This window comes from Podarcis melisellensis (genome assembly GCF_964234715.1).
Source record: "Podarcis melisellensis genome assembly, chromosome: 6".
In the NCBI taxonomy this organism is placed as follows: domain Eukaryota; kingdom Metazoa; phylum Chordata; class Lepidosauria; order Squamata; family Lacertidae; genus Podarcis; species Podarcis melisellensis.
The window spans coordinates 39,762,582-39,834,670 of record NC_138538.1 but is presented as its reverse complement, the minus strand read 5'-3'; the positions used below and the strand labels follow the sequence as shown (position 1 = coordinate 39,834,670).

Below are 72,089 nucleotides of genomic sequence, written 5' to 3'. Positions count from 1 at the left end.
GGAGACACTTGCAAGTCTTTTGCAAGTCTTCCCAGTCTCAAGCAAAGGCAGAGAACTGGAGTAATCCCCTCCTTTGCTTGCAAAACCCACCGCTTTTTCTGCCTTCTCTGACAAGTGACAGGAAGGGGGGGAGAGAGAGGTGTGTCTTGCAGGCAAAAGCATCTTAAAGCCCTTGGCAAAAGCACCCTCCAGGCTGCTTCCAAGGGCACTGTGCAGTCTTCCCGTGTTTCTCTTTTAAACCCTTGACACTAGGTTTAAAGGGGAAGCAAGGGAGACTTACAAAGCCACAGGAGGGATTTTGACAGGCAAGTGGCCTTGCTCACCTGCCAATATGTGATGTCATGCTATTGGACAGGTCAGCAACCCCACCCACCTGTCACATTTGACATATGAAGCCAATCCTGATGAGGAACTGGCACCCAGAGTCAAAAAGATTCCCCAGCCCGAGCTAGAACATAGTCAGTTTTATGCAATGCAAGTAGTACAAGTAACATAATCCACCAAACTCTAATAACAAATCCATACATTTCAATATAACTTCTATTATTACATCAAATTGTAAACGCAGTGAAGACAAGCTCCTAACCCTCAAAACTTTTTTTAAAAAAAATTGGGGGCAGCGTGGGGCTGAATACAGAATTATAATGCTAAACAACACAAAAAATACACATGAAAAAGCAAAATCCACATTCCTTTGCTGTTGACAGTTGACTAGTCAATAGGCACCTACCACTGCAGTGCATGGAAAATCTTTTATCAGGACAGCACAACACCATTAAGGAGTCTCCATGTAAAAAGAGCAGCAGGCTGACCCACTCAAGTTCAGTATCTACTGTTTCAGCCTTTGGGATGAGCTATAAATCTAAAATAAATAAATACGGGGGAAATTAAAGACACATAGAATACCTCTTCATCATGCCCAAGGCCAATATAGAAAGACCTGTGAGGTCTGTAATTTCGTCTCAGTAAGAATTCTAGAGCATGCAGAATCCCCTGAGGAATAAAAAATAAAATGTTAAACACTGTCTATTTTGCACCTTGGTTACAGAACCTGTTCCATGTTAACAGCAACTATTGTGGGGCAAAATGAAGGACTGGTTTTGCCCCAGGTTAGAGGGTGGGATTTGAGAATCCAATGGCATTGTACTAACCTCTGATTGAACCAAAACACCATTTATTTGCATGAAACTTAACTTTGTCAGTTGACTGGGAGCGGATTATAGATCAAGGTGGGAAAGTTCAAATCACAGAGCTAAAAAAATAAATAACGCTTTCAAAAATTCAATGTAGAAGCTTTGGAGCATCTTTTTAGCCTGTTCTTTGGAAGAAAATGGAGGAAACTGTCTTGTGGAAATGCCTGTGACTTGGAAAGTGGTTTACTGGATGAAAGTAGTGCACACTGAACTTTCTGTATGATAGTCAGTTCTTGCTCTGCTTGTTGACTTTCAGGCTGCAGCACTTTATCCAGCTGGCTGCTCCCTCTGGAACCAGTCTCCAGGTTCCTATCATCTTCTTGATTTCCAATTGTCAGGGGCAGCAACCCACTGACCTTCTGTAACTCCTTCCTTTTCTCCTTACTTTCAGGACAACCTTTGGCCCAATGGTGTCCACAGAAATAGTATACTAAGTTATCAATTTAAAGCAAAGCAAAATATACTCATATGGCTAAAAGGTTCTTTTTAAAGTGCACTGATTTATGTTTGCTTGCATAATAATAATAATAATAATAATAATAATAATAATAATAGGAATGCTTCTCCTCACACTGTGAACAGAAAGCAGTGAACCATCATTAACGTGGCATGCCAAACTTTGTGGGACAAACACTTTGCACCCCACCCACCCTGCAAAACGAGGTACATTTACAAAATACATATACCATAACAGAGTTTTTGTTATCGAGTGTTCCTCTTCCATATATAAACCCATCACGTTCCTCAGCAGAGAAAGGGTCACTGACGTCCCACCCGTCTGGAGAAGCTGGAACAACATCTATATGTGCAAGCAGCATGTAGGGCTGCAGCTGAGCGTTAGACCCCTGGATGGTGAACAGGTGGCTATATTCCCCAATAACTTCATGTTTAATGAATGCTGCAGAAAACACTGCAGGAAAGGCTTCAGGGAAGAAAAACAGAAGGGAAAGAAAATTAGCAAGGGTTCCTCCAAAGTTTGAGGTTAAGGATTGGACAAATCAATGGGGACATATTAACCTTTGGTATTCGGTGCAACAGTTGGTATATTATAGTGGCTGGTATATTTCAGGAAATGGGTAACTGAAGGATGAGGAAAGGCATAGCACACGTCTCTTGCTGGTCCCACCACCCTATGGGGTGGAGGAACAGAGTTTAAAGCAAACAAAAGGATAAAGTAAACAACAACAACAATGAAAGCCAATCTTCATATAATTTCAATCTTTTCTGAGCACCTAGTAATTTTGCCTGTTTGACTGGTATTGGCCATGAAACGTATAAGGCCCAAACCACACTACATTAATCTACTCTTGCATAACAACTGTAGCTCCTGCATTTATTACCATACTAAGAGTATATGTCAAGTGCTCAAAGGTCTTCACATGGGGACAGAGGTCTTTCCCAGACCTACACAGAGATACTAGGGTCTGTACTGGCACATTCCGTAAGCAAAGCACACTCTGCCATTGAGATGCAATCCTTTTGTGTAATTTATCACAAAGAGATAAATACTTTTTAAAAAAAAGGATTTATTTACAATTGCAGAAACCTGTATTTAAAAGTTCCACAGCTGCTTCAGTTCATTAACTTGCATTCTACTCAATAATAAATCACATTTTTGTCAGCTTAGTACTTTAGTTTTGTCGATAAAGACTCTTCTTTTACGACGCAAAGATTAGATACTCAATTAAGTTAATGCCCATTTGCTAGTTAAAAGAAGGAATTTAAGTTCAAATACCTTTACGAATATATGGCTCAAATTCTGCCAGGGCTGTTGTATTTTGATCATTTGCTGAGAAGGAAACTGTTTGCATTCTGATGGCACCTTACATAAAACATAAAAGAAGAGATTTCGTGACTTTCTCAGACAGGCAATTATTAAAACAACAGTGAAATGCAATAAACTCTCCTTCCCTGCAAAATAACGTAAAGGCTGTCAAGATGCCAATTCAAAGGATTAGAAGTGCCACTACCAATCGGCTGACAGAGCCTGCAAATGTCATTCCCAGTTACAATATTTCTGAGAATATTGTGAATGGCAGCTGGGTCTGGAGTTTGCTGCATTGCTGAATGATGTGCAGGATCACACATTTAGATGTGCAAATGGTGCCCCTGATCAAGTGGCTGAGTGAGATCCCCAGACTCCATTAAGCAAGAAGATGTCTGTACATCTTGTATCACCTTTGATTTTCATATAGACAGTAATACGAATGAATGAATGAATGAATGAGTCTGCACCCTATCCCCACCCCCAATCCACATGATTTCATTGGCAGGTCTTGGATCATATGTACCTATAGATGATATCTACATGAAACCACTGAGTGGGGTTATCCAGAGTTTTGGAGTACCTTGTCAGCTGTATGCCAATGACACAGTTTTACTTCTCATTTACATCTGCAGGTGAGGCAGTGGACGTTCTGGACCGATGTCTTGCCTTGGCAATGCACTGAACAAGAGCCAACAAACTGAAGCTCAATCCAGATAAACTAAGGCACAGTTAGTGGGTGGTTACTTAGACCGAATGGATGGGAGGTTGATTGTTCTTGATGGGGTCACACTTCCTCTGAAGGAGTGGGTATGCAGCCTGCGGGTACTTCTGGATCCTTTGCTGTTGCTTGAGACTCAGGTGGCCTCAGTGGTACCACGTATCTTCCATCAGTTTTGGCTGGTGGCTCAGCTGCACCCCTATCTGGACAGGGATACCCTAACTTATGTTGTCTATGCTCGATTACTGCAATGTGTTATAAATGAAGCTGAAACTTCAGCTGGTGCAGAATTTAGCAGCCAGGTTGCTCACTGGGGCAAGATGGTTTGAGCATATAATGCCAACCCTGGCCCGACTAGATTGGCTGTCTATTAGTTTCCGGGCCCAATTCAAAGTGCTGGTTTTGACCTATAAAGCCTTAAACAGCTCAGAACTGCAATATCTCAAGGACCACCTCTCCCCATGTGAACTGACTCATATGCAAGGTGTGCAAGGTTATTTCCCAGAGTGGAAATAAATTTGAAAGCCTTGCTTACTGGGAAAGGCAAGCTGAGTGTGCAGGCTCCAGAAGGCTGGAGGTGTCTGTGGGTGGTTCCAAGTGTTTTTGTGTATATGCAGAACTCTTGGAACCAAACCCCTGCATTAGATGCAATCGTACTGTACTGTAATTGGTTTTAATGTTTATACCTTGTTGTAAGTTGCTTTGGCTCACTTCTGTGAATAAAGTGACTGAGAAATAATAATAACAACAATAAAGATACATTATATATTAAGTGATTGATGCGAACAAAATTAATATGTTTTTGGCAGACATTCAAAGAGCAAATAAACGGAGAACAGCGCTGTATGACAGGCAGCCAGAAAAGTAGAAGCACCAAATTTCAGTGAGCAACAAAGAAAAAGGCTAAAGGCTAAAGTCACAAAATGCAGACAGGCTATAATTTTGCTCTCCAGAATTACCATCGGTCACTCTATGAAGAAGCCTGAGACAGAAACATTTACTTTGAAGAAATGAATACCTTTTCCACCTGATTTCATCATTGCATTTGTGACTTCAGAAACTAACTTGTTTTCCCACAATTACATAGTATAAATTCTACGTCCATGGCTCAACAAATCAACATTCTTCAAAGGTACTTAAATACAGGAAGATCAGGAACTATAAAATGCCATCTTATTATTTATTATGTGTTTAAAATTCCACTGACTACTACACAATAAATAAAATAGACAGAGAGCTGCCAGAAAGGTTTATAATCTAGCAGACATACTGACGCTGCACAAATTGAAATCAGTTTGATGGAGAGAGAGAAAAGGCGGGACCTTTAATGCTTAAACAGGTGGGGGACAGAGTACCCAGAGAAATGATTTTTCCTATATGAAAATGTCCACATGAACTTGCCCAAATCTGCATTGGAGTCCAAGCTCCAGGTGCCTTCACATTCAGAAGCTAGTTAGTTGGTGACTTGGAAAATGGCTTTTCAGTGGCTGTGTCATGTGTGTGAGACATCCTTGTCAGACAGATCCATGAAGCACCAACATCATCATCATCATCATTTAGATAGCACATTTATAACTAAAAAAGCTCCAACGTTTTTAATATGCAATCTGTAGTTCTGACCTTTTGTCTGATTTTGATCTGATCTGTATTTCATTCTGCTTCTACCAACTGCGGTTGATTATTTAAATTGTACATATTTATTCTTTTAGCTAGTTGGATTTTTAGTACGTGACTCTGGATTTGTGAAATTCTTAAATAGCATATGAATATTCAAAATAAATAAAACCTCCAGAGTTCTGGTATATTCATAGCATAATGACCAGATTGAACTTATTGACATTGGCAGTAGATAATAAATGTACCTTGACTAAAAAGATAAGCTTATCATTAAGAACAAGATAATGAGAAATATCAAGGATTGGCTAAACAGAAAAGACACACGTCCTCACTATCAGACTCCTCCCACAAGGCTATTTCCCATACAGAAACCGTATGTACCGTATTTTTTGCTCTATAAGACTCACTTTTTCCCTCCTAAAAAGTGAGGGGAAATGTTTGTGAGTCTTATGGAGCGAATGCAGGCTGTGCAGCTATCACAGAAGCCAGAACAGCAAGAGGGATTGCTGCTTTCACTGCGCAGCGATCCCTCTTGCTGTTCTGGCTTCTGAGATTCAGATTTTTTTTTCTTGTTTTCCTCCTCCAAAAACTAGATGCGTCTTGTGGTCTGGTGCGTCTTATAGAGCGAAAAATACGGTATACTGCAAACAAGCCTCCTAAGTTGTTTTCTTGTAACCGTAAGATACAAGCATGGGTAGACTGAAGGATAACATATTGTTTACACAATCCAATGTCATTGCAACAAACTATATGTAGATAAAATCAAGCCTTTAAAAGAAACATATTGGGAAACAAAATAAATGCAAAACCATCCTGTCTTCAAGCAGCTCACTTCTCAGACATGAACCACAAATCTGTTGATTTCAATGTTATAGGCACTAGAAATACTCAATAAGCCCAATGATCATGTACTGCTGTGCAAGAAAGCAGAAAGGATAGTCCAACTAAGGATTCGTCCACAGTCCTGTGCCTAGAAAGCACAAGTCTGAGAAGTTTTCTGCTTGTCCAGTGTTTTCTACACACAAGTCCAAGCGGTTTTTAGTTTTCCCTGCTATTTTCCCTGGGGAAACCTGCTGCTTACCACTGAATTGGAACAAATGTCAATTTGCAGAAAAACCGATTGATGTTTGTTCCAATCCAGCAGTAAACAGTAGATTTTCCTGGGGGAAAGGCCTTAAGTAGCATCCCACAACTGGGTATAATGGAATGCATTATTGCAGAAAGTGATGGATGCACAATTTTTACAATGCACTGCACTGGGTTGTAGCTCATGATAATCCTACCCAGAGCTGTCGCACTGAAATTAAAAAACCTAAGTTAGCCATGTCTATTAATTTCAATGGGTCTACTTTATACAACCCTATGATCTAATGGTGTATTTGGGGGGAATCTGTAAGAAATATGAGCATCCAGGTTTTTGCACTGTGGTGGTGCTGAAAACCATTGAGTCTGTGAATCCTATTGTTCACTCTGCAGAGGAGAATGCAAGCTGTGATTCCATAGTTTTGTGTGTAATACTGTGGTACCTCAGGTTACTTTGCTTCGTTCTGGAGGTCTGTTCTTAACCTGAAACTGTTCTTAACCTGAAGCACCACTTTAGCTAATGGAGCCTCCTGCTGCTGCCGCACTGCTGGAGCAGTTCTCATCCTGAAGCAAAGTTCTTAACCCGAGGTAATATTTCTGGGTTAGTGGAGTCTGTAACCTGAAGCGTATGTAACCTGAAGCATATGTAACCCGAGGTACCACTGTATAAGGAACAGTAAATATTCAGCTACTATAATGTTAATATGGGGGCTGTTCCAGTACAGCAAATTGACGGCTGGCTGAAAAATCATTGGCGGGTTTTCAATATACATCACATTACCATGACCAAATCTTTTGATTCCCACATTAACTCAGAAACTGTGGCAAGTCCATGCTCTGCCTTTTCACAAGTGCTTTGCTTTCTCAAGCCACACACACTTCTGTTGGTTGAAACTGGGGCAAATAAAGGATATGGAAAGAAAGACATTGTAGATTACCCTACAATGGTATGCAAACCTTTGTATGTATATTCAGAAGTTTGTCCCACTGCGTTTAATGGGACTTACTCTCAGATAAGTGTATAGAATTGCAGGCGTAGCTGAAGGTGGAGCGGGGAAGACTCACAGAACTGTAGAGCTCAGTGGCGTAGCGTGGGGGGGGTGCAGGGGGGGGCTGGCCGCACCGGGCGCAACATCTGGGGGTTAGGGTTAGGGGGCGCAAATTACTTGCCTTGCCCCGGGTGCTGACAACCCACGCTATGCCACTGGTAGAGCTGGAAGAGAGGCTGAGGGTCATCTAGTTCAACCCCCTACAATGCAGTCATTATGAACTCCTACGAGTATAGCACCAGAGGATAACCCGCCCCCCCCTCGAAATAACAATGCACACACACAAACCCTTCCTGGACCCCCTTAGTAACTTGAAGAAAAGGCTGTTTCCCCATACATATGATAACCGAATCAGAAACCGGAAGCTAAAACGAGGCTGCAATCCTAAGCGTGCTTCACTTGGAAGGGTTACTCCCATCAAAACGAGCAAAGAGAAAATAAGTTGAGAATGGGGTGTCCGTGTGAAACATGCCGTCATTCGTCTTTCAGAAATCTCACAAAAACTTGCCCCACCCTGGAACGCCGTTTTGGCTCCAGCGGTGCAACTGAGGTTTAGATCTGACAGGGAAAAATGGGGCTGACCCACTGAACTCCAACTCCCAGCAGCCCCGGCCAGCGCGAAAAGCTGGTCAGCAATGATGGGTCCCGCAGCGACCCCTGGAGCCCCAGGCTCCCATGTTTGACTTGCATTATGCACTTTACTTCAAAATGAGGCAGTGTGCAGCCCAGCTACGTTTGGCGACCCTTCTTCTCCTTCTGCCGAACTGTGCCCCGAAGTCCTACCCAAACAGCAACGCTGCTTTGCCCCTCCTGCACCCTCTTCCTTAGGAGACCGTGCAACTTTGAAGGAAGCAGCTCCCGCCGCCGCCGCCGCTTCTTCGGCCCCTCGACCCATTTTATTGACTTGTGTTGAGTTTACCTTGCAGCGCCTCTTTGAGCTCCCGCCGCTCTTGGGGACTAAACGCGGGCTCCAGGCGCTGCTGCCGGCTCCTCCGCGCCCAGAGCTCCGGAGCCGGCGAGGGGCTTCGCGGGGCGTAGGTCCGGACCAGGACGACGGCCAGCAGGGCCAGCACAGTCCCGCACAGCGCCAGCAAAGCCACCCAGAGAGCCCCTCGCGCTCGGCCGCTCAGCGCCGCCATCTTGGCGCCTTCTGGCCTCCGCTCGGGGTCCCTCGGAGATCGGCGCGTCCCCCTGCGAATCATTAATGGAGCTGGTTACTCATCACAAGTGTGGGCTCGAAGCGTTTACCGAGTTCCTCGAGATTTCAGTGGGGCTCGGCTCCCTCCTAAAATAATAAAAGAAATGGCTAGGCAACACCAGCGTGTGCCTGCGTAATATCGGCCGCGTTTGGGACTGCAGCAGCTCTTCTTGGTGTTAAAATAAATGGGGAAGGAAAGCAGTATGTTGCAATCCTAAGGCTGCTGCCATTCACGGTTACCTGGGAATAAGTCCTAGTGGGGCAGAGCAAGGCAGGCCCTCTCATGAGGCAACGTAAGGTGACTGCCACGGCGGGACGGACAAGATTGCCAGGGGCATCAGATCCGGCCTCCCAAGGAATGCATCACATGGAGATCCTCACTTGCTGCCTGCTCCTGATGTAGAACTCAGTATTCCTCTTCCAGGCAGGGGACACATGTTTGGTTTGCATCAGGTGCCAAAATGTCTTGGGCTGGCCCTGCTGTGGTGCTTGCTTCTGTGTAAATGTGGCATGCATAGGATTGCATTGCTCCATAAAGAGTGAAAATAGCTGTGTGGGTCCATGGGGGGGGGATTTCAAAGAAACAAAGTTGTTAATATCTTTATGAGGACCATCAAAAATACTATAGAGTAGCAAACGAGATTTCTAGAACCCCAGAACTTCTGAAACTAGGGGGTGGTTGTGGGACAGAGGTGTTCCTGGGCATGAAAAACCAGGCTTGCACATTGGAATAGATGAGGTATTCAACATGGAAGCCAGTCTTTATCAGCAAGGTTGGAGATTATTTTCAGGCAATGCTGTATGTAAAGAGCTGGTATTAACCTAGTACTTGGAGGGATTGTATCCCTAATATTCAGAGTCCTACCTATGCCCAAATAATTGAGCAAAAGAGAAGTACAGTAAATTCAATTAGGGCTTACTTTCAAGAACCAACGCATACGTCCAGACTACTGAGGTGCTGGCTGGGATAGTACATTTCAAGTGCAAATATTTCTTGTACCATGACAACAGATTGGGCTGTTAATGACTGCATAGATTGGGTAAACATTGTTTTCCCCTAAATGGATATGATCTAATATGGGGTGGGGACAGGTATGCTTCATACTTGATGACTTGTATAGAATGGTTCTTTTTTTTTGAGAATCTACTGCCATGCTGTAACTGTTATAGGGTGAACAGACATCTTGCCTTCATTGTGGGGACATTTAAATTTTTCCTAATGCAGTCTGATGTTGATGGGAAAATACAGTTCTCTTGCTACATGGCAGTTAGTATTCAGATACGTTGGATGGTGTGAGTTAACACCCTCCTTGTCAAAATGTGTAGTACACATATTTTAAAATCATATTTTTCTTATTCTATAAAGGATACCTAAAGGACTGTCTCGATCCATATGAACCTACCTAGATTTTAAGATTATCATCCCAGGCTCTGCTCTGTGGTTTATATTTAAATCAAACCTGTTGGGTAAGTACTAAAAACACAGACTTTTGTCCAGCATCACTAAGATTGCGGAACACATACTTGGAGAAATATTCTAAGTCTCCTCACAGGGTGTTTTTATATTGGAACTCTTTTAATTATCATTTTCTGTGTATGCTGACTTGTTTATACCATTTTAAGCTGAGCTGTTTTTAATGCATTTGCGGAAGTGTGGGTGTGTGTTTGATCTGCCCCATAAAGATGCTCTTGGTTAAGTTTCCAGCTAGCCTGAAACAGGAGTTTTGTAGTGCTGTTTAGGCTGCTTGTGAGGGAGATTGAGGAGGTGGGGGGGGGGGAAATAAAATTTTCTCACTTCTGAATTCTACCTCCCCCTTTTGTAGTGCTATGGTACTTGAGGGCTCTGGTTTGGGACTGACTGATCATCCCAGACCTGAGCATGTAATTGCTGGATGTAGGAAATGGTGGCTTTGGAGATTGAGAAAGAGAAATGGAGTATTCTCAACGGAGGAATGAAGAAAGTGGAGGCCGCTAAGGGTCAGCATTGGGATATGGGCATTTTAACTTATTCATAAATAGGTTAGAGTTCAGGGCAAGCAGTAAGGTAGCCAAGTTAGTGAATGTTATCAAATTGTTAAGGGTGGTTAAAAGAGATTGTGAAGAGCTCCAAAAGTATTTATACAAAGGAAATTTTAGGGAATAAAATGGCAAATGCAGTTCAGTATGGACAAGTGTAACACATTGGGACAAAAATAAATAAATCTTAATTTCACATATGGGATCTGAATTAGAATCATAGAATCATAGAGTTGGAAGAGACCACAGGGGCCTTCGAGTCCAACCCCCTGCCAAGCAGGAAACACCATCAGAGCACTCCTGACATATGGTTGTCAAGCCTCTGTTTAAAGACCTCCAAAGAAGGAGACTCCACCACACTCCTTGGCAGCAAATTCAACTGTCGAATTGGCAGTGACTGACCAGGAACAAGACCTTGGAATCATAGTGGATAGCTTATGAAGATGTCAACCCAGTGTGCAACAGCTGTTAAAAAGGCGAATTGCATGCTAGGAATCATTAGGAATGGAATTGCAAAATAAAACTGTTGATATCGTAACGACATTATACAAACCTAATTGTGCAATCACACTTGGAACACTGTGTGGTTGCCTCATCTCAAAAAGGATATTGTAGAGTAGGAAAAGGTTCCGAAAAGGGCAACACAAATAATCAAGGGGATGGAGCAACTCCCCTGTGAGAAAAGTTTGTAACATTTGGGACTTCTTAGTTGAGAGAAAAAGTAAGAGGCGACATCACAGAGATTTATTAAGTGATGCATAGAGGAAGTGGAGGGGGAGACGTTTTTCTTCCCCTATCGTAACACTAGAATTTGTGGACACCCAGTGAAGCTGAACGTTCAGAAGAAAGGACTTACATAGCACTTAGTATAAACTATGTCATTTGCTCCCACAAAAACTAGTGATGGCCATCAACTGGAATGGCTTTGAAAGAATATTATACAAATTCATTGGTGATAAGGCTGTCAGTGGCTACTAGCCGCAATGGCTATGTTCTACTTCAGGCTGCCAGGAATCACAAGTGAGGAGATGGTTGTTGCACTCGGGTCCTTCTTGCAGGCTTTCAACAGGCATTTGGTTGGACACTGTAAGTAGTAGTAGTAATAATAATAATAATAATAGTAATAATAATAATAATAATAATAATAATTTATTTCTACCCCGCCCACCTGGCTCGGTTTCCCCAGCCACTCTGGGTGGCTTCCAACAAAATATTAAAAATACAATGAAACATCAAACATTAAAAACTTCCTGAAACAGGGCTGCCTTCAGATGTCTTCTAAAAGTCAGGAAGTTGTTTATTCCTTGACATCTGATGGGAGGGTGTTCCACAGGGGGGGCGCCACAACCGAAAAGGCCCTCTGCCTTGCAACTTCGCTTCTCGCAGTGAGGCAACTGCCAGAAGGCCCTCAGCACTGGACCTCAGTGTCCGGGATGAACAATGGGGGTGGAGATGTTCCTTCAGGTATACAGGACTGAGGCCATTTAGGGCTTTAAAGGTCAGCACCAACACTTTGAATTGTGCTCAGAAACTTACTGGGTGCCAATGTAGGTCTTTCAGGACCAGTGTTATGTGGTCTCAAACAGGATGCTGGACTAGATGGGCCATTGACCTATCCCAGCAGACTTTTATGTTGACGGTATTGCACCATTATTATCCCCTGCAGTACACTTTTGTTTCATTGGTGGCACAACAGGTGCAAGAGAGGAGCTTTCACTATAGTTTGTTTTAAACTGGTTTAATGTGGCATACATGCTGGGCCTTTGACTGGACCTGGCTTCAAAAAAACAAACAAACCCCACCGCCTCTGTTTATACGTGCCTCTGGGGATGAGTTATTATGCAGAACAAAACTAAGGAAAATTGGATGTTGTAATCCAATATATTTTTGCCCATAGTGGATGATTCATGAAGTTCTGTTTTCTTTGCAAGCTGGGCACCATTTATCTGGAAGCTACAATGCAGCTGCGTTATCTTATTCAGATTACATCTCAAATTTTTTTCCTTATTGTTTAAGACAATTATAAGAATTAAACAAACACTTGGATGCAGCTTTAAAACAATATATTTTTAAAGTTCCAAAATCATCTACATTAAGCATGCATTTGAAATCTCTGATTTCCCACTAGTTAGAACAATGTAGATTTTTTTGGGGGGGGAGAGATAATTTTATTTCTGTTTCAAGTTATTTTCATTTCCAGTTCTTATTTTTTATTTTCTTTGGAAACTCCTAGAGTGGTTTGATTGCACCCCCACAGCTCACCTGGTTCACATGTCACACTAAGCCAAACCACATCTCAGTGTGCATGCCCAAGTGTGTGTGTGGCCTTTGGAAGAGAAGACTGCAGTTGCTTTACTCCTCTCTTGTTGTTTTGCTGCTGTGCTGCGCTGAGTTAAGCCATAGTTTGACTTAGTGTATTGTCTTAACCTGGGCTTGTGATTTAGCTATGGCAGACAAAACACAAGCAGTAAACCATAGGACAAGCTTTGAATGCAACTGATGGTTATTCTGGAGAGGGCTAAACCGTGAGTCTGGGTTCAGAAGACACGATGAACCAAACTATGGCTTATTTCAGCACAGTGCCGCATAAGAATGGCCAACCTTTTATTTGGTTTGTTTTTTCATGTTCTTTGGCTTGTGCTGTATATCTTAGGCATAGCATTTACTTTAGAACATTTAACCTTAAGTCATAGGCATTACATATTCAACACCTTGGGGCTGCAAGAAGGAATTACAACAGAAAACTAAAACATCATTTGCATCATTCACATTTTTATATAAAAATTAATTCGCATTTACAAAATAAAATTTAAAAAGACAACTTCTTCTAGGTTAACTAGTCAGGCAGGTCTGCCTGAGAGGTAGATTCTCCCCATCTGTGACACACGTTAAAGAAAATCCACGAGAATGTTTGCATAGATTAAAACAGCTTGAAAGGCATCAAATAATAAACCAAACGCTGCCCTTGAACTTTGTCCTGTAAATCAAGTTAGAGTCCTTCAACCAAAATTGCATCTGAGGTGAAGTCTAAGCATTGAGTAGACTGCAATCTGAGTATTTTCAATATAGTATTTAAGAGGTACAATTTATCCTTTTATCCCATACAGAATATGTATGGGATTGGCAAACAGGTCCAGGAAAATTGGCCCCTTCAGAAACTTTGTTTATTTCTCAATATGAACTTAAGCTGAATGTTTTCTAAATGTTTAGCTATTGAGAACAGGAAACTAAAGCACCAAAATACTGTGCAAGTAGCTATTATCTTGCAATTTCTAGACACAAGGTAGAAGCAGCAGTCAAAAGACAGTTACAGTTTTTGGATTCAAAGCGCTCTGAAAGGGTCTCTCTATGCATGTAGTTCCTATGGAAAGTAATTTACACATACACCAACACACACACACACACCTACCCCTGAACAGAACTGTTCTTAAAAAATGGGGAGTTGTAATAGAGAATACAACATTACTTCTAGGCAGTAGTTTGATAAGGCTCAGTACCACAGTATATACAGCACATGTTTCAAGAAATAATGGATGGTCACTAAACATACTGGTGGTGCATTTAGACCATAGAAACAAAGAGTGCTGTATTAGGCTGTAGTGGTGAAAGCAGAGGAATAATTGGGCAACATCTTCAGAGGCATGCTTAATTTTAGTGTGAAATCTATAAAATCAGTTCACACTTTGGAAGCAAACGTCCCCTTAATAAACCCCAAATAACTACACCTTATGAGAGTTACATCTGTTGATCAATCATATATTCTCTGTGTTTCCTCATATTTCTCTTAATAAAAACAAGGATGATGACTGAGAGTTCCTGCGTATGTGTGTATGCTAGATACATCCTGAAGGGTTCATAAGAATTGCTTGAAGTGCGGGATGAGTCCTAGAGAGAAGTCATTATAGTCCTGCTATTCTTCTGCTTCTTCTAGATAGATGAAGAATATTCCCTGAGTTTCTCCTTCTGTCGCCCATGCCAACTGCTTCAAGAATCGCTTGCTCTGCATTTCAATAACCAGAGATGAATGGAGGGAGAAGAGATCATCAGGTCAGAAGGCCCTGTGCTGCAAAAGCACCAATGGTCCCATTCCACAAAGGGTATTTTTCTTGCTATTCAGACACAGGGACATCTCTTCATAAAGTAATGTCTTGGTCAAGAAGTTTGCCATCATATGAGTGTTTCTCATGAGCTCACAGTGCTGTCTGTGCATCCGAATGAAAAATGCTTCCAAACATTTCCTAGGAGAAAAAAAAAAGATTTGGGTTAGAGTAACTGATGCTGAGAATATTAGTAACAGGCCAGAAATGTACTAAGAAGAATGAGCGCTCAGACATTTCACTTATTACCACATTTTTCTTTTAACTTACCTCTTCTAAGTTTTGAAATTCAGCGCTGCTGTCTTCCAATGATTCATCAGAGATAGAGACTTCTATCTGACTTGACCTCTGTATGGAAGCATGACAAATCACCAGTTATTGTTTGCAAGCTAAAAAACGTGATAATGTTGCTAGTCAGCCATTTATTTGTTTAAAACCAAAGGTCAGCACAAGACTCTAAAAGATTTAATTACCAATACAAATACTAGCAAGGGGACAGCTCAATGTATATTTATTTGAGATGATCTCCCCAATGTGGTGCTGTAATAGACAGGACAGTATATACAGCAACTGTTGTGTACTTTTTCAGCTGCTCCTGCAAACATTGTGGTCATGAACGTAAGAAGAGGCTGCTGGATCAGGCCAATGACCCATCTAATCCAGCATCCTGTTCTCACAGTGGTCAACTAGATGCCTGTGGGAAGCATGCAAGCAGGACCCAAGCTCAAGAGCACTCTCCCTTCCCCGAGTTTCCAGTTGTACTCTCCCCTTTGCAATGGCCTATGGCTACAAGTAATAAATATTTATTGTATTGTAACATGGGGTATAATTGTTATTTGTAGGCACTGCAACATGTTTGTAGTGCTTTGTTACACTGTTCTGGCACTAGATCCACATGTCAGCAAGCTCCCCAAACATTTTCTAGATTCTATAAGGAACAGATTATTCTATGCAAATTCATTAAACAGTAATGTGCCCACACACAAACCCTTATGGTTGACATATACCACAGTGAATACATTGTGTTAATGCATTCATTCCCAAGTACTAAAAGTCTTGTAAGAATGAAACAACGGTTCTGTGAATAGTTTGGTTTCAGTGGAGTTTGCATGATGTGATGGCACTTCAAGTTGTTCTTGGAAAGGTCAGTGCATTCAAATAGCATTTGTTAAGGGTATGAGTGGAGTGGCAAGCGTTGGAAGTTTGAAAAATAGAATGTACACAGACATCTTTCATGAATGTTGTAGACACAAATATCTGTGTGTGGTTCAGGACAGGCTTCTAAAAATATTGCCCAGCCCCCACGTATCTGCCTCCTATCATGCCTCAGGAGCTAGACCCAGCCTCACGGTGGAACAAGGACTTAGTCCTTTGCCCCATATCCAAATGATAACCAGATGATTTCACCTTCAACAAATCTCTTAGGAGCAAATAGCAGTTGCCATACAGCAATGATTAGGTGTTCCATCATGTCAGCTGAAAGCTGGGTCAACAAGTCCTTTATCAAGCAAAGAAATGCAAATAAGGAAACCAAGACCATGACTACCCCATGAGCTTAGCAGCTAGATATAAAATGATGGGGTGTTATTTATTTTTTTATAAAATGTCTGTGTGCTAGTTTGTTGCATGCAACACAGGTTTGCTTTGCAGACTGACTCACACATGCATGATTATAACTTGATAAGTGCAGCATCGAGTGGCAATTTGCAAGTCTGAATGAGCCATTTTGCCACCGATCAAAACCATATTATTCATCTTTCGTCTCTTCATATACAATGTTTTTGTAGAATCAGTTCATACATTCAGCTGCAAGTTAATAGAGTGAGGTGTCATCAATTTGCTTATGACACCCGGCTTTATTTCTCCTTTTAACCAGAGACATTGAGGTGGCAGGCATGCTGAATCAGTGTTTGAGATTAGTAATGACCAATAAGCTAAAGCTCAGTCCATATGAGATAAAGTTACTTGTTGGTAGTGAGTTTATTTGATCTGGGAGGCCAGTTAATACTTTTATCTCCACAAGAGTTAGCAGAATCAATTGCTGATCTTCATTTGGGGCTCTTCCCCACAATTCCATAGGAATTTTTTAAAAGCCAACCTGTGGAGGCTTCTAGAGAAAGAAGCACAAAACCAGAATGACCTCTGCAACTTGCCTGTCTGCCCAGACAGCATTCCATTTAGACGAACCACTGAATTGTATAGATTTGCTGTCTATATCTGTGCATGAACACACAGAACTGAGATATGGGGCGATTTAACATGCCACCATGTCTAGTCCTTACTTAATATTTCTTTATTTGCACCTATCCAAATCCAAACAGATTTTGCCCATTACATTTAGACTGGACCACTAACAACTTCATGTTTTGTTTTGTTTTTCATGTTTCAAACTTAGTCATCTGTGATAGGTTTCCAGGAAGAGCAGACCACTATATTCTCTCAGGACTCAGGCTGGATAAAATGAGTCCAGAATGGAAAAGTAGTCAGGGCAGCTTGCAGCCCTTGTCCCCAAAACTAGCACACCAACACACACCCATTGACCAGACACTCAGCTATGTCTTTCTAATGACTAAAAGGAGCCTGTTGTCTCATTCCCCTCAAGCTTCCTCTTCAGAGTCTGATGTGGCAGAAATATTAGCATTTTTCTTTTTCTTTTTGAAAAAGTTGCTAACAGGTGCAAAGCTAGGCTTGAAAATAGGTGTACAGTATCTGAAGATCAGAGGAGCAATTGATCCAGTGGTGAGGTGTAGGGCTGTGAGTCTGTAAGTGGTGGTGAACAATAGGAAGAGGGCAGAAGGTTTGGTTGCATTCATACATACTATACTGGTTACAGTGTAGGACTAAAACTGCAAAGACACAAGTTCAAATCTCCCCTCAGCCATGAAACTCACTGGGTGACTTTGGGTCAGTCAACAACCCTCAGCCTAACCTACTTAACAGGGTTGTTATAAAGAGTGGAGGACTGTGTACGCTGTCTTGAGCTTCTTGGAGAAAAGGCAGGATCAAAGTGTAAGAAAAGAAAAAGCCAATTAGCCAATCTGATTCATAACCACTAAGGCAATGTCCAAAAGGAAAGCAGAAGAGTATGAAACACACATGCACAGAGCTGCCTGTGGCGAAAAGAGTGAAGAGAAAATGAATCATCTTTACCTGCTCTAAGTCAGGACGCTGTGTGGCTCTGTTTCCATTCATTGTTGCAAACAAAACAGCATCATGGATGGTCACGAAGAGATGACTGGGCTCAAGACCCCCTTCTTCAAAGACTCCCCCCGTGCGGATATCATCATACACTTGGGCTAACGAAGGAAACAAAGTTATATAGACTAAACTGCAAGCAGGAGCTGTGTGCTGGAAAATTATTTGTGTCAGGGCATTTCCTATACACTAGATTTGTGAGCAAGAATAATAGGTAGAAGGCCTATGTTATGCAAAATGATAACATTTAAAGCCCATAGGGCCTGTTGCAATTGTTAAGAATCAGACACAAGTATATGGAACTAGGATGATGCCCTATTGCTGTTTGAATTTGACGCTCAGAATGTTAATGGATTGAGCAAGAGGACTAAGGGGGACTGCAGGTTCTTTGTTGGGAAATGCCCCCCCCCCCAGCTGTACACTTGGAAGCAGCTGGCTCATGTCATGTGTTGGCAAAATATTTTTTTTCTGGGACAAGAAGTGGTATAGAAAGAGTCACTGTGTCATTAAACCCCTAAGATCTGGAGACTCACATTATTTAGAACCCTGTCCGAAGCTCCAATATGTAGAGTAATTCATTAATTTCACCATCATTATCATAACACTCTTAAGGAAATCTCATAATTCTTGAATCATTGTAGGATAACAAGGCTGTTTTAGGGTAGTCCGTGAGCGAGACACCCCTATTCCACTGGAGGCGAAAGGTGAAAGCCCACATGATTTCATATGTTTATTAAGTTAAAATGTGGGTTGAATTGCAATCATGAAAAAAAATACCCTATACTTTTGCCTCAGTAGAAGTGCCATCCCTCCTCTGAGTTTCCATCTTTCAGCTTTAAGCTGCTTTGGCATATCAATTGCATGCTATTTCCAAGAACAATCAAGTTCAAGAAATCTAAGGTATAATCGTACCTCTTATGGTTAAGTAAAGTCACACATTTACAACCATTAGCAATGTCTAATGATTTCAGAAAAACACAACCCTGAATCTAAAATTAATGCAGTGAAGCGGAAGAAAACACCAACCCCTTAATCATGTAAGTCTCTTATACCTGCCTCTTCATATGCTGTTGTGTGATTTATTTAGTTTTAAGCATTGTGTGTCTTTTCTGCTGGCTACAAACAGGCTTTGTTGTGAATTGTCATACCCTGAACCATTTAGCTGGCTAAAGCAGCCACAATGGAACAAGGAGTTTATACCAGGAAACTGATACAAAACCAATTCACATTGGATATTTAATACTACTAGAGGGGCAGAAACTACATGCAACAATCAGTTTCAGATGTGTGATTCTTCCCCTGATTTGTAGAGCCTGTTTAACCCTTCCACTTATGGCCTTCCAGCTGTTTTGCCAACGATGGAGGAGATAGGGTGCACGAGTATCTTTTCACCCACAAGAAGAAAAGCAGATTGGTGAAAGCAAACTTTGAAGTGACAAATAGCCTGGCAGCCTCCGAGGTTACTTTGCATACATATAAAAAGTCAGAGGGCATTGCTCAGTGATGTTTGAACTTGATTTGTGTTACTGCTGCATTATTAAATACCTACTCAGTCACAACGCTACACTACAGAACAGCACTTGTAAATTTGTATAGTACCTAGATTTTTGCAATTAATATGTATGTTTCACATGCAATATATTTATTTGCTTCCAGCAGTTATTCTGCCCATTTTCAATGCCCTCAAAATGGAAGATAGAGAAAATATGGTACAAAGAGCAATAGACCCACCTTGTACATTTGCCAGAAATACTTGAATCCCAATCCTCTGATAGTTGGTGCACAGCTATATGAGGAGACCGGGGGTGGGGGAGGGAAAGAGAGTACATTATTAGCTTTTACAACACGAAATCTGAGAGTCCATGAATTTAGGATGCACTACAAATTCAAGACATGGTACATTAGCATAATAACACTTCCAGTGTCATGTGGGGGGACGGACACCAAACAATATGTAGCACTGCATTTTCAAAAGTGCTTAGCTCAGGTGATACTGATGCAATGTGTAACCCTGGAACAGCAATGGGAATCACCAAGTGTTCAGGCTCAGTAAACAACGGCTGAGCTTTGAATAGTGCAGCAGAAGGAGATCTGTAGGAGGAGTGCAAGGGTCACAGTCTGTTTCTGGTAACTGACCTGTGTTCCTTCGATTCAGCATCTTGTTCTGATTGCTTATCTGGCAGCGTTTACAACTAGCTGAAACGAGCCTAATCCTACCCTGTGCCTGCCAACTTTTCTTAAAAATAAGACTATTGCAGCTCTTGTTATTAAAACTTAAGAGAACTCAATGGGAAGTTTTAAAGAGAACGAATTCAGTAGGCAGTGCAGCGTCAAAGAAATAAACCAGAGGTGGAACCAAGAGGAAAACTGACCTTTCCCAAAGCTTTTGTGCCCATCAGGTCCACAAAGCAAACGCCGCTCATATCCAGGATAATTGTGTGGAAGTTGACAAATGGGGGCGCTGTGGTCATGGGGTCAATGTTTGATTCTGGAATTGCACTGCAGGTGCTGCTGCAATGACTGGCAATGGTTCCCTGTTCAGCCTGCTTTTCAGATGGGTTGAAGTTAATGTAGGAGACGCTTTTACCATTTGCGGAGGTCTGGTTATTGTTGGTATCTGTCGGAGACATGCTTGCAAAATCCTTCTGGAGCTCTTGCAGAGACATAGTCTGTAGCAAAAGAAGGGGGACCACATTCAAGTTCACATTTATTCCAACTTATTTTCATTGCTGTTGATCTTATTTATTGTGAGTTGCTTTGGGTTGCATTGGCAAAGAAACAAACAAACCGTGACTAATGAGTTTAATAAATTAATAAAATCTTGGTTTCATATGTTATATGTTGATTATATGTGGATAGACACATAGAATCGTAGACTTGGAAGGGTCCCTGAGAATGATCTAGCAGCTGTCCCATACGGGGATCGAACCTGCAACATGCATGCGTGTTTATGCACATACACCACATTTCTACCATGGTTGGTATCTGAAGTGGTTAGCAAAATATCAGAAAATGCCATTAAAACAAAACAAAACCAGCCGTCAAATACATTAATACAAACTTTTATATGATATCATTTGAATATTGGCTTGAAATACTGAAAAAGGCTCTCCTGAGAGTCAGAGTGCTCTCCTGAATGAGTTGAGACTGAGGGATTTCAGCATTAATCATAAGCAGTAGTGCTAGCTGTTGGTTGTTTGTCTACTAATTCTTTTTGTAAACAGCATTGAGGGTTGTTGTTGTTTTACAATCAAGTGGTATATAAATTTTATGAAATAAATCAAATAATTCCAAAGAAAGACAGTAATAGATTATAAAAAAACATACAAGTGGCGCATGAAGGGCAAAGGAAGGAATGGCCCAACAATTCCCAATTTTAGCACGTTCATACATTTTCTTCACATTTTTCACTGTAGAATTCAGTAGCTTGCACTGGATTTGCAATAAATAACTAATGAATATTCTTTGCCTTACAATGATAAAACTAATAGGAAAAACTCCAGTCTAGTCCAACATTTATTGGACTAGTTTGGCCCAATATTACAACAACAACAACAACAATTTGCATGCTAGTACCATTATCCAGTCCCTGCTCTAACCTGCAGCTTCCTGTGTTTGTGGCAGAATCAACTTGCAAACATCTTCTTGCTAATCAAGTAATTCCTGTTTCATATGTGGCAATTAGCTGTGTATTTTTCAAAAAAAATCTTGTCCTTCCAGTTGGCAAGGAATTAGGCCAGAGTTTTCAAAACAGCAACACTTGGGATAAATAGCGATTTTTAAATTATGCATCTCATTTTCATTTAATTATGGGCAGAGCCACTGTATGGAAATTGGTGTGTGTGGTGGTGGTGGTGGGGAGATCTGCCAGGCTTGCACCAACCAGGTGAAGAAAGGAGAGTGTTTTCTTTTTGTTTTGTTTTAAATCTCTCCCATTGACCATTCTACACTTTGCATTATCTATTCTGACCAGCAACCGCTCTCCACAGTGACCCAAAGCAATTTACAAAAAATGTTACACTTGTTTTCAATATTTTTGGGAAAGGAATTTATTTCCCTTCCCCCTAGTTAGTGCATTAGTTGCAGTAGTGGGTGCAGAACAAAATGTGGCACATGAAAGTTACGGGCATCTATTGGATAGTACCTATGAAGTCACACATGATGAATGACTTCATTATGTGAACTTTTTTTTAAATAAAGTAGTTTATTTAATTTTTTTTAAATTAAATGGAGGCTGGCTTCTCCTCCTCTGTCCCAGTCAGGTTTAGGAGTGGCCATGAAGGCTGGTGAAATCTCTCCCCAAAGTGGCAAACAAATGCTACCTCATAACCCAGCAGCAAAAACAGTTCTTTTTAGGCTGTTGGTAGCCTCTTTCCACTGTTGCAGCACACAGATCAACATTTTTTTTTAAAGGCCAGAATAAGTAGGGTTCTCTTCCTATCCCCAACAAAGCTGCCCTCTGGCGCTCCAACAAGGTTAACTCCTTCATGTATCAAGCATAGAAAGGATCTCTCACAACTAGGAAAATTGCTAAGTTACCTTGTTCTTCCTGAAGAGTGATTTTAGTTTGCTTGTTTTCTCTGATGTTGCCCTTGCCTTTTCTTGATTCTTCACATACTTTTTCCTTGCCAAGTAGACTTTGATGGGATCCACACCAGTCTGTTTAAATAAAAGACAGTAAGCCAGGTTGTTCTCAACTCCTACGGGTAACAAACGGGCCACCATGTTCAACGACCCTGTCCCTCAAGTGAAAGCCAGTTCCAGGACCCCCAGGGCTTTCCCCTCTCTCTATCCTTGAGCCCCACCCCAATTGGCCGGGTTGTAGTGGTGGTGGTGGTCCTGGAGACTCCCCAGGAAAGTGCGCAGGAGGAAGGAAAGGCAAGATCGTTGCATCAGGCAAGCAGAATGGAATGACCTCCTTAGTGGCATGTTGGATTCTACCTAGGGAATCCACAGTTCCTACCGTAAGTGGTGGAGCTGAAAAGCGAGAGGTGGACCCGCTTACATTTAAAAATGTGTCTTCCTAACTTGAGCAAGAGTTATATTTATTGGGAAGCAATGGGTAGGGCTGGGATATTGGCTTCAAAATGAGATTCAAACACAATATTTCAGTGCAAGTGTGAGTACAGTACACTAGTTTGCCCAGTGACTGCTTCTGCCTCCTAAGATGTCCTTGGGTGGTGACAATGATACATACACTTATTTTAAAAATAAAATAACAAAATACAGAGAAAAGTGGGGAAACTGCAATGAAATCTGAGAGGAAATCAAGAGAGAGAGAGAGAAGCCTAGGGAAATAAATAATATATTCACTTGGCCCTGAAAAGGCATCAGAGCAGGTGCCAGCCAAGCCTTTCGAAAAATTTTCCTACCAAGCTTATTCATCTCTCCACAACTTTTGGTGTTCCAGGCTTGTCACTGCAAGGTAGACTGAGCTCTGAAAACTGATGGTGCAGAAAGCCAAGTGGTATGACTTCTTGTTTTTTTATTTACTCATTTATTTACTCCCAACGTTTGTCAGTGAACTAAGTGAGAGAACTAAACAGGTCCAAAATACGCCTTTGTTTGCAAGACATTTGCTGTTGCTTAGTGAGGAAAACCGTACATTGCGATGAAGAAATGGTTTTGGCATGAGGTAAATATCTGTTCCTGTAATGCAAAAAATGGTTAATCATCGCCTACACAATAGATTTTTATTTTTTATTTTTTACCTTGGCAATAACTTTCTCCCTGAATATCTCTGAATTAGCGAAGTAAAGAGGGGAGCAGTAGGTAACAATTTTAATTCCTTCAATTTCTCGGACCTGCAAAGAAAGAGAAAAGTTCTCAGGGTTCAAATGGTACTTGCAGTTCTTTTGAGATGTTTAAAAGAAGGAGGAAAATTTAGTAAAGAACCCTTTACTCATACTTATCTAAGGAGAAATGAATGCGGGCGGTAATGGCTGCACTGTGGCAGCAGGCTCCTTCTCCAGATCTAGACATTTTTGGTGGCTAAGTGCATCTCAGATGGGGGAGACCATTCAACCCAGCAGAAGCTTTTACCTAAACAGCTGGCTGGCAGAATCCTAGGCTATGTGTGCCCTGTTGCAGGACTGAATATGTAGCACCTGTTAACATGTGGAGTCCCCTCAATTTGCTAGTCTGCTTCCTGAAAGTAGTGTCACTTTGGTAAGAGTTACTACTTTCCATTAACTCTTTCATCTCTGTTCTTGCTAGGGAACGGAACATAGCGAGAAAGTACATTTTCCTAATCTTGCACACTTTTCACCCTTTGCAAAAATTAAAGTGAAGTTCCTTCCCAGATAGTATTGGCTCTTCAATTTAGCCAAACAGGCTGCAAAGCAGAGCCTTAGTGCAGGGGTCAGCAAACTTTTTCAGCAAGGGGTCGGTCCACTGTCCCTCAGACCTTGTAGGGGGTGGACCATATTTTTTTGGGGGGGGTGAATGAATGAATTCCTGTGCCCCACAAATAACCCAGAGATGCATTTTAAATAAAAGCACACATTCTACTAATGTAAAAACACACTGATTCCCGGACCATCCGCGGGCCGGATTTAGAAGGTGACTGGGCTGGATCCGGCCCCCAGGCCTTAGTTTGCCTACCCATGTCTTAGTGATTAGGTTGCTGAGCCTGTTCCATGTGTTTGGCTTACATAAGATTCCCTATGGCACAGAACATAATTGGACATTCATACTAGAGCCAGTGTCACACACATTCCTATTTACTCTGCAAGCAGTGAGCTCCCACTGCTGGTTTGGGAAGTGGTGGACAAACAATGTTAGCCATGGAAATGGTTAGAAAAGAAAAGAGCAATGCTGCCAGAGAATTCCAAACTCTACTGAACAATAATGGCCAACTTTGTCCATCAATACTATGAGGTAAATTTGCACAACAAATAGATGCTCAAAACTCAAATCACATCTGATGAGAGAGCGAACATCTCACTTGTGTATTGATGGCAAAAAACAGGAGGAAGCAGAGGGTTATTTTCTGACCCATTTACCTTGTTGTAGACTTTGGGATTTTTGTATATATCAGTAGCAGCTACAGGACCAATGACACAACCATTGCGACTGTGAAGGAAAATGGAAAGAAACAATTGTCAAAATATAGACAGCCTTTTAAAAAAAAATCAGTTTCACTGAAGTTCCTGTTAATACAGTTCAATGATGCAAGTGAAGTAGAAAAGAAAGGATTGTGTGCTTAACTTCATTATAAGTCATTACATAGCTTTAGGCGCCAGGCAAAATTTTTTCTCTTTAACTACCTGTGGCTGTCACTGCTATGTTCCAAAACATCTGAAGGCAGACCTGTTTAGGGAAGTTTTTAATGTTTAATACTGTATTGTGTTTTTAATATTCGGTTGGGAGCCACCCAGAGTGGCTGGGGAAACCCAGCCAGATGGGCAGGGTATAAATAAATAAATAATAGTTGTTGTTGTTGTTATTTTATTATTATTATTATTATTATTATTATTATTATTATTATTATTATACCAGAACTATCCAAACTGGGGGAGAGATTATGAAACCAATCTACACTCTTCATCTCAATAAGAGAGATGTTGGGAAGGGAGAAAATCACTCTCAAAGTAGTGATGTCCACAGTTGGAGGAAATAAAATAAAAGGGGCAGGCCAATAGAGCTATTTATATCTATATAAATTTATCTATGGTTCCCATTTCACTGGGCCAATGGAGGAAATCTCTTGAAAACACAGCAGCATCAGTGGCTCTAATCTTGCTAAACAAAACAGAGTACAGTGGTACCTCGGGTTAAGAACTTAATTCGTTCTGGAGGTCTGTTCTTAACCTGAAACTGTTCTTAACCTGAGGTACCACTTTAGCTAATGGGGCCTCCTGCTGCTGCCGCGCCACCGGAGCACAATTTCTGTTCTCACCCTGAAGCAAAGTTCTTAACCCGAGGTACTATTGCTGGGTTAGTGGAGTCTGTAACCTGAAGCATCTGTAACCCGAGGTACCACTGTAGCTTCATTAGTCTAGCAATATGTAACAGTGTTTGTGATGGCCCATTTGCTATTCTCCTTCACCACCATCCTAAATTGATGACAGAGGGTGTGAAGAAAGGAAGAGTGTGTCTTCTGGATCAATTGTGTCATATATACATTAAAAAGCTGATTGAGTTTCTTCTTTTTCCTGAATGTGTTTCACAATGTTCAAAAGAGCGGAAAACTGCTGCCTTGTGAACATGGTAGACATTTAAGTTTTCCACAGTTGAATTTTCTTTTGTCGTGAATGTGCCCCCGTGTGGTGACAATTGGCAGCACACTAGGGAGCAGTCTTGACCATTGAAAAAACAAATGGGGGAATGAGACTAAGGGTGTGCCTTTACAAGTGGTTCCTCAAGATCCCTACAAGATCAGAATTATACCACGGGGAAATAAATGCTGATTCACATATTACCCTCATGGCATGGAGTTCTCTGTGGCCTGAATTTGCAAGGCCGATATGGGCAAGAAGGTCTGGGGATTCTTCCTAGTCCTTACAGGAGAGACTGTCCGTCAACGATAACAGACAGCAGGGGTCCATGACATTCTGATTCTACATTCCTATCTACATTGCAGGCATGGGAGATACCAAGGTGAGTCCTGCAAGCATCTTCTGCAGTCTACACTCATGCAAGGTTATTCCTATGTGGGAAGCATTTCTGCAAAACATTCCCCCCTCTATTTTTCTGAGATGGTGAAAGACCTAACCTGGTGGACGCCTTAGTGGTATGAAAAGAGAAACCAAGAAAAGCAGAGGTCCCCGTGCTTAGTCCTTTCCTATCGTCTACCATGATGAAACAGTTGTATCTAAAGATGCTCCCTGAATATAAAGCATTTCTTCCAACTGGTGCTAATGGGGATGGGAGGGAGTTGACTTGGGACTGTGAAGGAGTGGAGGCGGGGGAGGGAAGCCTTTCACAATTTGTTCCTGCCCTCGTCCCAGTTGGCATTGACCCTGCTGTTCACAAGGAAAGGAAAATGATCACTTTCCTCCCATCATGAATAGAGGTGGGGTATGTGTGGTTCAAATCAGGATCCCAGCAGGGACAATGGGTTAAAGATTCCCTCTGCAATGCCACATTCTCAATCTGTTTTAGTTCTCCCCACCAGCTATTTGGTTGTGGTTTTTTTTTTTTAAATTAACTGCACAACTACATGATCTGGTTTCACCTTGACTTTCTCTCTGGGTCAAGCTACCACAGGAAATATCAGCATAGTCCAGCATCACATTTATCTCTTATACTGAGAATTTAGTGAGTAATAAGTGGGAGTTCCCTTGTATCTATAATGGATTTGAGAGAAGGATACGTGCCACAGCTGTTTTTAACATGACGTAAATACTTTCATATTTATACCAGCCTTGGAATATATTTATGGGAATGGCAGATTAGCTAGCAGTTATCTGAAACTGACATCATTGTTTACTAACAGGGACTGGTGCTTTCATGTTCCACGTGCTGGGAGTTGCACCTGCCTTTGAAATTTTGACCCAAATGATGGAAAATGTCCCTCCTTGGGCCACACCACAGGCCACACCAGGAAAATACTTACAACTGGGTATGGAAAACCACCACAAGGATGGAAAAACCCACTCCGACAGCGAGTCCAAAGGGCAAGCCCAGGAAGAAAGCTGACAGGAAGCTCACCACCCAGACCACCTGTGGAAAGACATAAAATACAGCTGGTCACTTCCTTGCACTGAGAATGGGGAGGGGAATGGGGATACTTGGCTGAAGTGGACGGGCCTGGGATTTTAAATATATCTGCAAAGATAAGGTTGGGATATTGTAGACCGGAGTTAAGTTGTTGCCTCCTTAGACCCTTCCGTTTGATTTTCGTTGTTGTGTATACTGTGTATATACGGACAATGACAATAAATTTATCTTATCTTATCTTATCTTATCTTCCGTTCAAGTGAATGTGGACAAATGTGCTTTGCTCAACTCAAATTGCCATTAAGACACTTGTTTTATTGTTGCCTATTAAATTTCTTGTTCTCTTTGGAAAAACTGAGGATCTCAGCTAAGATACTGGAGTATCTACAGCAAGCATTGGGCCAAGATGGACAATTATATATGTGGTTCAGTAGTTTCCCATACAGTTCTTCCGAGAGTGTTTAAACTGATATATTTTTGGAGAAGTGGTTGTGTGCTGACTTTTTGCCAGCACATATCTGCTGGTTCTGTGGGATCTACACCAGTTGGACCAATCGAGTACAATTGTTTGTGTGACTGTATTCCTAAGGTATGTTTGCTCAGGTGCTGTGCAAAGCACCCTCTGCCCCAAGGCCCCTGCTTTTCCTATGTCGTCTCTTCTGCCATACCGGGGCAGGGAAAACAAGATGCAGCCTAGATTATCTTGCAGGGGTTGCTATTAGTTGAATATTTGATCTGACATCCCCACCCCAATATGTTTATTGAGCACTCAGACTTGCTTCAGCATGTACTCCTATACACATTTACCTGGGAGTAAGCCCTATTGAACTCCATGGGTTTTGCTACTGAAAAGAAATGATTTATTGATAAAATTTATATCCCTCCTTTTTGTATACAGTTTACTCAAGGGTATGTGAAGCTTTTCCAAACTAACTACTTGTGCAGGTGCGTCACTGAGTCAGGTGTTTTGCCCAGCATATTTCAAGACTGAATTCAAGTCCATTGTTGTGTAATTCCATATTCCGAACTTCAAAGCAATATCTCCCTTGGCTTCTATTTGAACAGCATTTTAAGAAAACTGTTGATGTCTGTAACTGAACGATTTGGATTATTCTTTTCACTGATAAAGCAGTTTCTGGAGAACACACATTGGCACAATTTACACTAATTTAGTTTACTGTTGTAAATCTTGTTCAAATAAAATATCCAACAACCAAACCTTTATAAAGCTCGTTTGCTTTTTCCATGGTACACATGCCAGTAAATTTTACATCAGCTAATGCCTGGAACCCTTATCTCTTTTTTTGTGAAGGACTTTTCTTCCCTGGAGGGCCATTATCTAAGAGTTTCAAGGAACAGTTTCTAGATATTGGATTGCGCCAACAAAGGAAGCTCCTTTGTACTAGGCTGAACTAGACTAAAAGGTCCAGTCATGACCGACTCTGGGGTTGCAGCGCTCACCTCGCTTTATTGGCCGAGGGAGCCAGAGTAGAGCTTCCGGGTCATGTGGCCAGCATGACTAAGTCACTTCTGGCGAACCAGAGCAGCACACGGAAACGCCGTTTACCTTCCCGCCAGAGCGGTACCTATTTATCTACTTGCACTTTCGAACTGCAGTGCTTTTGAACTGCTAGGTTGGCAGGAGCAGGGACCGAGCAACAGGAGCTCACCCCATCGCGGGGATTCGAACCGCCGAACTTCCGATCGGCAAGTCCTAGGCTCTGTGGTTTAACCCACAGCACCACCCTGAACTAGACTAGACCAGTATTAATTGTTAAGAGATTTTCAGGGTCTCTTTCGCATGTCAGAGATTGAACTTGAGTCATTTTGCATGGGAATCATATGTTCCCCTCCACCAGTATTATTAGTGTTGGCAACAGGCTCTAAAAGGCGGCTTGCATCATAGCAATAGACTTTGGCTGTGCTCTTCCATCAAAATAAATCATGTTGTGAAACCACAGGTTATGAAGCTGATAGCTTTCAAACTAGCCATAGTTAAGATTAACGAAACCAGAGTTAAATCTAGGACTCAAATGTAATGCAAATCTGCAGTTAATTAGAAAACAGAAACAAAAGCTTCCATAATGGTTGCATTATAAAGGGAGGAAGCAGTACACACGTCCAAGGTTCATTCCCATCATGATAAACAGTGGCATCCAATTGTAGCCTTGGTCATGTTAGCTCAGGTCTGTATATTGGATACACTAACCATCTGAATTTTTAGTTCAGAAGTTATGTTTATTGGGCTCTGTTCATAAACATTCATTTACAATATATTCCTATGTATTCATAAACTCCAGCAAGAAAATGTAATTATATGCCAAGGAAATAGAAATCTTGTTATCAGAATAAATATGCAATATGACTTATTCAAGGGCGACTCCTGCATTGCTTTACTTGGAATTTAACACTTGGAGTTCTTATGGAATATTTGTTTATCATTGAGAGACATGACTGAAATATATCTCCATGGCTATGCTGGCTAGATTCTTGCCTTTAGAAAAAAAAGCACCTGATATTCTTAGCAATCCAGATTTTATTAGGAACTCCAAGGGGATTTTATTGCATGTGGAAATGCAAAAGCCCCTGGTTTCACGTTCTCATTGAATACTTCATGCTGGTGGTGCTTTACAAAGGAATGACTTAACCCATACCAAACAATAGGTTCGGACTCCCCTCTTCTCTCACAAGGCATTTAAAAAGGGGCACTCACACAGTCCAGCTTGCTTTTTTTCCAGAGGTAGTAAGGATCAGTCAATTGCTTGAGAGAATTCTTCAGGTTCACAGCTATCAAGGCTCCCAACACAGCCTGCAATAAAGATCACACAACATAGATATAGATAACAAACAGATAACTAAAAGATAACTAAATAGATAACAAAAAGCCTCAATAATATAACAGCCTTTTGCTGCCCCAGTGTGATTCCTGTTTCTGCCACAATGGCTACATTTGCTTGATGGGAGTATGCTGGAAGTCAGATATTGCTGCACATTGCCAAAAAATCATTAATATGCTGTATAGTGGTTGTCCTTTTCCAACACAATGCCTGCTCAAGTAGGCCCAAACTGTCTTGAAGATAAATTCCTACTAGAACTAGGTCACAGGCAAAAGGAACTATCAGCACATTCCTATACAGTGTTACTTTGGTTTACGAACTTCATCCGTTCCGAAAGTCTATTTTTAAACCAAAACCATTCTTAAACTGAGGCGTGCTTTCCCTAATGAGGCCTTCCGCCGCCGGTGCCCTTCCACCATTCGGCTTCCATTTGTAAACCGAGGTACAGTTCACAAACCAGAACACTACTTCCAGTTTTGCGGAGTTCGTAAACAGGACTGTTCATAAACTGAGGTACCACTGTATATGTTTAGTCAAAAGTAAGTCTGTTTTCAATAGTACTTGCTCCCAGGAAAGCATGCATAGGAATGTAGCCTCAGTGGCAAAATTGTGCAGCCTCATAAGAAGTGAGTTCTGCCACTTGCCTGGTTCCTGTCATCATGTTCCCTTTCCTTGCCAGTTGTAACTGAAACAGTGTCCGCAACAGTGCAAATGTGTTCACATGACAAAAAAAGGGTTAGAGTAACTTTCTGTCAAGTACTCTGAATTTAGCCAGTCATTTCCTTCCATCTGAAATCAAAATGGCACCACGCTAGAATTTGTTTCACCAAGCCTGTTACAGAAAGGTGTCCCTTTATACTGGTTTTATACCAGTTCAACTGTCTGCTTCTCCCAAAGAATCCTGGGGTTTGTAAATTGGTGGAGGTATATGCAATTCTCTGATTCCTAGGTCACCTCAGAAAATACAATTTCCGGGGTTCTCTGGGGAAAGAGAATGACTATTAAGCCAGGATAAGCCTGTGGTGTAAATACAGCAGAAGATAGGTCTGAATTACACAGTCTGGAAGCATGTCTTAATGCTCAGTGGTACAATTTTTACCTTAGGAAGAGGGCCGAGGTAGATTCCCAAGGACAACATGGTTATCATCACGACCACTGCCACACAAAAGCTTGCCATCTGAGGAGAGAAAAGTAACTTAGCATAACATAAATTGCAGGTCCTTTTTGTGATATCTGTCAGTAGTAGAAGCAAGAAGCAATATAAGTCTGGTAGCTGAGGGAGATTAGTGGGATAGAAAGATGGCTTCTTGTCCTGCTCCACCCCTTGCTTGCAACAGAGCCTTGAATTATTTGTTATCTGTATACGAGAGGCCATGTTATTAGTAACTACATTGTTAATCATTGGGGGGGGGAGTGTTTACATATAATAACACTGCATTTAATTGGAGAATCTGGCCATTTTTATAATTGTGGACTTTCGAATTATGTCAAAGAGCTTCTGGTTAGCCTATAGATCAGGGGTGGGAAATCTTTGTCCCTCCAGATGTTGCTGGACTATGAGTGTCATCATCTGGATTATTGGCCATGTTGTTTGAGAGTGATGGGAGAGGCCAACAAAATCAGGAAGTTTGCAGGTTCCCTATACCTGAGACAGATCCTTGCTGTGCAATTTTTCATTTGTTGCCTTTTATTTAAAGAACAGGCACCTCTGGACAAGCCTGAGGAGTTCCGGATCCCCTGTGAAAAGTTCAGAACAGCACCAAGCAAGGGCTCTGTTGATTTATAAAGCTAGAGAAGGCAGAACAGAATGGATCTGATCCATTTGTTTAATGGAGGATTGCATCTGAGAGTCCATAAAGTGTCTTGTGGCACTTTCAAGACCAAAAGATGTGCTGTAATATAATGCATTTGATGAAGTGGACTGTGGACCCCAAAGGCTTATGCTGTAATAAATTCATTGGTCTTGAAGATGCCACAAGACTCTTGGATGCAACAAGCTAAGATGGCTACCGCTCTGGAAATTGAGATACAGTGATGCAAAATCCTGTTTGCCCATCATCGTGCAAAGCCACATGTTAATACCGTGTACCCTGACCAACTATAATGGGTGGGGAACCTGTGGCTCTCCAGACGTTGATGGACTACAGTTCTCACCATGCCTGAGTATTGGCCATGCTGGCTGGGGCTGATGGGAGTTGGTGTCCAACAATATCTGGAGGGGCCACAGGTTCTTCACCTCAAGAACAGTCAGTACAACTTGAACTGCTGCAGATGAAAAACTGGCATAGTCTTAATATCTATTTCGGAATCTGACAAAAATTAAAATAGGCATGATTACAAATTGCAAGTGTTGGGGGGCTAGTGCGCTGTAGTGTGGTGGTGAAAATGGAGCTCCAAATCAGGCTGTTCCTGGTTCAAATCTCATTTCAGCCATGAATTCACCAGAGGGCCTTAGACAAGCCACTTTTTCTCACCCTCCACTCTCTGCCCCATATAGGGGAATTGACCCAGCTTTAAAGGGTTGTAAGGATTACAACAAGATGATGTTTCTGAAGTGTTGGATACATTTGAAAGTACTATTTGAATGCTAATGGTTACCATTTGGCTCTGCTTTTGAAGATCCACCCATGTGGCCAGTTCTGTTCCAATAACAGAACAACAGGTTGATTATCTACCTGCGGTATAAAAGAGTCATCTGCTTTCATTTGAAAGCCATGTCACTCTGGGAATTTGCGTTTAGAGATGATGCAGTGTATTAACTGTTTTAGATCCTAAGCCCTCCTCACATTATTTCCCCAATGAAAAGAATGTTCAACTAGTTCAAGTTAATCCATGATCTAGAAATGCTCACAGCTCATCTTACAAAGTCTCCTACTTTGAGAAGAGAGAGGGGATAAACAAACCAATAAATTAATAACCTGAGATTTTCCTCCAGCTCCATCCACAGCTAAGGTCACAGAAAGAGCACAGCAAATTACGTGGATTTTGAAAAAGGATCCAAAAAAGTTGCTGCAACCGAGGGCCAGCATTTCCTATGGAAACAAGGATAATGGACGAATCAGTTTAGGTGGCAGCATTAACAAACAAGATGACATTTCTCCTACAGTAAGGTTATTTTGGCAGCTATTGCTGGGATGCAAAAAGTAGGTCAAGTGGTCATATAGCTCCAAGATTCTTCCTTCACATGTGAGGGTGGCATTATTTATACAAAAGACTGCCGTCATACCTGCAATCGCATCACCTGAGGCTCTTTCACACCCCATGAAAATTGCTTCTTCTCACTCCAGAAGCATCCCAGGATTCTCTGACTCTCTTGCAAACCCTCAGAGCAGGAAAATTATTGCAGGCTTCCCTTAACCGCAACTCTAATCTGAGACTCTCATCCCTGATGAATCATCCAGCAAGCAGCACAGAAAGGTCCTGCAGGAGTAACCTGTAGCACACTTGGCGACAGGTTGTTTTAAAAAGCTGTGGTTGTGCAAGTGCTAGCAAGGGAGAACACGCTCCACAGCCATGTGATGCACACAAGGCATTTTCAGAAGACACAGTTTGTGAGCTGCTCTTTGGAGAAGCCTCTTTAATCTGGCTGAGAGGTCTTAGGAACTAATTGCTTGAACTAATTGCTAAATATCCAACAAATAGTCTCCATGTGTGTGTGCGCTCCAGATTCTTCTCTGAGTCAGGGGCCAGTTCTCAGTAGAGTTATCAAGCAGCAACAGACCAGCACAACCTGAAATGTACAGGAGCTATTTAACACAATGGCACTGAGATTTGCACAAAGTATGCTTACTGCTGGGGTTCATACAGTTGTTGTGAAATATAATATCCTGTTTTGTTTTGCTTATTTGTCAATAGGCACCCAGAGTAGCTTTGACAAAAAACAAGAAAAAAATGTTCTGTTAAAAATAACATTAGAAACCAATCACGTCAAGCCACAGTTGCAATAGCCACCACTGCTGGCAACTGCCTCCTTAAGGAAGAATCAAGGTACCCGTGGCCAGGGCCAGTACACGCATGAGGTAAGGTGAGCAGACTGCCTTGGGCGGCTGGATCCATAGGGGCAGCAGATCCCAATGCAGACGTTCATTTCCCCTTGTTCCTGATGCACATCTTCACTCACCCCTTCTTTCCTTGTGGGGAGGGTTAGGGTTAGGTCGTTTGCCTCAGGTGCCAAAATGTTGTGGGCTAGTCCTGCTCAAGGCAGCACCAACTTAGGAAGGCTACAAACAGAGGGGCGTCCGGGGGGGGGAGGGGTCTGCATCTTCCCCACAGGGCCATCAGGCAGAGTGAGGCAGTTGCCTAAGGTGTGGAATCCAAGGGGTGCCACCGCTTGAGAAATGACTTCCAGCAAGATGTCAGAATCTGTCACCGTTGTGACCCCAGTGAGCAAACTGTGGCAGGGGTGGCATTTTCCTGTTTTGCCTCAGGTGGTGAAACAGGACAGGCCTTCCCTGCCTGTGGTCCTCCAGATGTTATTGGATTCCAACCCACCAGCCTCAGCCAGTAGGTCAGGGATGAGTCTATTAATACCTGGTGGGCCACAAGTTCCCCTCTGCTCCCATAAGGCAAACTCTTCATGTGAGGCAGATGTTATCTCCTCTTCGTGTGATTCCTGCTCTGCCTGGGATTGGACTAGATGACCCATTCGGTTCCTTCCAACTCTATGATTCTATTATTTTCTCTCCCTAGTTTTTTTTGATGTGTTGAGAAAATTGCCCAGCCTGATAAGGCAAGCAGTTGCATACCCAATGCCTCACTGCTTGGAGATTGTTGTAACTCGGCCTCCATTGGATCCTCTTTGATAGCAACTTAATCCATCCATGGTGTGTGTTGCAGTTACTAAGAGGAGTCTGAGGGGAACTCTCCATAGCAGTGTTTGAATTACAAGGAGGTCCTTTTACTTGTTGTGAAGGCTCTCTTAAATACTATTGTTAGAAGAGTAAGGGGAGTGAACTGACTAAAACTGAGGGGAGTCAGGGGCAGGGATTGGAAATATCATTAAGAGCCCCCTACTTTTCTTCCTATAAATTTAGCACTGTCTCTCTGAGGACAAGTCACCAGACTCCAACCCTGGAAATGGCCAACTTTGGGGTTGAGTTATTTTTCCTTTCTCTGTAAAGAGCCACTAAATGTTACCTGGTTAGGGTCCACATCATAGCCATGCTTGGTTCCAAGAGTTCTGCCCATGGCCAGGTTGATCACATAGCCCACAATGGCAAGTGAGAAAGCTGTGCCAATCATGTCCTTCCACTTGCCTACCTCAGGAAGAGTAGCAGATGGAAATCTAACATCAGAGGAACAAAATAAAGCAGACAGGATAAGAAAACAAGTAGCTGGAGATTAAACCAATGGACCAGAGAGATGGTGGTGTGTGTGTGTGTGTGTGTGTGTGTGTGATGTAGAAGCAAGATTCAGTTCTGCCCACTTATCCCCCAAAAGAGTAATGCATGAGTTGGTCTTAATATATAATGGATTCAAGCCATTACAAACATAGTAATAGCCTAGAAGGCAGTCCTGTCCCCCACAAAAAACCCTTGTTTATTCCTTCAGCACAGGAATGTTGACATGTGCAGACCTTATAATAGTCACGGCAGCATAGAATGAATGGTACAGTTTTATACCGCAATGGTTATTATCCACTTTGCAATTATACTGTGCTTGTAATTCATTAAAGGACTGACTCATATAAATCAAGGCTTGCAGACACTGTCCACTTTAAGCTTGCCCTACTTTCCATTCCATTTAGAGATGCTGAAACACATCCAGCCACTGCAAGCTCTGTTTCAACTTGTTTTCAGAAGGGCCCACAATTTTATCTATTCTTGCCCTCACCTTCAACATGGCCAGTTGTTAATTCTGGGAGCTGGTGGGAAAGTTGGGGGGGGGGGAGAGAGATTGCAGCAGAGTGGGAGTAAAAAAAGCCTTCTCTTCTTTTTTAAAAAACCCTCTTTCCACTGCTCACTTTGCTGCAAACTCTCCAAGTTTTCTTATTTTTAGTTCATGAATCTTCCAAATCATGTCTGGCTCAGCCCTTATTCCAGAATATATTCATTATTAAATACAGTGGGTGGGATTCATGGATTGGCATCATTAGGATATCCCTGTTCTGGAAGAGAAGGAACTCTTGGAAAGAGAATAATCCTGTGCATTGACTCACCCCATATTAATATGGCCAACAATGGGCATGTCATATTTATCAGGCATATCAAAGCTTCCAGAAATTGCAGTAGCTACAATGACCTGAAATCAAAGCATAAAAAAGGCTTTAGGCTAGCAGCACATTTTTCAGTTTCATACAAGCTAAATTTGTCAATATATTCCTTCAGCAGGGAACTGGATTCAGTTTATATAAATTTTGATTTGCATTAAGGTGGGGAGAAATCCATTAAGAGTATTTTTCCTGTAAATAGTGAATAAATGAATGAATGTAGAAGTTAGTCCTGCATTATCATATCTACCAGCTATGTTTAAATTTGTGGATGCATTGGAGTGCTCCATTTATTGTCAGGACACTCCATTTAAAGTCTCTTTTGTAAGAAGAAGATGGTGGCTACTGGGTAGATCAAAATATATAATAGAGAATTATCAGAGTCTGGGAGAAGAGTGCTTTCTGGTCACAGGTCTGTCTTAGAGCTAACTGCTATAATAAAGCTGATAAGTCAGAGAAAGTTTTATTCGGGCATTTTGCCATGGTTCACATGGATTCCTGTTCTCACGGCATCTCTCCTGCACATTTCAGTTTTTGAAACTTGAGTAAATTCTGCTTTTTCTGCCATCCTGTCTCCACCAATACTATTCAAAACCAGAGTAAAGTGGATGTAACACATTCCTATATTAGAACAGCAAGCTTCATTTCACACTGCTGCAATAGCAAACTTTGGAGTGATTGCAAATTGAAACCAAAGACAAGGTCTGCCCAAATCTTTGCATTTCCCACAGCTCTAATTACACAAATGCTCCCTGGGTGTCAGCACGTACATTGGCCTCCTGCCTCCCTGATCACCTGAGGCATGTAAGCATCTTACTACAGCTTCCTGTCTTATCACGTTTCAGTACTTTGGAATACAACTGCATTATCTGCATGGACATTTCCTGCTGTATAGTCCGAGGATGTTTTCACCCAGACTCATTGAAGCACGAGTCAAGGTTAAGCTGGCCATATCAGCACATTTTTCTTTAGTGACCTTGGCTGACCAAACACCTGAGAGCACAAGTTTGCATTGTTGTTTAAATTGGTGGGATATATAGGTTAATGATGCAGTTAGTATCAGCAACAGGTTTGTGAGCCTGCAGATGAATAATACCCTAACGTTTTTAATATCTACTGTATTTTTCGCTCTATAAGATGCACCTAGTTTTTGGAGGAGGAAAACAAGAAAAAAAAATTTCTGAATCTCAGAAGCCAGAACAGCAAGAGGGATCGCTACGCAGTGAAAGCAGCAATCCCTCTTGCTGTTCTGGCTTCTGGGATAGCTGCACAGCCTGCATTAGTTCCATAAGATGCACACACATTTCTCCTTACTTTTTAGGAGGGGAAAAGTGAGTCTTATAGAGCAAAAAATACGGTAACTTCTTCATGGACCAGTTTGTCACAGCAGGTGTGCAAAAGGGGCACAGGCTAAGGAATGGTTTGAAGCTGCCTTGCTTAGCAAATAACTGTTGTTATAAACCACGACTCCCAGTTCATAAGTAATGCTAAAAAGAGCTTTGTTGAAAGTGAAACTAAACTTGGCATAAGTCCTCCTTCTAAGAAAGTGGAAAGAGAAAGTCTGCTTCACGAAGACTTGTGGCCTCTCATCCATATAGTACCAAGCTGTAGCTTAGCATGGCTTATGAACAGGAAATTGTCCAAGAGTTGGGAAAGCATGTTATTATTAAAACAACAGAAGCATTATCTTGAATGAAGATGGTTGAATTCCCTGAGTCAAATTACAGAGGGGTAGTTGTGTTAGTTCGTGGCAATAAAAACAGCCAAGAGTCTTGCAAAACCTTAACAAATTCATTGGGGAAGGATTTCATCCATTTCATCAGATATGGTAGACTCTTGTGCACAAATAACTGGACATTTATTGTGCAAAGGGGGGGGGGGAGAGAATCCAAACATTTGGAAAGGACTCAGAAGACCTCTAGTACAACCAGAAACATGCCAGCTTCCTTATCTCAAATCAGAAAACTTGAGTGTAATACTTCCCCCAGGAGTGAATTATTGCATCAATTTCCTCCTTGGGTGTATTTTTGACCACTCTGTTAGCTGAATAGTCAACAGCTCTTTTATAAACTTATCTCTGCATCTGAAGAGAAGGGAGGGCAGGCACTGACTACAATGGAGGTTCTAATGCCCTCTAACCACTTTGATAAAAGCAGGGGAAAGAAAGAGCTCAGGATCTACTACTTACTATAACAATCTCCATGGGAATGGGGACTCGAATCTTCTTCATGTATTTCATATTCAGTTCCTTCACGATAATCAGAAGCACGGTGCTGATCAATGCAAAGACGAGGGAGGCTATATTGGTCTTGGGCAAGTTTTTGCAAATATCAATAAAGGTCTAGAAAAAAGAAAAGAAGGATGAAACAAGAAAAGGGCAGCATGTGCATTTTTCAGCATGACTGGGAGATATGCCATGGTGTTTGTTTTCCAAGACATGAAGATGGTCCATCAGTGGCCATTATTTAGCCTTGTAGTCTGCTGTTGAGACTTGCTAGCACTCAAAGCAGCACAGTCCCTGCAGTAGCCAGCTCTGGATTAATTATAGGGTCAGTAAGCAGGGCCTGACCAGACAGGATGCATTTAATCTGATTTGTTGTTTCCAACAACGGCATCCAGCTGGGAATTCAGAGAAAGGTTCAAGAGGCGCGCAGCAGGTCACTGCAGCCTCCATAACTCCACAAACACTTTCTTCTAATCCCTTATAATTAAAATGTGGAAGAATTAATGGTAACTCTGCCACTTATGTGCACATTTCCTAGAATTACAGGACCCTAAGAGTACTCCTGTACCTTTGAAGAGTTATCTAGAAGGGAAAATTTACCAGGTGGAGCTTTTCCTGCCATGCAGACCATGTCAAGCAAAATTCTGCCTTCTGTGCAAGATTTGGGAGACTCTGCAAGCCTGCCATTCTCTCCTGAAATATCTGTCCTTTCCTGACCTCATGCTTTCTTCATTCCAGTTGATCACATTTCCTTTCGTAAATATATGGTTTAATTATCTATTTTATTTTATTATTTTCATTTGTTCTTGCATTTTAAGGCAAAGAAAAGAAAAACATCTCAGCCATTCATTATTGCATTAAACATCAAGCCAACTCTTCCTGGGCCCAGTCAGTTGACTAGGGAAATTAATCATTAATATCATTTGTCACAATCAGGCAGTTTAGGGTAATAACCATCATATCATCTTCTAGTAACTAACTTACATAAACAATGGCAAGGGGTCCTGTGTAAGAGTCAATCTTCAGGCCAAAGATATACTTGAGCACAGAGATGAGGATCTGCAGGCCAGCTGCTGTCATGAACCCCCTGATGAAGGATTCTGAGAGGTAGATCGCAACGAAGCCAAACTGCACGAATCCTAGGCATATCTATGGATAGACAGACAGACAGGCATGCCAGATGGAATAGTGAGCACAACTTCTCAGAAGGATATCCCATAGTTCAAACTATAGTCCACAGGAATCTTGGATAGGGAAGAAATTCAGTTCAGTGTGCAAATGAAGCTGAGTTTAAATAATTTGCTCTTTCCAAATCAACATGGGAACCAAAGTATAGCCATCCTTCAAAGTTCACACTTATATAAGTTTTGCAATGCAGTTCCCCAGCCAACCACTGTTTAAAAAAATACATATAACAGGAGGAAACGGGCAGAAAAATGAATATAGCAAGCGAACACAACAAACTAAAATGTGTTACATTAGGAGGAATCGCTTGCAAAAATGTATAGCTTAGTCAAAACCTCACACTGAAATGCTGAAGAACTTTTATGAGGATTTGAAAATAATAATACTCTCACATTGCTGCAGAAAGGGGAAGAACTGAAGATAACCGGAATTGAAAGCTCCTTTCATCCCTAGTCTCTTGTGTGTGGAAATGAATAAGATAACTGTTGCAGGAGGAATTTCCTCCAGTGTAGGAGTGTGGCACTGACCCAATATATGTGACCCATCCCTGCCACAGGAGAGATGAGGTAACAGCAGATAAGGCAGGGAACAGATCTTCCTGAGCCCACACCAATATTTAGCTGTTGGCTTACTACCTATAAAGAGTATTGCTGCCTCATCTTGGGCATCAGTATAAGGGCAGCTCCACATATGATATGCAAACATGGTATACCAGTGCTTCATGTAGGAAACACTTGACGTATTGATGCCACACACACCTAAACATGTGTCGATGAACATCTATGGATGCATGGTAATGTCCTGGCACAGTTAGAGTTTCTAGATGATACATGGGTGTTTAAAGGCATATGTTCATCCATACAGCTCAAGTAGCCATCTTTTTTTTCTACATTGGCTTCCAAATGCTAGAATAGTCATCCCTTTGCTTTCCCTTCTGTTCAATACATGAGCAGTTAATGCCAAACTCTATACACGTCTGCCTTCTGCACAGTTCTGAATACAGGGCATCCTTACCTGGATTATGGCTGTCAGGCAAGCCAAGGTGGCAGAGATCTCCAGTCTGGCTGCTTCCATGGCTGTGTTGTTAATCATCATCTCATTGGCTGTGTGGTTAAAGTACTCGAAGTCGGAATCAGGAGCCAGTTCATGGCAGACATTCCCCACAATAATACTGATGACTGCAAAAGTGCCTGTGGAACACACACACAAAGGTTGGCTTACACTCATGCAGAGCATCTCTCATGTATGTAGTGACAGTTAGTGCTTAAGATGGCTGAAGACTGCAAAAATATTTAGACCAATGGGCCAGGCTGGGCTACCCTTCTGCTTAATTTCATCTACGTAACTGGCAGTAGCGTAAGGCGGCTGAATGGTGCATGACTGATAATGGCATAAAATGAATTATGGATCTCTTTTCCCCAGCCTTGCAACTAGTTTATGAAACAGGTTGCATGGCATCCCCCCTACTCTTTGGCCCTCCAAGTGGCAGAGCATATGCCCGCGCTGCACAGGATGGGCACGTTCTCAAGAGGGTGCCCTCCCAGGCTCAGGATAGCCGCACGTGCACCCACTGATCCCGCTTCCCCTTCCCGCTCGCCTGCCTCCTTCCCAACCTCTCCCCTGCCTGCCTGCCTGCCTGCCTGCCTCCTCTAGCTGGGAGCACGGGGCAACGGCTCACTGCCCGCCCATGACTCCCGTGCCTAGCGCCAGCCATCAGTGGAAGGGGGGAGCTGCTTTGCCACACTCCCGGCTGGAGGAGGCAGGCAGGCAGGGGAGAGGATGGGAAGGAGGCAGGCAAGCAGGAAGGGGAGAGGAAGGGACCGGCAAAGCAGCGCAGCAGCTCTCCCCTTCCCTGATGGCTCGTGGTAGGCATGAGAGTCCAAGACGCAGGTGGGCAGTGCACTGAATGTCACCCCCGCTCAGGGATGACACCCAGAGCAGGGCGCACCCCCCGCACCCACCTTCCTCCACCAGTGGTTCCTCCCCATTACCAAGAATAAGAGACATGTCAACTAATATTTGAGTGAGATCAGGCCACAATTTTATTGACGATAGATGTTCCCCACCTCTGCCCTTCAGCAATTTCTTCATTTCATTAGTGCAAACTTCCCGTTTATGTACTAAAGCTTGAGGAGATATGTGCACTAAATACGGTCACTATAGTGGAATAGAAGACCTCACCTGGGACCATTTGATGAACACCTCCTAGCAAGAAATAGGCTATCAGAGGGAAGAAGGATGAGTAGAGCCCATTGATCGGAGGTAGGTTGGCCAACAGAGCAAAGGCCATACCTAAAAAACACAAGTGAAAAGCAGATCAGACCTTTCATCCTAACTATGCTCAAGTCTGCCTTATGAAAACAAGATGCCACACACCATGGCAGATTCTACAGCAGGTATGCCAACCTTTCAGCATGGCACCATCAGAAAGGTTAGGTAACAAAGACGATAGTAGATGTTTGGGGTGCTCAGGAAGCAGGCTAAGGGTGACATTACTGTTCTGTCATTATTGCTGAGGTTTCCACAACCAAGATGCCAATGCAGATCCATGTTCCAATTAAAAATTCCCCACATTGTGCAGTCCCATCCTTATAAATGCATTGGGGTAGTAATGTTTGATATAGAGCACACATACAGATACCCAATTCCAAGAAGAGCCCGCTTACATGATTTATTCTCACATTTTGGAGAAAATGAACTTTGTGACAGATTTCAAGAGTATTGTGTCAATGTTGACACCCTGGTTCATATGCTACTTCCCCCTATGGCTGTGGTGTGAGGTGCCTACACATTAGGGAGGGGCCGATTTTTAAAAGTATGAACCAGAGCAGAGTAAATAGACATCTTCATTTCACTGATCATAACTAAAGTGGGCCATAAGCTGAAATCTATTACCTGCCATAGTTTAGCTAATGTGTTACACCAAGATATATACACATTTCCTCATTTTTTTTCCATTGGTAAAACTACTCATGTTTGATAGTGATATGGAAAGGGCAAAGTTCTCTCACCTTGAGGCACCTGAATAGTTCCAGCACTGATTCCACCAAGGACATCGGGCACAATATAATCTTTGATTTTATATTTTGGAAGCCATACAAGAATAGGAAACAGGCTGTACAGGATGAGTTTGAATCTGGATGGTGAACATCTAGTGAGAAAGGAGAAAGACGGTACTGAATTTAATAGGAGACTTTTCCACTGTTAGATATTTTGTGAATTATTATAAGAAGACTTACTGAACCCAGCACTTTATGTAGGCTGGGCAAAGAGCTGCTGTTTTGGTCCCGTGGTTTTCTATGCCCACACAGTGCTGGCATGAAGTACACAATGGAAAAAATGTTCCATTCCTATTATTCATAATTAGCCTTTCATTGTGTTTAATGCAGTAAAGGGTCAGCTCCCCATTATCCTAGCCTCCCTCAAACTCTGGAGAACAAGACGCCCAGCTGAATTCTGTGGTGGGTGTTTGCTCAGGCTAATGACACGTCAAAATCAAGATCCTTTGTCAAACCGAACGAAATTTCAGCAAAATCAATGTGGGTTGTTACTGGGTGGCTAAACACAATGAGGGTAATAAGCCATCACATTATTAGTTCAAGCAGCCCTGATACAGCCTGCTCAGTGGATTACCGTATTTTTTTGTGAACAAGACAATGCTCCCCCCCCCCCCCAGATGGTCTTGGGTGAGCTGGCAGCTCTGCCGGCTAGAGAGGTGAGGCGGTGCCAAGGTGAGGAAGGAGTTTGGCTCGGGGATCAAGAGGAGAATTGCTCAGAAAAAGCTCAACAGCTTTTTTGGGCGATTTCCCCCAAAAGCTGAACAACTTAAAAATACTGATTTATTGATTTTGGGCTCCCAGATGTAGGGGTCGTCTTATACATGAAAAATACGGTAGTTAGCAGAACAAAGTATGTGACCTGCTTCAGCAATGGGACATGAGAAATCAACAGGATACAACTGCACAGTTAAGCACTGACTTAGAACCTATGAATGTTTACTTCAAAGATAGTCCTACTGCTTCAGTGGAACTTCCTCCCAGAGCTGCTTTGTATTGCATCAGGTCATTGGCGCATCTAGCTTGGTGCTGCCTATTCTTGATTGGCTGCAGCTGCCCAGAGAGACTCAGGCAGAGGCGCCAACTTAAATAAAATATTGGTGGGGGGCATTGATGCGTGCTGTGACACATGGGGGCTGGGAGGAGCCAGGGGGTGCAGCCAAGCCCAGCAGTGGTAGCTGGAAGGGCTTCAGGCTTCAGTGGTGGCTCCTCCATCCTTTTATACACTGCCCTCTCTTTCCACCTCCACCCTTAGCCCCTTTGGTCCTAATCGCATGCAGGACATGGCACAGCCTTTGTCCTCTAGATCCACTTTTAATTGTTCTCTGACACATGGAGGGGAGGAAATGAGAAGATAGAGGATGCAATGAAGATGCCAGAGAGCTGGTGACACAAGTCTCAAGGTGAAATCGACCCAACACATGTAAGCGTTTATCAACATGCCTACCATTTTGTGGCAGCAGGGAAGCCAGCCTACTTCTTCACCACTCTTGTGTCCTCTGTGAGCTGTCTTGTGAGCATTGTTTTATTTATAAAGGAGTGAGTGGTAAAGTCAGAGACAGTTAACCACTCAGAAATTTGCTGTGATGCAAAGCATTTTGTGGGTTAAAGTTGCTTACATTCCCTCTGAACTTGATGCCACAGTTGATATCAGTCCAGTGGAAATGTCTAGGGCATTGTTATTGCACCCTAAGATCAGGCTGACCACGTGCTCTGTTTACCCTTGCCTATAATGGCTTGCAATATCTATCGAAGAAGGCTTGGAGTCACTGCTCACATAACCACTACGCCAAATGCAGAAAAACACAGGCAAAAGGCAGTCCAAGCTGAAAAACATTGACAGCACACCAGCTAAGGCAAAGAAGAGGCAAGAATCCGCTCTCAGATGCACTGACACCTTGTAGCAGACTGCTCAGTTCAATGTGAAAAGCCTCAAGCCCAGTTTAATTTGCAATTTTCATGTTAAAGTGACTGACTTTAACATCAGCTCCACTTTTGTTGTGCTTGAGCTTATGCCCTGACCGAAAGAAAAAAGACCTATACTTTTGTAATAAGTGGCAACGGTTATGATATTGCTACTCTTCATCAAGCATTAATGTGTCCCATATAAGATGAATGTGCTGCATTTGCAACTGAACCAGATTGCTTTGAATTAGGTATCTAAATTAGCTATGTCTGTACTTATTTTTTCTCCCCTAGGTGGCACTCTTCTGAGCATCTGTGAAGTCACTCAGAGAGCAGCTATTCCTTTGGCATGATTCCACAGCTCTGTCTACTTAAGAGACCATTCAGTCACGCTGGGTGCCACCCAAATCTAAAGTCAACATCATTGTGTAATCCAAAGTAATGCATCCAGTTTACTTAATTAATGCTTGCTTGGCAATGCCTTCACCCAGTCGACATCTAGAGAATATATACATCAAATGGCCATCCACCCAAAGTCCTGCAGTTCAGTACAAACACATACTGTGGAGAAAACTAATGTTCTGGATCCAACACCTGGTCGCAAGTTGCTTATTTCCTGTGCATGGCTTGTGCTTTTATATGTATTTGTTCACACACCTTACTCGACTAATGCTGAGTGGTCTCTGTGCTCTTTTGTCTGTATCTAAGCAAGTCCCTTAATTAGAATGGGTAGGGGTGAATGGACCTGTCAGTTTTGATTCTTTCAGTTATTCATTTTCACAGTCTTAAATCCAGTTCTCCACATTTCCCCAGAAATTTGCAACTTTTTAAAAAAATAGATCAAAAATTCTCATGAAAATTCATTAGCATTTCAGTTCAAATTTCTCCTAATAAAACACATTTTTGGCTGCAATTTTGCCTTATGTACACATTTCTTCAGAGCCATTTCCCCATATATAATGCATCTTTGTATGTTATATTCACTAATATGCACATTTCTATGCATTTCTATAATTTTTTGGCTGAACCACTGCAATACAAAATTCAGAAAAGGGTGAATTTCAAAGGAGCAGTGTGTTTCAGTTTGCATATTGATTTGGAAAGTGGCAGTTTGGTGGGCTTATCTTTAAATGTGAACTCATTAAAAAAAGCACAACTCCATCCCTAAGCATGGGGTCTGAGTTTCAAGCAAAGCACTGACTGATATGGGTAACATTATCTGGGAACTGTTTGGATGGGCGGGGTATAAATAAAGTATTATGATGATGATGATGATGATGATGATGAATGTGTCCCATCATATGACAAAGGAGGTTCAACCATTTCATTAAGGAATGACCCGAGAGAGGTGCATCATGCCTGTTTTTTTCTAACCATACCCGCAGGACCAAATGACTGTGTGAACTGCTTCTATGTGTGGGTGCATCACCATTAATGTCTCTGTGAGAAAGGGGGGAGGATGTGTGATATGAGAATCGCTGAGCAGCATAAGACCCCAGAAATTGTTTCATCTCTCCCCGCTACCTACAACCTCCTAGCAAACACACACACACTCACCTCTGTTAAGGGCACACCGGCTCACTCTGAGGGACTGATCAAAGCTCACTTCTCCCTCTGACATTTTTTAACTGACCTCAGACCTCTGTTTTCCCCTTGACTCCTCCCTTTCTGATGTGTGTCTAGTCTGTTAGACTGTAAGCCTCAGGGCAGGGCCTGTCATTCATTTAATTTTATGTACCACACCTTGTTTCTTTAGCTGAACAAGAAATAATCCATGTAATACCAAGAAGGAATAATACGGTATCTAGGAAACACTGTTGCATAAACCAAGTCTTCACTGTTATTTTGACCTCTTTTAGAAACATGGTGATTTCCCACCTAGAGCCCCGGTGCATCACTGTATATAGTGAACTTAAATTTGCTTTAAAGCAATAAAGGACCAAAAATGTAATTAAAAAAATAAATGAGTGACAGGATGGAGAAACCATGGCCTTTCAGATGTTGCTGCACTTTTGGTCGTGCTGGCAGAGGTTAACGAAAACTGAGTCCAATAACAACTGAAGCGCCACAAAAGATGACAAAACTAGCTGGCACAAATGTCTTCTTCACAATTGTTTTATTCTTTTCAAATACTCCTAATATGCATTGGGGTTGGGTGGGTTTCTTAGAGAATGGGTATCAATATTATTGCTCTCTCCTTCCTGGAAAAAATATATTCAAGAGGGAGTAAAGCCAGCAAGCCAGCAATGGTGGCAATGAATCAGTACAAGTTCCCTTATCTACATAATTGTGTTTTTCTGATGGCTAGTGTCAGAAATGTTGTTTGGCCTTCTACAATTTGTACAGTTTGCTTACTCTAATCTCTCTTGGCTGTGGCGGTGGAAACATATTTGTCTGCTATTAAACCATTAGCAACAAACTTTTAACACTGAAAAAGAGAAAAACTGAGAATGAGGTATTTATTATTCTCCACTTCACTTTGATGCCTGATAAGGTTCGGATATTTGGCACTGCCTTAACCAACTCTGCATCACTGCTTGGGTTGCAAATTCTTTAGGAGAATTTGTTGGAAAATCACAAAAGTGAATCATAAAGATGGAAAGTACCTCAAAGATAATTTGGTCCAGCCCCACAACACACAGCATTTCTGATGGGTGAACATCCAACTTCTGATTTAAAACCTCACTTCAGTTTTGTGGGAGTGCCTGGATTAAGATTGCCTCTTTGCTCCTGGTTTGTGCAAAACTCTCTCAATAATGGAATTAGCAATCTCTCATTCAAAGTTTCAATTAGACTGCCCAACATCACAAATCTAGACAGCATGTGGACTTTATTTTATTTTATTTATTTTTCTTTCATAAAATTTATATAGTTGTTAAAAAACAAACAAACAAAAAACACATCAAAGTGGTTACAACACTAATGTATGGCTTTCAACATACCTGAAAAGATTCTTTATTTTCTCCCCAAGTGGATAACTTCTATTTTTTCTCTCAAACTCTTCATCAAAGTAGTTGCTAGAATAAGCTGGACGGTTGATGATGTAACGTGGCCGTGCTTCGTTCATCTTTGCGCCACTAAACCCTTCACCCAGAAATGAAATGTAAGGAAGCTGGAGTGAGAAGTGAGCATCACCAATGGAAGGTCCTTTAATAAGGCAGGTAGTTCCTCTTATCCTCATTCCAATAAGCCTGCCTTTCAAATTTCCTTCCATAGTCCCGCCCCTTTCCCCTCCCCTTCCTGCAGAAGGAAAGATGGTGCCCTTCTGGAGGCATCGATGCCTCGTGGCAGGCTGCGTGAGATTTTATTAATCAGCTACTTTATAATGATGCAGGAGTTGGCACAAGTTCAAGTTCCTACACGTGGCCAAGTGCCGGGCAGTTACAGGCTGTGATCACAGCTCTTGCCTCTGTATTGTTATTTAGCCTTGGGCCGGTCACTTAGGAATTGTCTGCCATGAAGAAAATGAGGTTAGGAATTTCTGCAAGGCTGAATCAGCACCCTCATTCAAAGATGCATTGTGTTGTGGTAAAACTTCACCCACATTCTAGAAATCTCTTGAAGTTTCTGCTACAGTGCCTTGTGGATCCTTGACCTGTTTAGCATCCTGTAGTTTCACCTATGTTATGTATACATTTGGAACTTTTGCCCCGAGTGCTTCTATAGCTGTGATCTATAGCTCAGCAAATACACTGTAGAACGAAGGACAACTCAGAAATGTAACAATTTGACCTATTTTAATTATAATAATGCCAACCATTCCTGCTCAACCAGTCCTACGCAGTATCAAGGTGTTTCTAGAGGCAGGTAATAAATAAACTCCTTGAGGTACAGGCCTTAGTATAAACAAAACTATCAAAGGAAGGGGAAAGAGCACTTTTGCAAGATGATAAGTCTGGGGGTGGGGTGGAAGAATATGAAGAAATAGAACAAGGATGTGGATCATTATTTTAGTGCTGTATTGCAGTTAAGCACTTAGTGGGCAAATGAACAGAAAATGAATCATCATAAAAGATAGACAGAGATTATGAAGCAATTGTGGGTGTTGTTACATGGTTCTTTTATTTAGAGCACATTAAACCCATGGGGAAAATCCATCAAGATAGTGATAATGCATCACGTTATAATTGTTTTAATCTGATAACTAAATACAAGCAAAAAACAAATTCAAATAATGCCATTTCAGACTTGAAATGTTAATTTTTGGAACTGAAATGTACCACATTTTAAAATATCCCTCAGTTATTTTGCTGCTTAATTGTAAAACTTTTTAAAATGCTGCATTCATTGATCACAGAGAAACAGCAACACAAAAACAAAACACAGCCAAACATTTTTCAAGTAAAATAAATATTAAAGAACATAACATAAAAATAGCTGAAAAGGAAATATATAATTTATAATATTAATAATAATTTATTACTTATACCTCACCCATCTGGCTGGGTTTCCCCAGGCACTCTGGGCAGCTTCCAACAAGAGATTAAAAATACATGGGATTGCTCATCATTTCAGAGTCCCCAAAAAGGTGTCAAATCAACTTAGAATATATACTTGAGTTAACCAGTTTGACATATATCTTTGAAGATCTACATGTATTCAAGATCCAATCTGGGTAATTTTAAAAAGAAATACTAACTAAAGTGAATCTTGTGAAACTCCATTTCAGTGAGATGATCTGAGTGTGAGAGAACCAAACCACATATATGATTCTATCTGGTTCCAGCCTCATGATATTGGATTTCTACTCTGTGTGGGCTGGAGGGAGGAGATATGTGGCTTTGGAGTGATCCATCATAGGAATAGACAATCTAGTTGACTTTGGTACTGTAAGGCTGCATCCCAGGCTCACAATGGCATTTATTTTTCAGCATTCATGCTTGGGGTCTTACTGCATGACTCTCATTGAGGGAGACCTTTTTTTTTGTCTATCCAAAACTCTGGGCTCACTTGGATGAAAGACTTCACCTTATGACCCTTTTCTATTTTTTTTTAAAAAAACTAGCTGCCAGGTATATGTAAAGTTCCTCATATAAGCTGGTAGTTAATAACAGGTGGCCTCTCTCTTGCACCCCCACCCTGAGACCGCCTAAGGGAAGCAGAGGGTGAGAAAGGGGCAGCAGAGGTTGCCAGGGGGGAGACAAGTTTCTGCTAAAACTTTATAAAATGGGTAAGTAATCATTTCTGTCAATAGAGGAATTTTGCCCTTGTCACTCATTTTAGAATTCACACCGCAGATCCTTTCTCATGAGAATGTAACAAAGGGTTGCTCATGGATCAGGCCCACTTGCTGGGCTCCACGTCTCTGCCTGGAGCAGGCGTAAAAGGCTCCTTGTTTTAGAAGAGGCTGCAGCTGCCCTGGAATGCAGAGGTCCAAAGGGAAGACAAAAATCAGATCAAGCTGGTCCTCCACTTAGAAACATAGGAAACTCAATCAGACCATTGGCTCATCTAGCTCAGAACTGTCTACACTGACTAACAATAGCTCTCTAGGGGTCCAGATACAAAGTATTTCCCAATCTTTACTGGATATGCTGGGGACTGAACCCAGGAACTTCCACATGCAGAGCATGTGCTCTTTCCATTGAGCTACTGTGCTTGACCACTATGTCTTCCAGTCCAGACACAATTCAAGATGCTCGTTTTAAATTGCAGGTCCTTCAATACTTTTGGGTCCCATATACAGTGGTACCTCAGGTTACATACGCTTCAGGTTACATACGCTTCAGGTTACAGACTCCGCTAACCCAGAAATATTACCTCGGGTTAAGAACTTTGCTTCAGGATGAGAACAGAAATCGTGCGGTGGCAGAGGGAGGCCCCATTAGCTAAAGTGGTGCTTCAGGTTAAGAACAATTTCAGGTTAAGAACAGACCTTCAGAACAAATTAAGTACTTAACCTGAGGTACCGCTGTATCTAAAAGTGAACTTGCCAGATAGGTCGTGGATGCATTTTAAAAGTGTGGTATTGTGCTCTTTTAAAACGCTGAAGTTGCCAAACCCTGTTTGATAACCCAGATTGTTAACTATCATCTGTGCAAGCTATAAGGTGCTCTGGGCTATGCAAATGTTACACAAACCTGTCTTGCGGTTCTGTGCTTTGAGCCTTCCCACTTGATTTCCTGGACCAGTGGCCTTAAGTTGGAGGGAAAAGGAAGTGGAGTGGTTAGGCCTGACTGTTATGTTCGCGTGAAAAGAATGATGATAGGTCTGCCAGAAAAGAAGTCCCTCCCCACTTCAAGCATCAGTGGTGTAGCGTGGGGGGTGCAGGGGGGCGGCCGCACCGGGCGCAACATCTGGGGGGTAGGGGTAGGGGGCGCAAATCCACGGGTTAGGGGGCACAAATCCACGGGTTAGGGGGCGCAAATTACTTGCCTTGCCCCGGGTGCTGACAACCCACGCTATGCCACTGTCAAGCATTGCCCAGCTAATATGCTTTCTGAAGTTGAGAAGGAACTATTGGCTGGTTATATAATGGAGAGCCAAAGCAATGAAATGGATAGTGCTTTTGGTTTGGGTCGGAGGCAACTGGGTTCAGATCTCTGATCATCTGTGATATTGCATGGGTGGTCTTGAACAAATCACTATCTCTTAACCCAGGATTAGGCCCATGTGGTGGCATCCAGATGTTGTTGGACTATAACTCCCAGCATCTCTGACCACGGGTCATGCTGGGGAGGACTGATATGAGTCACTGCTTTAACATCAGGTGGGTGCCATGTTGTCCAACCCTAATCTCACAGGGTGGTGGGGATGTAAAATGCAGTAGCCTCCATGTGCACCATCCTGAGCTCCCCAGGCAAAGTGTCGGGTGGAAACGCAATAAACAAATTGGCCCCAGCTTGGGAAATTTTTATTTGATTTCCATTTGAATACTTGCTGCAGCTTCAAGGAGTGGTAGTTTCCACACTTAATCAATCCTCATTCCCTCCCCTGGAGTCATGATGTGAACCACCCAAATTGTAACTGTCTTGTTTGAGTGCAATACACTCTTTGCTGGCACTCTAGCTGGGTAATTTGCACCTACGCCCTGAGGGATAGACGTTGAACCTTTAGTGCAAATATTAGGCATTGCCTCACGTTGAGGAGATGTGCTATTTCCCACTGCAAGGTATTATGTATTTATTTAACGCATTTATATCCCACGCTTTTCTCCAAGGAGCTCAAAGGTGGCATGCGTGGTTCATCCATCCCAACAACAACCCTGAGAGGTAGGTTAAGAAACCAAAGTATTTTGTTAGGAAAATGCCATACTTCCCTCCTCACTCCCACGTAACACACCAAGTCCAGCAGTGAATACAGTGGCACCTTGGTTATCAAATGGCTTGGCTCCCAAACAAATTTCGGCTCCTGAACGCTGCAAACCCGGAAACGAGTGTTCTGGTTTGCGAACGTTTTTTGGAAGCCAAACATCAGGTGTGGCTTACGCGGCTTTTGATTGAGTGCAGGAAGCTCCAGCAGCCAATCGGAAGCCATGCCTTGGTTTTCGAAGAGTCGAACAGACTCCCAAAACGGATTAAGTTTGACAACCAAAGTACCACTGTACAGTGTGAAATGTAAGCCTGCATGTGTCAATGGGATAACTCCTCTCCATCGTGCTCTCACTGTTTGTAACTTTTAAACATGTGCTGCCAGGACTTACCCAAGATATTTTGCTGCCTGAGGCCCTAGCAAATGAAAGTTGCTTCTACCCTGGGGATGGGATAGTACCCTCTACTCACACCTGAGCAGCAGGTTAGCTCACAGGGTGCAGGGTGGGCTGAGTGATACACGCAGCTCTATCCTCCAACAGAAAGCAACAGCCAGGGGAGTTAAGGAGGAATGGTCAGGGCTCCCTGCCACTACTGTCTCCAGCAACCACTGCCTCACTCTGCCAGATACTGGGGTTCTGAGCCATAGAAGGCTTTATAGGTTAAAACAATACTTTGAATTGTGCTTGAAAACATTTAGCCAGCACATTTGTGCCAAGACTGGTGTTATGTGTCCAGACTGTTCATTCCCAAGGTCAGATGCTTGCCAGTGGCATTGCACACCAGTTTCAAAACTCTCCTCAAAGGCACCCCTGCACACAGCCGTCTTTCCCATAGGGCTTAGTGGTTCGTTGTGCCAGGGTGCCAGCCTCTCAGGGGTGCCCCAGCAAGTTGGGGGAGCTGTGTGGCTTTGCCGGGGGCCTCCCCTTTCCCTGCATGCCTGGGCGTGCAGCTTGCCTCTGAGTGTGGGAGGGGAGCCCCGAAGAGGCAGGTGGGAACGGTTTTGATGGGGACACTGGAGCCTCTCCCAGCAGCTCCCTGTCAAAGCTCCCCACCAGCAAGCGAGGACCCTGTCTTTCCCTTTTCAGTGCAGCAGCTTCCCAGCGGGCAGAAGGGAAGCAGACCCGTCCTTAGCTGTGCCCAAGTGCACTTTATTTCTCCCTTTAATGCAGCGGGCAGCACATGCACACCCCATACACTGCGTGTGTGGTCATGGGCGAGGACACTCTGCTGCTGTCCCGCTGCACCCACCCACCCACTCGTTTCAAGGGGGTCAGGGAGCAACCAGGGTTGGCGTGTGTGTTTGTGTTTTTAAAACCCTCCTGCTGTACTTCCTTCTTGGCCGCAAAGCCTGCGTGGGCAGGAGGAGCGACGCTATTTCTACCCTGGCTCAGCTTCCCGACCACCACCCTCCTCTCCTGTCCGTCAGTGGGTTAAATGTCCTCTTCTTTCTACTTTCCTCTGTCCCACTTTCTTGCCCTCTTTTCATCCAGTAAAGGAAGGGGTAGGTTCCCCCCACCCCCAGCTTTTGCCCCTTCTTCCCTGTAGTGAAATCTGTGGAATTCCCAAGTTCAGGTCAACAACTCTGGGGAACCTTTCCTAAAAATTGTCAACAACTTTGGGTCACCCCCTTAAAAAGGTCAACAACTCTGGGAAACGGGGTGGTGGGCTGCCGGAGGGATCTTTGCACCACGGCACCAGATATGCTTAAGACGGCCCTGTCCCCACACATTGGAGCACATTGGAGTAATCTAGTCTAAAGGTTACCACAGATCACTGAAGCCAAATTATCCCTGTCCAGAAATAGGGTTGTAGCTGGACCATCAACTAAAGCTAGTCAAAGACAACCTAGGCCTTGACCAGTTGTGACGGATCCAGCAACACCCACAAGCTATGAGCTTGCTCGTTTGTGAGTGTCTTCAATCCCAGAGTGCAGTCCCATGTAGAACAGGCTGTAAATGACTTATTCAGTCAAAGAAACTATTCACCAACAACACCTCACTCTTGTTTAGACAGAGCTTCAATTTATTGGCTCCCATAGCAATAGTAGGTGAGGACTGCCCTGAAAAAAAATGTTTTATGTGTTCCTGTTCCAAGCAGCTACCAGGATGGTGGCCTATACTTGTTCCCTGTTAAGATGTAACCTCCTCTGCGGATGGAGCTTTGATTATTGTAACAGTGCCTGGTAGAGTAGAGCAGGAAGTAATGGATGCATCAGAGAGGTGACTCTGCTGAGGAATATAGGTCAGCTAGCTAAATAATTATCCCAATGGAAACAGAGTCAGGAAATCAGCACAACAATCAAATCCAACATGTCATGGAAACTTTAATGATCCCAAGCAGTTGGAGATGCCAGTTTTTTAAAGGCCAATTCCTATCCACACTGACTGGAAAGCTGGGCTGAAAAATTCCTGAACATCCTAGACACTAACCAGTAGGAATGAGTCATTTAAGTACTAGTTAAATATGATAATCACCACCAACATTTCCTGTGAGGTGATATTACTATTATGGTTTTCTTCACCTTTGTTATCCTACCTATGGAGCTCATGGAGGTCACTGCTGAGGATCTAATGGTATATTGGGGGGGGGGAGAGATAGTACGTATGATAGAACACAAGGTTTGTGAGGCCCAAGATCCAATCCCTAACATCACTGATTAAGGTATCTTAAGTAGTAAAGCCAGTTAAGATCTCAGCTTTAGACCCTGAGGAACATCAATCAGCATCAACAACAGTGGTGCCTTCTGAGGCATTTTGATAGAGACAACTTCTGTCAATCACAGAACACTACTGCCTGGTGGAAGAATAAAAGAAGCAGTAGCAGAGCCACTATTCAGATACTGAGCAGGGCTCAGCATAGATGTTGGCCCATGCTGGATGCAGCTACCAATCAGCAGTTGTGCATCTGCATGATGCTGAGTTAACACTCCTTCTATTTCTCCTCTGGCTCTTTCTGGTGTTCACTGGAAAGGGTTCCAGGTCCCAGCACCATATGGTGGTGCTTGGCAGCATAAAATGGTAGTCTCCACTGAACTACCCCATTCCATTGAGCTGTCCTCATTCCATTAAGCCACCACTGACAAAAATAACTTGGCTAGATAGACCCGTGGTCTGAATCAAGTATAAGACAGCTTCATATGGGACAATAAATACCAAACAGAATGAGGGAAAAGTTAGAAGGAAAAGCTTGGCCTATCTCTCAACATCCAGAAGACCAAAGTGCTGCACCAACAATCACAAAACAATCCCACCACAGCGCCGCAAATCCAACTCAATGGTGTAACATTGGAAAGTGTCAATCACTTCTCCTACCTGGGCAGTTATCTTTCAACAAGGACCAACATTGATGCCAAAACCGAGCATCGCCTGAGCTCTGCGAGTACAGCTTTCTGCCAATTGAAGTGCAGAGTATTTGAGCACCAGGACATTCGCAGGGAAACCCAAATGCTTGTTTACAAAGCTATTGTACTATGAACTTTACTGTATGCTTGTGAAACATGGACCACTTATAAATGCCATCTCCAACTCAAAAAATTCCATCAATGGTGTCTCCGAAAATTTTTAGATATCACTTGGGAAGACAGATGAACTAATGCCAGTGTACTGGAAGAAGCAAAGATCACTAGTGTCAAAGCAATGATTCTTCAACATCAACTTCATTGGATGTTGCTCGGATGCCTGATTATCGTATTCCAAAGCAACTACTCTATTCCAAACTTAAAAAATGGAAAGTGTAATGCTGGTAGTCAACAAAAGAGGTATAAAGCAGGGGTCAGCAAGGTTTATCTTGCCTGGGCTGGATCGGTCCCGCAGAGATCCCTCTGTGGACTGGATCGTGTATGTGTGATTTTTGGCGTCTGAGCGTGCGCAGATGCGATTTTTGGCGTCTGCATCTGTGCAGATTCAATTTCCGGCACCATGGAAGCAAGTGCCTGTGCCGCGCTGCACCGGTTTAGCACAGCGTGTGAGCGGGCAGCTTGATTCGGGGGTGGCTCGTGGGCCAGTCAAATGACTTCTGTGGGCCTCTTCCGGCCCATGGGCCTTAGGTTGCTGACCCCTGGTATAAAGACTTTCTCAAGGCAAATCTTTAAAAAGTAGTATAAACATTGACAATTGGGAGACACTGGCCTGTGAGTGCTCCAACTGGAGAACAGCATTTACCGAAGGTGTCATGGCCTTTGAAGAAACTCAAATGCAGGACAAAAGGGAGAAACGTGCTAAGAGGAAGACACACTTGGGAATCCCTCACCACGATCAACTCCCGCCTGGAAACCTATGTCCCCACTGTGGAAGGATGTGTGGATCCAGAATTGGCCTCCACAGTCACTTACAGACTCACTGTTAAGATCGTGTTTGTGGAAGACAACCTTACTCGGCAACGAGTGATCACCAAAGCAGAAGATTCATTGATAGTGTGATAAAAGATATGGGAGAGAAATTGGATTCAGTTCATATTTAAAGGTAAATCTACTTCAACTGCACTTCCTGAAACAATACACAAGCAATGTAATTCTCCAGTCAAGTAATGCGTACAAAAATGCACATACAAGAGTAAAATGTGCAAAACAATGTATATATTAGTGAAAATGACATAGAGAAATGCATTATATTAGGGTATGTTGGGTAAACTTAACAGTTCCACTAGTGTAAGGAATTTGAGCTGTGCATTGATACTTGGACGAATGCAGCTTCTCCATCCTTTCTTTACAGCCTGATCCCGACTACACCAAAGAAAATGTGACTAAACTCAGTGTGACTTCTTCCCAAGTTGGTGCACATGAATTTGCAGCCTTAGATTCCCAGATTTTCAAAGCCTGATCCAGAAACTTGATCAAGGATATAATCAGGATTTGAACTCTGCTGAAAGTGTACTTCTCCCCTCTCCATCTGACACACATGCACCCTCTCCGGTTTCTTATTCCAGTATTTATTTCAACTTTCTGAACAGCATGCTGTGGTTTTATTGTTACAGGCTTGGGTGTGTTGAGCCTTTTCTCTTTATATCTTTCCTGCTGAGCGAAAGTGCTAGCAGACACTCTCACAAATCAGGAACAAATCAAGGAGGGTTGAGGGAAGGCAAGAGTCAGAAGGACAAAAGAAGTCCCATGATTAAAATTCCACCTAAAACAAACAGGCCAATGATGTCAACATCAGCAAGAGTCAAGTTTTTGAGATGGCGTTATCGATGGCCTTGCCCTAGATCAAACACAAGTGGAAACTTTTCTGATTTCAGAACTCAAGAGCTGAAAGCCTTAGAAAAGAAGGCACGAGACAGAAGGCAAAAGCAACTCTTGAGACCTTTTCAGGTGTGGAGATGTGTAACACATAGCAGGGAGGTGGCATCGCGGTGGCAGCCTTCTGCCCCAGCTACTACACTTTCATTTCAGATTTCAAAATGAATGTGCACAGGTTGGAGGCAGAATTGTTTGCCATGTTGCTGCCTCTCTGCCTATGTGTGTCCATTTCTCCATAGTGCCATCTGAAAAGGGCTCTGGTTGTGAGCCGAAGAAGTCCAACAGAGACTCTGAACATTAGAATGAAAGGTTTTAGTGGCACAAGCAGGGAAACTCAGGCCTGGGGGCCAAATGTGGCCTTCAAGGCCTGTCTCCCCAGACAGTATCCTCTCATTGGCCACATCCCTTACTGCGCTGCTTCACACACTCCCTGAGTTTTAATGCCTCTTACTGGACAAGCTAGTCTAGTGTACAAAGGGAAGATTTACGTTCATTGCTCTGCCCATTCTTGCCTCTGGCTCTCCTCACCACTTGCACGCAAGCCTTGGAAGGTTGCCCAGAATGGAATGTGGCTGAAAAGGGGCCACTCACCTTTGCACCATGGTGACAAAGAACTATGCAATTATTTCTTAGAAATGGGCCATAACAAAATCTGTAGAGCTACATTCTTATACCAGTCACATATAAGAAGAAAAATGAGCAAGGACACTGTAAAATAACTGAATCATTGAATACAGTGCCAAGACTTCAACTACCCATGACATAGCCTTTCCATAAGTAGGCATGAGTGGCTAGAGGTCTAACATTAACGTCACTTCCATTTACATAGCTGATATGTGGGGACCATACCTTATCAAAATGACTGTGCTTAGTTTTGCCTCTAACAACCCTTCTGCGTTGTGTTACCGTATATCCTGTGGTGAGTTTGAGAATGAAATCTGATATTTGGAAAGAGCCAGGTCCCAGACTTTCCCTTTCCATCAGAGATGGACCTTTGAGGTCTTTCCAAGGGAAGGTGATCTCTAAATGGACAAAGGTAAACAGCATGGCACTTAGGTCCTTATGTATAAGGGTGCCGGTGAGGGAGGGGGTTAGAGTGGCATCTAGTGACAGTAGGGCATGGGCAGGGTTTGGGTTCAATGACTGAACTATAATATTAGAAACAACTTCAAAAATGCTTTGCCGAAACCCAGTAGGCTCAACACATGCATGAGGCTCCCTCTCTTGTTACAGCTTCACCAACACTGGAAAGAGAGCTTTGAGTAAATAAACTGTAGGGCAGTACATCAGCCCATCAGCTTCTCAGCCAGGATCTGTGTCACCAATACTTTTAAGCATTTGGATTTGGGGGGGAAGTGATGTAGGCACCAACCCTTCTGGTCACTTCCCTCCCAGCTCTCCCAAGATCAGCCCTTATCACTGGTGCCAATAGAAGCACTTGGGCCTGCAAAATTTCCCCAGCGGTTGGAACAATTCTGGGACAATAAGAAGGGACAATTTTCAGTAACGTTGCACAAGTTATTACCCTTTTAATGGGTAATGCCCTGGCATTTTCCAGTGTATTGTAAAAACAAATAGTTTAGTTCGGGAATGAGACCTGGTTTGTGGTTATGGTCTCAACCTATACAGACTCAGCCAGCCAGTGCTCTGAACGGAGCTTTGACTGCTGTTGCTCCCCATTGCTGGTCTATGGATGGAGGAAATGGACCACCAAGGGCACTTTACTCCATGGTCTGCTCAAAATTGGAACCGGCCCTGAGTAGCAGACTCCTTCTATATGCAGGTGAGGCTCATAGATGCTCATGCAGGACCTACCGACTTGATTGGATGTATCTTTGCTGCAGATGGGGATGCACAGCTAGGACAACTAGTTGTTGTGTGCAACTCATTGCAATTAGGGCTCGACTTTCATAGAGTTTAGGATCAGATCATGAAAGCTGAGCTCTCTGGAAAACCAAGTCCTGAGAAAAACAAGGGAATAACTTGTAAAGCATTAAGAGAGAGTATAGAGATAACAGATTAAAAGATGGTCCCTCATCTCTGCTAGTAATAAGAAGCAGGAAGAGGGAAGGATTTCTAGGAAACTTGGTACTATTCCTCCTGGAGAAAACTTTGATTAAACATGGAGCTCCTTGATCTCAAACTGGGATTATGCTTAAAAATACATACTAACTAAATGGAAGTGAAATGTGAGCCTCTCTTTCAGTTATTACTTAAAAGTTGGGGAAAGAGGCTTTGTGTTTGACCATGAATGAGGCCCTTCATAAGCAAAATTCAGGGGCGAAATATCAGGTGAGAGTAAACTGGAGATTAAAAAGACTCAAATACAGCATATTTGACATACTATGATCATGAAGGACAGCCTGCCTCACCACAGCATGTGCATTTGTTCTGGGGCTCATAGTGGGGGGGAAGCAGTGACCTTTGATAGTGTCAAATATTGTTGCAGAGAATTTGAAGAAATGACCATATGTCCTCACAAGGCAACCTTTCAGTCCTCTGCTTTTCTACCTTGATTCCCATGGAGAGCCCTTTCTAGCTCTATGTGCTGAGTTGCAATAATTACTGCATGGTGATTTCTAGGTTAAGCAATGTGGTTATGGGATCACTACTTAGTTTTAAGGAATCTTGGGAACTGTGCCCAGAATTATTTGGAGTGAAAGAACAGCAAAACTCAAGTTAAATGACAGCAGACAGCAGCTATCAAATGTCACCTTCCTGAATGCCAGCAAGCGGTTACAGGCTAGGAAAGATGATGATGATGATTTATTGAATTTATATACCGCCCTATACTCGGGGGTCTCAGGGTGGTTCACAGAATAAAATCAAGATAAAACCACAAAATACCTAATAAAAACAAAAACAACCCATTAACCCCCCTGCCCCAAAAACACACTTTAAAATGGCATAGGATGTAAATCAGATCACCGCCCAAAGGTGTGGTTGAAAAGAAACGTTGCCTGGTGCCTAAAGGTGTATAATGAAGGCGCCAGGCGAATTTCCCTGGGGAGAGCATTCCACAGATAGGGAGCCACTTCAGAGAGGGCCCGTTCTCGTGTTGCCTCCCTCCAGACCTTTCGAGGAGGAAGCACACAAAGGAGGGCCTCAGAAGATGATCTCAGGGTTCGGGTAGGTTCATATGGAAAGAGACGGTCCTTGAGGTATTGTGGTCCTGAGCCATTTAAGGGTATATAGGTCAAAACCAGCACTTTGAATTGGGCCCGGAAACTAATTGGTCAGACCAGGATTGGTGTAATATGCCCTGGTAAGCAACCTGGCTCCTGAATTGTGCACCAGCTGAAGTTTCCAAGGGGAAGGGTTAGGTAAGAAAGGAGATCAAAGTTCAAATTTTCAGAATTGCACATCACAGTTACGCAGGACACTCTGTGGTTGCAAGATGTTCAATTCAGCCTCAAAAGAGGGTGAGGCAGAGGAAGTTAAATTGATTCTGCAGTCTGTCACAGTGCCCATAAAACTCTATGAGAATAAATTAGCTAGTATAGACAACAGGAGAATGTGGAGATAGACAAGCTAATGGCTGAAGTGTTTTACTTCAGGAGGATAGAACAGGTGAAATACTATTAATGTCATACGCCTCCAGAATGCAAAACTTATGCAGCACTGCAGAACCATATAATCGTATGTGGGATGTAAATGAATCATGAGCATTTTGAAAGAAGCATGTTTGGAGGCAGGAGAAGTATTTGCATTCTAGATCTTGTGCCTCAGGAGACAATGGCTGCAATCCTAGGCAGATTTAATGCCCCAATTAATGCAGTGGGACTCATTGTAAGTAAACATTCACAGGACCAATCTGGCTGTACTCAAGCCTTTCTCTGAAACTAGGAGGCAAATCAATCCATAATTTCAGATCTACAAGCCTTTAACAATCCCCATCACTAAAAGTCATCTGAGACAAAGGGCATTTTCACACAAGATCATTCAATCCTGTTTTGCATTTCCTGGGACCATTATGCAACTCTAAGGTCTACACTGAACATTTGATTTCTCAATGGCATTCTTCTACAGTCTGCTCTACTTTCCATTCCAATCATGTTCGTGTACACAAGAAACTCAAGGGCGCTTTTAGCGTCTTGTACAGCTACATCCTGCAGGGTAAGGCTACATGCCTGCTCAAATTTCCCACTGCCTTGCTAGTATAATTGTTGAATCCTCCACATCCTGTACAGGTGAGAGCCACATTTTAGGGGGGGAAATGAAAGTCACATTGACGTTCCTGGCTGGTACTGACTAATCATAACTTTGGCAGGCCATAATTTGACCTGTTCAGATAACTTGCCGCGCACAGTCTGCTGAGCAGGCAGTTGATGGGCAACTTCCAGTCCCCTGCTGTCCCTTCTTAGGATTCTTTAATATATACTTGGCCCAGGCAGCCCTTCAGATAGAGGCCTGCACTCCGCAAAGAGGGACAAATGGCCACCCTTTCCCACCCCTTCACTTTTACTTCATGGACCTGGGTCTGAACGAGTGCAGGTTCTTGACCATCTCTCTCATGCTTTAGGCAAGAACTGGGATTTTTTTAAAATAACAAACACCTGGTATTCTTAACAAGCCAATTGCTTATTTGATGCCTTTGATTGAGCCCTTTTAGTAAATAAATAACTAATAATTTGCTGCAGGCAATACTATAGGTATGTGGGTTTCTTGGAGGTATCTGGTTGGTCACAGAGGACGCTGGACTAGATGGGCCTTTGATCTGATCCTGTGAAGTTCCCCATCCCTCTTGTAAAGATGACTGACACGGCACATGTACTTTGAGCATATAAGAAAAACACCATGCAAATGCCTAAACAACAACAACTATAGTGTGTCATGTCAGTTGTTCAAATGGTTGGGTTTTGCCGACTTCCATGTATATAATAACAGACCATGCCTTTTTGTCCCTGATTTATGGACTATGGATTAAGCTATCACGAGCTCTGAATGAACAATCACTAATGGGAATTTCAGTCCCCACTCCAATTATAAGCACACACTCCAGAGACCCCAAAGCCCCCATCCCTCTGCTACTCATTAGGATCCATTTTGTTCAGGAGCAATTAATTGGTATTGGATGCTCTTGAGTGCAAGAAGTAATTCTCTTGTATCTCCCTGGAGCAAGGGGTGTTATTTTAATTAATGACTCTTCCAATGGCAGAATTCGGCAAGATGGAGGCATCAAGCAACATAACCTGATCTGGGCAATCCTACTCAGTTCCTGGAGAAGTGCCAGTCATAAACATGTACTAGCTCCAGAGCCGGAGACCATAAACCCCTGACTGCTAGTTGCTGGGAATCACAAGTGCACGGGTGTGTGTGTGGGTGTGTGCTTAGGTCCTGCTTGCAGACCTCACATAGACACCTGGTTGGTCACTTGAGAGAATGGCCAGGATTCTTCAGGGACATTCTTAATATGCTCTGCCCCATGCTGCTGCTTTCTAGTGCCATCTAGAGGTCTCAGTCAGCATCAGGAAGCATTGTGCTAGGCTCTGCACAATATGAGATAGTTAAGGAGCTGGAAATGTCATGGCCTCTTTTGACAAGCCCATGCCTTTTGTACCAGAGTGCAAGGTGTGGGAGGAAGGAGTAGATGTTCAAATGAGGTGCTAATTGATGGCACACAGATTTCAGGTTGTGATATGTTTAGGTTGACTGGGTGGTAGTGTTTTTCTTGTGGGCCAAAATGGCTACCTTTACTTTTTGTTTGACTTGGAAAATACCACATTTAGCATGATACAGCAGCAGGATCTTAGCCTAGAGCAGGTTTCCTCAACCTCGGCCCTCCAGATGTTTTTGGCCTACAACTTCCATGATCCCTAGCTAGCAGGACCAGTGGTCAGGGATGATGGGAATTGTAGTCTCAAAACATCTGGAGGGCTGAGGTTGAGGAAGCCTGGCTTAGAGGAAGTGGATCTTCTGTTACCTGAATCTGGGACTTTATTCTCTGAGGGGACATTCCCTCCAACTGCTTGGTAAGCCATTTGGCTTCTATTTACTCTTTTAAAAACAATCTAGCACAACCACCTCAATTTAAGCTCTACCGTTGTTAATATAAATACTGCCTAGTTTCTTTTTATTTTTGTTCTTCACCTACCAACAAACCTGTGTGTTTCACCTAAAAATGGAGTCAGACCTGAATAACAGCTGCTTTGTGCATTTCCAGTTATGGGGAATCTGCCATTATGGGTTTCTCCTCCCCAAGGGGCCTGGGTGCAACCTGAGACCTGCAGAGCACCTGAAGGAACCTTTTAGAAATGTCCTCTGTCTCCTCTCACACTCCCATCTTAAGACTCTAACCAGATGGAGACACGAATGCCTTGCATGAATATCATCAGCCAACCTTTTTTTCACCCTTCCTTGTGTTGCTCACACTCAGTTCTGGAGAATATGATGGATATTTTGTGACATTTTTGTTGACCTCATAAAGGTATATGGATTTTCCCCCCTTATGGGCCAATAACATTACTTTTTGGGGTATACACAGATATGGTTAGAAAATACGCAGATAAAACAACAATAGCAATGAAATGAAAACGGAAATTTAAAATGGTATTATAAAAAAGCAGCAAGCGACAAAGTAATTCTCCCTCTCTCTCTGAGAGAGTTAGGAAAAAATATATAAAGGTGTGTTTTCCCATTTTAATTTTTCTTTCTCTATCCTCTGCATGCCTTTTAAAATGCTCTTAAATTCCCCTCCCAAAGTAATATACCAAAATAAAGCTCCCTGTTTTTCACCAACCCTCTTGACTCTCTAGCTGAATGTCAATGTTTTCTTTTGCTTAAATTAAATATTTGGGAGCATTTCTAGATGATTTTCATAGGCAGATGGTCCTTTAAAGTGAAAGAAGTAGCCAGCAGCCATTCACAGGCCCTGCACTCTTCACTGCTGCTGAGCCTGTGCCAATGTTTAATGTACCACTTCACATAAGTTTCAAACCAAACTAACTACGCACTTGGCAATCAGAATGAGGACTCTAGGCACCTGGCAGCTACTACAAGCAAAGAGCCTGAAGCAATTGAGTTAAAATAGAGACGCTTATTCCTTCCCACCTTCTGGAGTCCAAGACTATGAACTTCTTCATACAACCTGAGATTTCATTCGTTGTGTAGAAAATTTGCCTGTGCCAAAGTAAAAATTCTTGGGACTTTTCAAATTATTGGATCAGTGGATGCCTTTATTCCTAACTCTTATCTGGAGAGATTCGTTCCAGCTTTGTATTCTTCCAGATACAGGGTTCAAAAACCATCTTTTCTGCTGAATTTTCAGTGGCTGGTGGGTTAACTCACATTTATGGTGTTTTATGATACTTATGTAATCTGTGATAATTATTTTAAAGATTTTGGTTATTCTGTGTTATGCTTGTATTCTTTGTTTGTTTGTTTGTTTGTAAATTGTCCCATGACCATTTTTGGTGAAGGCCGGTATAAAAATCTAATAAATAAACTAGAACACACACACACACACACACACACACACACACACACACACAGAGAGAGAGAGAGAGAGAGAGAATGATGTGGAACCTAGAGAGCATATCTACTTTATATCAAGTCATTCCTTTGGCTTATCTATCCCAATATTATCTATGCTGACTGGCAGAAGAAACTAGCAGGGCTTTTCCACAGCCCTCTTGGGCTGAGATCCTCTGGATCAGGGATGGGGACCCTATCCAGATGTTGCTGGCCTCCAGCTCCAACCAACCCCACCCAGAATAGCCTATGTGATCAGAGACTGTGGGAATTGCAATCCAACAGCAATCTGTAGGGCCCCATGCTCCCCATCCCTGCTTTGAAAGAAGAAGGCAGGTGTTGAACCCGGAACTTTATTCATTTCACTTGACAATATCCCACTTTCCCTCCAAGGAGCTCAGATGAGATCTCCCTCTCATTTTATCGCCAGCCTGAGTGATAGCGACTGGCCCAAAGTCACACACTGAGCTTCATGGCCAAGCAGAGATTTGAACCTGGGTCTGCCCTGTTCACGTCCATCACTCTTACCACTATGCCACACAGTCTGCCAGTGGTCAGTATCAGAGCTAGAAGCCCTTTGAATAAAGGGATCGCCAAGTATTCCCTTCACTTTTGAGTTAAGCACATCCACTCACGCAAAAAGAGAGATGGAAGTCTCAAGGTGCACAGAAAAGCAAAGCGTGTTTTAAAGATATTCTTCATCAGGAACACTTAGATACGCCACACTGTGCCCTCTGCCATGCTTTGTGACCAACTGAAGCTTGCAATTAATTTCTAATTTTGTGTGGGCACCGTCTCATAAGCAATTCCCAATTTTCTGGACTATGTCCAGATAACTGTAATTTTAAAAAACAGGAGACTGTTCCAACAATTGAAGTGGTTTTTTTAAAAAATGGGTAAAATAGATTATGTCTAATGAAGATCCCAAACCAGGAACAAAAGGGAAAAGGAAAGAAAGCACCAATACTGGGTTGAAGGGAAGAGTTAAGAGACTTTGTGACAAAACGAATGGCCATTATTGATGCAACAGTATTGTACACTTGCTTGCTGCTGAGGAAGAATATATTCCAAGCACTTTGGACCATTAAATCCTTATTTTTGTTCACCTTTGAAACACCGGCCATATTCACACCATCCCATTAAAGCACATTTATACCACTTTTCCTAAAGAATCCTGGGAACCATCATTTACCTCTCAGAGAATTATGATTTGAAGCATCCATAACAAACTACAATTCCCAGGATTGGGGGGTGGGTGCAGCCATGACATCAAAGTGGTATAAGAATGCTTTAAATTAACACTACAGATGTTACTGCCGTGTTTCCTTTTTCATATGATGCTGGTCCTCTTTTTATTTTCTTTTTAAAATAAGCACTCAGTGCCAAACTATTCTCAGACCCGAATCAATAGTTTACATCACATCATCCCAATCTAGCAAAAGTCCCAATGAAACCAGTGCAAACGTTAGTCATGATGTGAGTTCAAGTTCCATCCTAACTTTGTCATACTTGTGGCACTGAAACCCTGTCAACAACAGTGCATGCATCATAGAGAAAGGGCACAGGAGGCACCCAAGAGAGGTAACAGAAAGAAACCATCCCAGTGCGCCCTGATTGGGTGTCAACAGGGAAGGGGCGTGTACATAGGTGCTGCAATTTACTAGCCAAATAACTGATTACAGGTCTCTAGTTGTTTTCAATGGAACTTAGTCATACAACTGACTTCAGGTAAATCGGGGCTTAGGTGCAGTGGATCTTTCAAAATGTTTGCCACCTCTGCTTCCTTATGGACAAAGCCTTTTCATGGTTTTACCTGGGGTGCCAGTTTAGATTTCAACACAGAGAAACAAAGAGGTTCCGTGGAAAGAAGATATCCAGTAAGGCTGAATTCATTATTTTTGCATGTTGTGGATTACATGCCAGGGAAGCAGTGTATTATAAGGGCTTGTGCTTACTTTTTGAGGCTTCAGAATATAAAAAAATGCCCATTACTTCCTAGGCAAGGGCTGTAGATCAGTGATGGAACACTTGCTTTGTGTTCAGAAGGTCCAGGTTTAATCCCTGGCGTCTCCAGGCTGGGGTGGGAAAGGTCTGGAGGGCAGCTGCCAGTTGGTGGATAACTAGGTGGACCATTGACATGACTCTGTTCAAGGCAGCTTCCTTTTAAAACAGCAACCAAAGCCTTTTTCATTGTTATGCATACTTTGTCTATAAGTTCATTCAACTATAAATAGCTGTCTTAGTCAGGCCTGGCATCAGTTGTTCTGGTGCCAACACCCAGCAGGGCCCACCAACACTGATGCCAACTCTGTGTCAGCCTCAGCACCAGTATTACCAAGCTTCCACTTTAAACTTCCCACAATGCTCCAGAGGGATGCCATGTCAGGTCATTGTGGGTGATTAAAATGGCTGCTGATTTGCCACCTGCCACAGATCAGAGCACTGCCACCACCACCATAGATAAGCTCAGGGTATGGGGGAGGTCAAATCCAGAGGTCAAATCACATATAGTCATAATAAGGTACACGTTTGACAGAAGCAGACAAAAAAGCAAGGGGAATCCCTGATCTCCCTAAATGCTATCTCAGAATTTTGGAGGACGAGTGACAAACGGAATAATGTTTTCAGTCCAAGGGATCCTGAATGTATTTGTAAGTAAATCCAGAGACTTCCTTCCTAGTGAATATTTAGAACTGTGGGCTGAAAAGAAAGAGGCCTGGTTGATAACATTTCCTTGAACTAGTTGAACTAGTTATCACTTGCTTGCCAAATGTTTCCCTGACATTCCGACTGCTATTGCCCTTTGAAAAAAAGCACACGGCCAATGAAACGTCTTAGGGAATTAGAAAGTTTGCAGACTGAGGCATTCCTGTTGCACCTGAGAACACTCTTATGCAGACTGCCTGCTGGGAGCTCTAATGCAAACTCTCCTTCCTGCTCTCCCCCTCCCTCCCTCACTGCTGGAGTACGAAGCATTAGAGAACAACAAACATGTTCAGGTCATCTACTCTGTCCGCCCATGAGACTGTTTCGTCACTTGGATAGGCTTAACCCCAGGGCAGGAGTGGGGAACCTCAGTCCCAGGGGCTGAATGGAACCTTCCAGGTCTCTGTAGCTGTCCCTTGCGACTCCCCTTTGGCCACACTCCCCAGACATCTCCCATCTCCCCAGTACTTTTGCCTGGCTGAAAAGTGTCCTTGAACTGGGATAAAACCTCTTGCTTGTCTGGATACAGAGGCGTGGGGACAAAAGCCTCTGACTTTTGCAGAGATGGAACGTAGCCTGTTATGCACAGGTAGGTTTCTCACCTGATGCTCTGCCCATGTTGGATTCTGGCCACACACACTACTGCCTTGTGGCCCCTAGAAGCTTTACTGTGAGGGAATGTGGCCCTCAGGCTGAAAAGGTTCTTCAATCCTGCCCAGGGGCATCGCTATTGCAGCAGCATCTCCACACATTCCCTGCTTCCTATCAACAGCCAAACATCTTATAATGAAATTGTCTCCATCCAAAACTCAATGACAATGTAGACAATCTGAAACTCCCCATGTTTTGCTCAAGTCGGTTAAGACTATATAATTTCAGCCCCAAACATATATTTCCCACCCCCTTCAAGTTATTTTGTTAGAAAATGTAAAAATATTTATAATTTAAATGCATATAAGTATCTGTATGGCAATCATAAACTGTAACACTTAAAAAAAAATTAAATACAGCAGCCTAATCATCACAGTGCCATATCTGAAGATGCTTTACTTTTCCAGTGTTCGGTAAATTAAAACCAAATTCGAACAAACTTATTGCAAAAACTTGTGTTGTTTATCGCATTTATATCATGAGATAGTTTAGGCATTACAGTGTATTCACATATTTCATTTTCCTATTCAGAAATAGAGAGAATAGACTGCTGCCCCATAGTTAGCATAACCCGTTGATATAATATGTGTTTCATTCTAGCAGAGATGGAAACTGAATGTGACCTATACAGGCCAAATTAGTGAAAATGCAAAATGTGATTGAGTGGTTTGAGGTATAGCTGCTTTTGAATCCTCTGTGTACATACTGATGGTATCACTTCATGCTTTGATCTCAGTTGACCACACCGCAAAACATGGCTGCATTACTGCTTTTATGCCACTACCACCCTCTTGTCCAGGTCATTCATTCAGCTCCTACATCACTTTTAAACAAACATGCTAATCAGGTAGTGCTTGTTGCGCACATCTCACAGCTTGTGCAAACACTATGTTCTTCTGGCATGTGCATATATATGATAGTTTGTGCCAGGAGAAGAAAAGTAGTTGAAGAGGAGTTTCCTTGGGAAAATGGTCCTCCACTCCTATGCCGCAGTCCCAAATTTAATTTGCAACTGCTGTTTGTAAGAGTTTCTAGAAGCAGGGATGTATTCACACATCTCTGCTGCCTATGACATCTTGCTTGAGTTTTAGGACTGCTTTGGATGTAAAGCATTAGCATGTGGGTTGGAATTCCTCCCTTTGGGTTCTGTGTCTCATCTGAAGATAGGGGGAAAGACACATTCTCTCCCTATATTGAGAATACACACCTTGCTCTTTTAGATAAGACCCAGAAATGTGGGGTGGCAAAGCCCAAATCACTTGTAGTTCCTCTCTTGCTACTCCTTTTGAGCTCTTTGCTCTTCTTTAAACCCAGGAAAGTAGCAAGCTGCCGCTGCAATTACAGTAGAGAGAGGCTACAATTACTCTCCAGTTGAGTAGGAAATTGCTTCTATCTACTTCTTAGGAACAGGCTTGCCACTACCTAGAGATAAATGGCAGAAATTGCCTCCTGGAACAGCAGCCGCAAGATGAAACACCATCAGTGCACAAGCCCTTGGTAAATTAGAAGTAGATTACAGCGACCTATAGGTTGATATTACAAGGGATACAACCCAGTGTCCCCAGTCTAGAGAAGCACAAACTCAGCAGAAAGTTGTTGCAGCTGAGAATCCCCCTTCCCAGAAACAGCACTGTAAGTTTATCGGTGCTATTGTGTGTGTGTGTGTGTGTGTGTAGACAAAAAGAGAAACTAGACTTTCTCCACTACTTGCATGCACACACACATTTATTGCAACACTCTTTGTGCAAACGGAAAGGTGGTCCAGTTGTGGATCTAAATTGTTGGATCAGAGCAAATGAACAAATGAGACACCAAGGGTCCCGACCAGCTGATAATCTCTCTTCTGCCCTTGCAGTCTGGCACCTGCTAGCACAACAGCCAAGTTTCTCACAACTCCCATTTTCTCCAAACCTAAGAAAGTGAAGAGCTACAATATCTCTTCTTCTTTTATGTGGGGAAAAGCAGAAGCTCGGGTTCATTTAAAAGCCTGCCCAAAGTCACACTCAAAACCTACATATCTGCTTATCTGCAGCAGGTAAAAGCTTTGACCTTGGAACGTCTAAGTCTCAAACGGTCACCCTCAGATGAAGAAAGGATCCCTCTTCCTCATTAATATGTGTATGGATATACAAATTGTTCCCTCTCTGGGGGTATTCTCCTGACCTCTCCTCCTCTTCAGTGCTCAAGCTGTAAAAGAATTTGGAAGCAAGGACCTGTTATTTGAAATGCTTAGGTATAAAAACCCAGGGCTTTTTGTTGAGCCAAGTTGACTGATCATAGTTTAGGAATACACCCCTCTGCCATCAGGCAAATTTTCAGGGCGCTCACTGGATAGAAAGGACTTTGCTTCTAAAAGACTGAACTTTCACACACATGCATCTTGCTATATTTTTCTTCCTAAATCATTGCTAAGCAATTCCTGGGTAAATTTGCATTGTAAAAAGAAGGAAACGGTTGTGTGTGGTTTTTTAAAATAAATAAATAAATAAGGTCTCATAATATTTAAGTTCACACCCAGTGGTATTTGTAAGCTCAGGAGTGCAAAATCTCCCTCTTCACCCCCCCTCCCTATGCCCACCTTGAACAAAGAGCACAATTGTGTTGGGAATAAGGCTTACCTTCGCTCTGAAGGAAAGGAGAAAGGGACTGATTCTGGGAGGTGAGTGAGCTGCAGAAAGTGACAGGAGGCAGAAAGCTTCTCTCAAGGAAAGAGCTCTGTGCTCAGCAGAGCCCAGTGAGTCATATATATAAGTGACTTCAGTCAAGGGCTGAGCTTGGAGTCTGATTGGCTTGCTGGGAAGCGAATGCTAGCAGGTAGCAAAGCCCATGAGATAGGAAAAGGAGATAAGCAGCTTTTTTGTGCGTATGTTATGTGTATATGCCTCCCCCTCCCCACACTCCCCTCTTTAGAATCAGGTTTGTTTGATCCCTTTGACATAGCTGGCCACTCCTAGACAATACATCACATTCAGTGTCCAGCAGGGACCCCTCCACTCCCAATGTTTGGACTTTTGGAGGGTTGCTTTTGTTGACCTGTTCTATGGTTTCATGATGGACCGGACAGTGTCTCCAGCCTGCCTTTGTCTCTTCTTGATGGCTTCTCCACATCAGCAAAGGACAATGAGACTCATTGTACCAGCTCTTGAACTCCCACAAGTTGGGCTTTGAAGATGGGATGTTCAGGAGAGAGCACTTCCTTTCTTACTTCCAGGTTTAAAAAAGGATGAGATGAAAGAGATGGAAAGAAAACAAAGAGAAGACCTCCTCAAAAGTGGCAATTAATGCTACATCCTCTGCATTGAACTATGAAAAAGAGATGAAGGTAATCAATTTTTACTGTGATGCACATACACAGACCACTCGAGGCCATCTCTTCTAATGAGCTCGCTTGAGCATCAAAAAAAAGGCAACTTATATCTTTTAAATATGCAGTTTCATCTTTGTCTGTTTTGGTCCTTGTGTATGGCCGAAGTGAGAGGTGTTAAGGAATAAGAACTGTCATTTTAAAAAATCTTGCAAGGTGTCTACTCAAGCTTCTGCTCCTTATGGAGAAAACTCTCTGCCTTGTATAGTGATCACTTTACAGCACCATAATGTTGATGGGCCAAATATGTGTCCAGTGACAAGTCATGCTTTTATAATGCTTATTTTAAAAGATTGCAATAGATGGTGATAGGCAAGCCACCCAGGACCCTTCAGGCTGGTGTTTTATTGCGAGGGAATCTGCAACAAGTTTTTGCCATAATAACAGTGAATTTGTGGTG

The 72,089-nt window shown here is 42.7% G+C and overlaps 2 protein-coding genes and 1 long non-coding RNA gene across 4 annotated transcripts in view; 1 reads left to right on the top strand and 2 right to left on the bottom strand.

Moving 5' to 3' along the window:
* PM20D1 (peptidase M20 domain containing 1) overlaps positions 1–8,802 on the bottom strand; it is an 18,633-nt gene extending 9,831 nt beyond the window's left edge. The window contains exons 1-4 of the mRNA XM_081916392.1: positions 8,348–8,802; positions 2,929–3,015; positions 1,880–2,115; positions 907–993 (exon numbers count right to left, since the gene is read on the bottom strand). Coding sequence (XP_081772518.1) covers positions 907–993; positions 1,880–2,115; positions 2,929–3,015; positions 8,348–8,630 — 693 coding nt within the window. The 5' untranslated portion in view covers positions 8,631–8,802. The remainder of the gene's footprint in view (positions 1–906; positions 994–1,879; positions 2,116–2,928; positions 3,016–8,347) is intronic.
* Positions 8,803–13,397: 4,595 nt separating this feature from the next.
* Positions 13,398–71,060, bottom strand: SLC26A9 (solute carrier family 26 member 9). Of its 2 annotated transcripts, XM_081916322.1 has the most exons (21): positions 70,944–71,060; positions 47,955–48,096; positions 43,063–43,202; positions 42,233–42,343; positions 41,066–41,241; positions 39,851–40,015; positions 38,831–38,983; positions 36,592–36,674; positions 35,571–35,718; positions 33,353–33,466; positions 31,534–31,611; positions 30,311–30,406; positions 27,494–27,600; positions 24,939–25,008; positions 23,646–23,738; positions 22,474–22,593; positions 20,307–20,603; positions 19,666–19,720; positions 17,890–18,035; positions 15,010–15,087; positions 13,398–14,880 (listed from the first exon to the last, which is right to left on the bottom strand). In XM_081916322.1, exons 2-21 carry the CDS (start codon positions 48,077–48,079, stop codon positions 14,833–14,835), a joined length of 2,403 nt encoding a protein of 800 aa, XP_081772448.1. In that variant the 5' UTR covers positions 48,080–48,096; positions 70,944–71,060; the 3' UTR covers positions 13,398–14,832. The 2 variants fall into 2 exon arrangements, with proteins under 2 accessions (XP_081772448.1, XP_081772447.1); XM_081916321.1 differs by lacking the exon at positions 70,944–71,060 and having other exon boundaries at positions 47,955–48,196.
* Positions 34,331–39,601, top strand: LOC309372700. Its single transcript, XR_014169631.1, has 3 exons — positions 34,331–34,453; positions 35,468–35,525; positions 39,405–39,601. It is a non-coding gene; the product is annotated as an uncharacterized lncRNA (long non-coding RNA).
* Positions 71,061–72,089: the final 1,029 nt, after the last annotated feature.

Coding starts and splice junctions, on each gene's coding strand:
- SLC26A9 (XM_081916321.1), bottom strand. CDS start 48,193: ATGAGGATAAGAGGAACTACCTGCCTTATTAAAGGACCTTCCATTGGT. Junction 40,016..41,065: donor GCCTGACAGCCATAATCCAG/GTAAGGATGCCC, acceptor GTCTATCCATAG/ATATGCCTAGGATTCGTGCA. Junction 14,881..15,009: donor AATTTCAAAACTTAGAAGAG/GTAAGTTAAAAG, acceptor TTTTTCTCCTAG/GAAATGTTTGGAAGCATTTT.